Source organism: Mercurialis annua, linkage group LG2 (genome assembly GCF_937616625.2).
Source record: "Mercurialis annua linkage group LG2, ddMerAnnu1.2, whole genome shotgun sequence".
Lineage (NCBI taxonomy): Eukaryota > Viridiplantae > Streptophyta > Magnoliopsida > Malpighiales > Euphorbiaceae > Mercurialis > Mercurialis annua.
This window is the reverse complement of record NC_065571.1, coordinates 51,361,977-51,423,799: the sequence shown is the minus strand read 5'-3', so window position 1 is coordinate 51,423,799 and position 61,823 is coordinate 51,361,977. Positions and strand designations below refer to the sequence as shown.

Below are 61,823 nucleotides of genomic sequence, written 5' to 3'. Positions count from 1 at the left end.
CCGAAATATCTCCACATCCAACTTTTCAAATTTAATTCCTTAAATCCCGCTAATTGACTCATTAGATTTTTATTCTGAATTTCCGATATAATTAAATTAAATTCTTTTTAATTTAATTTATCAGAAATCACGACACGTGGCACGACGTAATTATCTTAAAATATTTTGGGGTATTACAAATAATTATAAATTAAAATAAATTTAAAACAGTCAAGTTTAGGGGTTAAGAAGGATAATGTAACAAGTTTAGAGGTCTGATGAGTTGAACAAAAAATTTAGGGGTCAAATAGGTATATTAGTATAAGTTCAAAGGTCAAACGACGTATTAAGCCATTTTATTTTGTCCACCTAAGTTTTTCTTTTTCGCCCTAACGCGCCAATTGTTTTTTGAATACACACGTCAAAGCCAGGTGGACAAGTAGGGGTTAAACATTTATAAATTATCAAATTCAGGGGTTAAAAGGGATTATTTTAACAAGTTCAGAGGTTCGATAGGAAAACCGTTAAGTTTAGAAGTTAAATGGGTAAAATGGTATCAATTCAGGGATTAAACTATGTATTAACCCTAAAGAAATGTTGTGCAGTTTTTAACTTTAATTATATAAAAGATAAATTAGTAAACCAGTTTAGTACCTGGACTTAACTGGTTAACAAACCAAAATTAAATGGTTAATTGACTATTTTATCAAGACAAAAGAAAATAACATGGCAGCCTCTCAACACATGCTGCAGGAGTTTCCTGCAAGTTGCAGGAAAATTTTGTTCTTTTGAAAGTATCATTAAGAAGTGTCGGACAATTAAAAGGTTCTAGAAATTTCTGCTTCTTTCGGGAAGGATTACATAATGGTGCCACGATCAGCATTGTCTGGTCTGAAGAAGATATTTTATTCATGTGGGCTTAGTGTGGATTCCACAATGGGCTGGATTTGTTAACATTTTTTTTGTTAAGTTGGCTAGGCCCAAAAGGAATTGCTAGAAAAAGTGAGAGCCAAAAACGGCTGGGTTGGTCCTTTTAAAAGGCTTGAAGATGTAAGCAAACACATAGTGCACAAATAAAACAATTATCATCATCGTTTTCCCAAAAGGAGTATTTGATTTCAAAAAAAGGGTCATTATTTCTCCCAAATATTTTAATTTCATTGTTGAATTGTTTCAAAAAATTAATTATCTAACACAAAAAATCATATGGAAAAAGTAATATTAAAAAATTTAAGTAAAATATTTTGAGTCTTAACTTTTTTTTTGAGAAATTTTAGATTTGAACTTAATTTTAGAGGTAATAGTATTTTTTTTTCCTTGATGTAATCACTAGCGCACAAAAAACACTAAACAATAGAAGACGGTTTTAAATTAAAAAAAAACTTATAATTATTACTAGAGTTGAAGTGAACAATTCTCATTCCTATGAGTTAGTTTATGTTTTTTTGTTAATTAAATCATTTAATATTGTCCTAATCAATCTAAAGCGCAAATTATATAAGTGTCCCGTCCACTTTTTGTTATTAGTTTAGATGCATTTTGGGACTATTGTTTTGATTAATTGAATGCCTCTTGTAGTGGTGTAACAAATCATAAATCATACTTGAGAAATAACAATTTCTATACCTAAAAAAGATAGCTAATTGGAGATTATGAGATACTTATAAGAAATAAGAATAATTTAAGAAAGTGTAGGCCTACTACCACCAAAGTGTACTTTTAGTTTGATTAGCCAATGTTAGTGACAACCTCATTTTGCTGCCCATTTGTGATTCTAAGTGCTCTATATGATGATAGCTCCCCGCCATAGACTAATTAAAAATAACTTTTAAAAAATAGTATTTGAATCAAAATAAAATAGTAATCTTTTTAATTTGAAGAATAGGTATATAAATTTCATAAGATAGATAGAACTAATTAGGTATTCATGACTCTTTTCTATGACGTTTGATCAAAATTATAATTTTTTAAATTTATTATGTTAACTAACTTGATCAATAGAATCTAGTCATTATGATTAAATTTGGTCCCTATATTTATTTAGTTTTTCATTTACAAAAATCAAATAAAATGAATTTTCAAAAGTTTAGTGGACTTGGTTAATTGGAAGAAACTGCAAGATTTTTTCCTTAATTGTATTGTTAATTAGAGTAAATAAATATATGAACATCAATTGAAAATGAATTATTAGGGTAATTAAAAATCATATAAGTTGAGATGCATTTTATATGGATCAAACACCACTCAACTCTCTTTAAAATAAAAGGAAGTGGAATCTTAAATGTCAAAAATATACTACAAAAGTAATAAGAGGGAATCTTGGACGAATGGATTCTAATTCTATCATATATTGACTTGTGACTATTAACACTACTTTTTACATGAATTTTCCACTTAGCATGGACAACCTTCTTTGAAATTATTTTCAATTGTCACTCTCACAATTTTTATTTTCTTTCTTTATCATCAATGCACAATGCACAATCACAATTATTACATTCACATTTTGACAAGATTTTAAGAGTAATTAGTCGATTAAAATAAACTCACTAAACCTATTTTAAGAGTAATTAGTTGATATAAAATTAAAATAAACTCACTAAACCTTCAAAAGAGCATCATATGTTCCATCCCCCATGTCTACCCACTTCAATTCTCTCTTTTTATGATGTGACATGTTTAGGGGTGCTCACAATTCACATAAACTATAACTATTTGAATTTTTGTATGGTTTAGCTATTTAATATAGTCTTAGAATATCTATAGTTCAAAAATGTAGAATGCAACTTTAATTTAATTAATTGAATATTTAAAGTGTAAAGAAAAATGTACATTATTTACGTTTCAAATTTAGTAAAAAAACACCATTCTCTCTCTAAAATATTTATTCTCCCTTCTCTTTAAAAAGAAAAATTCTTCATTTGTTCATTTTTTTAAGGGTGTGAGAAGATGATTTCTCCGGTTTTAGCCGGAAAATCATTTACTCTCCGCCCATAATACTTTACTATTAGATCTACTATATTCTCTCTTTAATTGAATAAAGTCTTTGGTTATGAATTTTTTTTGGGGTTTTAATTTGTATTTTTCATATTTGAATAAGTTTAAAGGTTTTTGGTGTTTGTAGGTGTAATACCCCAAAATAATTAGTTAGCTAATTGGACCACGTGTCTAATTCTGATTCGCCAGAGTGGCAATATTAGAAGAATTTCTGAAAAGATAAAGTAAATAAGTTTCAAGTAGGTCGGTTTTGGGAAATTAGTTATGTGGAAATCAAGGTTATATTTCAATTCTAAAGTTAGAATTGGAATTAAAAGGAAAAATGTCAAGAAAAGCCCAAAATAAAGAGCAGGGACCAAAGTGGTAATTTAGCCACTTTATGTCAAAAATGGAAATTTATAAGTTTGACGGGAAAGTGTTAATATCGAACTTCGTATTATTTATCGGATATAAATAATACGTATAAGTCGTAATAAAAGAGTTTAACGATTTAGCTATGGACTAAATCGTAAGAAGGAAAAGTTTAAAAGATGAATGATAAGAAACAAAAAGAACAAGGACTCAAGTGAGCTTTTAACCAAATCATATATATTTAAGGAATTATGAATGAAGAAGAAGAATCAGAGTCCAGAAGCTTCAGTCGATCGATTTCCGTCGTTTCGCCGCCGTTTCTCTGTACGACGTCCGATTCACGTGATTTTCGCGGCAATCTCTTCGGAATTCAATCCTCTACTGCTCTTGAGCTTCATTTCAAGGTAAAGTTTCGGATTTTTGGTGCTAAAAGCAAGTTATAGGCTGTTTTAGTTTAGGAATTGGAATGATGGATTTAAACTTGATTTTTAACGTTTTAGGAGAAACAAAGTTACGGGTTTTATCGGAAACGAAGTGTTTGGTGAGTATGGCAAAGGATAGCACGATGGGAAGCCCGGAAACGATGTTTCCGGGGACTGCGTGCAGATCGCACGTGGTGTGCAATCGCACACCCATGGTGTGCGAACGCACACCTGTGATGGTGTGCGAACGCACACCCACAGTGTGCGAACGCACACCGGTGTGCGAACGCACACCACCTTGTGCAGACGCGTATTCCATGAGGGACTAAAACGGACTTTTGTCCGAGGGACTAAAATAGACTTAGTTCGACGTTTTACGCAAATAACGATAATGTAAAGTATTAAGAAAATTATATAACTCTCGGATACAAGGAGTAGTATGTAATACGTCGTGGACACGACTAAGAGTTTCTGAATACGAGAGTAATACCAAGAATGAAACTAATATTTAAATTATGAAAGTATTATATGTATTAAAGTATAAAGTGCACGTCTAATCATAAACAATGTACCAGACGTGTCAGCGAGTAGTGGAGTCAGTAGAAGCGGACTAGCGGGGGCATACCATCAGATCGATCATATCATTTCTTGGTTTGCGGTCACTGTGAGTTGTACTTTTACTTTCGTGTATTAAAACTATTTTATATATATATATACTGTTTACACACATCGCATTATATATAATTGATTGAAATGTTATATGCTTTATTTAATTTCTGTATATAAGAACCAGTATGCGATCCGATGAAACTAGCTACCTATTGGGTGTCAATAGGCTGTGTGATCACCAGTATCGAGTCAGTCTAGTATGTTTGTATTGAGAAATGACTTGACACAGCTGTGAGCTGTAGATGAATATGAAACTTACGATTGGGTTATGATTTAGATACGCAGAGTGAACTCGGCTACGGTGTAGCCTGGAAGTCCCCGTATCTAGTGGCTGGGCCACCAGCGAGTTGGACTCGCAATCGATGTTACGATTGGATTGAATGATATATGATTATTCGAGAGATGTGTCGCATGCTAGGATATTAGTTTCACACGGATCAAATACATGTTTATATTTTTTATATTAATGTTTTCTTGACATGCGATGCTATGTTTTTATATTAATACTGTTAGTAAATGTCAACTCACTCAGTATTTCCCCAAATACTGACCCCTCACCTTTGATGTCTTTCAGGTGCTTAGCTTGTGGACTTAGCTAGAGACCAATTTTGGAGTGCAGAAGTCATCTGTATATGTTAGTTTATGACTTCTGTTAATGCTGCAGTAGTGGTCCGGTGTCAGCAGTTTTATTTTGATTGTACATATCGACTGCTGTCTTTGTTTATATGTTTTTGATAGGCTACGTGTTTGTATATGATCCACGGCCCCAGATGCCGGTGTGACAGTTTGAGACACTAACTGCTGTGTATAGTACCGCGAGGCCAGTTCGTACAGGGTACGGTAACTAGAGCCCGCGAGGTTTTGAAACAGTTAGTGTGTATATTTGGTAATATGTTATATACGAGTATTGGCTTCCGTTGTTTGTTGTTATTTGTTTATTTTATATTTGAGAAAAATTAATTGTGATTTTAGGCTTGCTACGGGTTCCGGAGCTACCACTCCCGTTCCCTAGCGCCGGTCGCGGCTCAATAGTTTGGGTCGTGACAAAGTTGGTATCAGAGCAGTTTGGTCCAGTTACCACTGCAAGTTTGTTTCAATGTTTGTTTGAGAGCAGTTGGTCTAGTTACCACTGCTAGATTTGTCTGATTGTCTGTTTGACTGGGAGTATTTGTCAGTGAGTATACCTAGGAACTACTGCAGCAAGAGTCAGACCGTGGTTATCTGTAATTGTGTTATGCGTGCATTAGTAGTATGTGGCATTACGCGCGCGAACCAGGACTATTAAGTTAGTAAGTGAATAGTATCTGTTTATACGGACGACTAAAGCAATTAAGTATGTGTTTCTTATGTTAAGATTTAGAAGGTGGTTACATGTTTGCAAATTATGAACAATTGAGAGGGTTAAGTATTTACTACTCGCGCTGCGATTGTTAAGTGATTATCTGCTTGCGAATTACGTGCAGTTGGACTAAATGCTAAATGTTTACAGCATTACATAAAGCTGATTTTGGAATTGCGTGTGAAATGGGCTCTGATGGTCGCTTACGTTCGAAATTGTTTCTTTTCAGCATGTCTGGGCAAAACGGAGCTCAGTCGCATGCTGAGGAAGAACGGGAGGAAGCGCCTCCTATATTTCAAAACGGGTTTCATAATGAAGTAGGCGAGCCATCTGGGGTCCATCAGAATGGATTCCACGCAGATAATGGAACATCACCAGAAATATATCAAAATGGTTTTATGTCTGTGTCAGAGATAGGTAGTTCTTCCAGAAACAGAGTTAGAGAACATTCGCCGGAGATTGAATACAGCGAAGAAGAGGAAGAAGAACCGGAGGAAGATCCGGAAGAGGATCTTGAAGAAGATCCTAAGGAAGACCCTGAGGAGGATCCTGAGGAGGATCCAGAAGAAGAATTGGAAGAAGAAGCAGAAGAGGAAAATCTTCTGGAAGAAGAGTTTGAAGAAGAAGAAGAGTTAGATGAATTAGATGTCGAGGAATACAGAGGTGACTATTTCTGGTCAAGTGTGCGGAGATACCGCAATTTGAGGGAAGATGCGGACATAGCTAACGGTCAGGCGCAGATAGCCTTAAATCAGGTTAGGAGGCAGATGCGTTCTTTTTCTAGAGGGATGTTAACTGTAGGAGCGTACTCTACTGATTTTCTGCGGATGGCAGAGGGAGTTCCTAATCTGAATGAAGACAATAGGACCATTAATCGCAGATATGTCAGGGGTTTAGGACCTCAGTTTGATGAGCTATATGAGCATGTAGACGAACATTTCAGCACGCTTACCACAATGGCCCGTAGAATTGAAACAGAGCATGAATGGTCGGGTGATCCGATACGACCTTATTACTTTAGACGTGAGTACCACCCAGATTACGTTAGTACGTCCTCCAGAACTACAACCAACCCTTACTTTGTGCAGAGAGGGGGACGAAACTCAGGTAGAACAGTTAGGGGCCGACATACTGGCGTAGTTATTAGGGAACCTAACGTTCCGCGTCAGGCACCTCCAGGTATTAGCAATTTATATGCTTTTCGTAATTGTGTTTATGTGTTTGTATTATTGTGTTGATATATTTGCTGCATTGCATAATAGAATGTCAGTAATAGGTTTTGCCTTTAGGATAATACCTTAGAAAGCGAGAACTTATAGGAAGCGTTGTTGTTAAACTCACGCGCCTAATAAAAGAACATAAAACATAACTCACAAAAAAAAAAAAAAAAAAAAAATAGTAATGTAATATATACTACATAATACATTTGTAGTGAACGTAATTCCTATGTTACGTTCAAGAAACTGTAAAGGGAAAGATAGATTATTATAAAGGGAAATCGATGTGGAATATCGACACTTGTATCTGTATACGACGTAGAATAGAATATTGCAGAAGTGGATATGGTGATTACAGTAATAAAGAATTATGAATTTAACTGAGTTATCGAAGATATGGAGAGAGAAGTGATGTGACAGACGAACAGTCTGTAAATGACAGCAATACAAAAATTTGACAGCAGTACAAAAATTTGAAATATACTCAATAAGTATAAAGGAAGCCGTTAATAGTCGCAGAGCGTATAATCTAGAGTAAGACTTACAATTTTATGAAGATTTTGAAAGTTTTTATGATCTTTCAAGGTACAATTGTGCTCAGGTGTCGCATGTGACATTGCATAACCACGATAGAAATGCATAAAAGAATGATTTTTAAAATTTTAGATCATGCATCATATTTTTGCAATGGAAAAAGAAACTGCGATTTTGAGCAACTCCTTGGTGATGAGAGATGTCATCACTCTGAGCAACAATTGTACTAACGATTTTAAATGATTTATGAAAAATGGTTTAGAAAGAGCTGCGCAGCCAAAAGAAGTTCTAAAATCGTTTTGTTTAGTAAGTAAACTCGGATATAAAGCCCTGCGACAAAGAATAAAAGATTCTTATTTAAATAAGAATAAAATTTTAAAAGAAACCCCAATAAAAGAATAAAGCCATGTTAACAATTATTGCAGTTAGCCTAAGAGAGATAAGGAGTGATCGTCGGGAAGCATACGCAGATAAGCTGCGATGCACTGGCAATGTTTAAGGATACAGAATTTATCTTTATACAAGAGTAAAGGATGGAACGACAGGGAGTCGTACAAGACAAAAGAAATGTAACATATACATAAGGATGAAGTATGATTACTCTTATGATTAAGATAAACAAAGTGGCAATCGAAAGTTATAATTGGAGAAAAAAAAAAGATTAAAAGTATGAAGGACGAGAAGATGGTAATATGAATAATGAACATTAAGGAATATTTTAAGGATATAGTATTTATCCTTATAACAGAATAAAGGATGAAATGACAAAGGAGATGATCTTGTAAGACATAGAAGCTTAAAACCTGATAGATCGAAAGAGATGATGATGCTATATGACTGATATTGAGTAAAGTTACTAATATCAGCCTTAAGAATTGTAAGTTACATTAACAGAAAGGAGACAGGCACACGTATAGACATACATTTCAGTAAATGTATGAATGGTGGATAATGTGAAGGAAAGTGTAAAGGTAAAATTCAAACATCTTTAGAACCTAATGAGATAATTAGAGAAGTGAAAGTTTCAGAAATACGTCATAAGGATTGTCAGAATAGAATAGCAGCAATAGAACTGCTATAAACGAAGGAAAGACGTAACGAATATAACAAGTAAAAGACAAGACAAGAGTTGGTACTAATATAAAGAGATCAAATTATTTGGAGACAATTAGAATCATGATATAAGTACTACGGAAACATTTCGAGAAGAAGAAGAATGACAGATAAGGAAATGACTAAATTATTAAGGATCTAATGATTCTGTTAATGTTGAAAGTTAAAGATGAAGTTAGTTAAAGGTTAGAGATAAGAAAGAAGTTAAGCAAAAGCTAATTAACGAGAAAAGTTCTCGAAACAGCTAAATGTTAAAGAAATATAGGAAATTCTTGTGAAGTTATTATAAATAGGGAATTATAACATAAAGGAGAGACATTTTTGACTGACACGTCAATTAATGACTCGAGAAGATTTTTAAAGGACTAACTACAGAAAGTCAAGGGAGATAAGAATACAAATAATATCGGTCAAAGAGAACGGCTGTACAAGTTACACGATTAAAGGTATCGTGAAGTGAAACGTTTAGGGTAACGGAAAAAGGAATGAAAGATCATAGTCAACAAGTGACATGAAATTCACGGTAGATCAGAAAAGCAAAGGATGGAGAAATGGTAGATAGTAAAGGGTGCAACAGGCTTAGCTATATGAAAAGACAGTAAATATGTTAGATATAAAGTTAATTGAAGAAAATTAATTAATAAAGAGCGAAGTGTCAGACAGTGAAAGAAAGGAGTAAGATATAACAAGAACCAGTAAGAAAGGAAAGTGATAATTACATATGATAATAACGAACATAACTACAAGTAATGACTACAAGAGAAAATATTTATAGGAATATGTCTAAGGTAAATACATCATTAAGACGAAATTAACACGTCGTGACCATTCACGTATAAAGAAGATGAGTAACAACCCCATGGCTACTGGGAATGAAACAATCAGATAGTAACAAACAGATAGCAATGACGCAAGGACTGTGGTATCAAGTATACGTCCAAAGACCATTTTATCTCAGAAGAGATAACAGACTAGACGGAGGTACCAGTAAGAGAATTCTCAGCGATGTAACAGCAAGCAACTATTAAGAGTTGAATAAGCAATCGATTAACAACAAATATGAAGTTATAGCTGTGCATGGAAAACTAAGAGTTAAATAAAAGGAAAAGTTGTGATCAAAACGTAGTAATAAACGTCAAGGAAACTGTAAGGATAAGTTAAGATCCCAACAAGATTTATGAAAATTCGAGGACGAATTTTTATAAGGGGGGAAGAATGTAATACCCCAAAATAATTAGTTAGCTAATTGGACCACGTGTCTAATTCTGATTCGCCAGAGTGGCAATATTAGAAGAATTTCTGAAAAGATAAAGTAAATAAGTTTCAAGTAGGTCGGTTTTGGGAAATTAGTTATGTGGGAATCAAGGTTATATTTCAATTCTAAAGTTAGAATTGGAATTAAAAGGAAAAATGTCAAGAAAAGCCCAAAATAAAGAGCAGGGACCAAAGTGGTAATTTAGCCACTTTATGTCAAAAATGGAAATTTATAAGTTTGACGGGAAAGTGTTAATATCGAACTTCGTATTATTTATCGGATATAAATAATACGTATAAGTCGTAATAAAAGAGTTTAACGATTTAGCTATGGACTAAATCGTAAGAAGGAAAAGTTTAAAAGATGAATGATAAGAAACAAAAAGAACAAGGACTCAAGTGAGCTTTTAACCAAATCATATATATTTAAGGAATTATGAATGAAGAAGAAGAATCAGAGTCCAGAAGCTTCAGTCGATCGATTTCCGTCGTTTCGCCGCCGTTTCTCTGTACGACGTCCGATTCACGTGATTTTTGCGGCAATCTCTTCGGAATTCAATCCTCTACTGATCTTGAGCTTCATTTCAAGGTAAAGTTTCGGATTTTTGGTGCTAAAAGCAAGTTATAGGCTGTTTTAGTTTAGGAATTGGAATGATGGATTTAAACTTGATTTTTAACGTTTTAGGAGAAACAAAGTTACGGGTTTTATCGGAAACGAAGTGTTTGGTGAGTATGGCAAAGGATAGCACGATGGGAAGCCCGGAAACGATGTTTCCGGGGACTGCGTGCAGATCGCACGTGGTGTGCGATCGCACACCCATGGTGTGCGAACGCACACCTGTGATGGTGTGCGAACGCACACCCACAGTGTGCGAACGCACACCGGTGTGCGAACGCACACCCATGGTGTGCGAACGCACACCACCTTGTGCAGACGCGTATTCCATGAGGGACTAAAACGGACTTTTGTCCGAGGGACTAAAATAGACTTAGTTCGACGTTTTACGCAAATAACGATAATGTAAAGTATTAAGAAAATTATATAACTCTCGGATACAAGGAGTAGTATGTAATACGTCGTGGACACGACTAAGAGTTTCTGAATACGAGAGTAATACCAAGAATGAAACTAATATTTAAATTATGAAAGTATTATATGTATTAAAGTATAAAGTGCACGTCTAATCATAAACAATGTACCAGACGTGTCAGCGAGTAGTGGAGTCAGTAGAAGCGGACTAGCGGGGGCATACCATCAGATCGATCATATCATTTCTTGGTTTGCGGTCACTGTGAGTTGTACTTTTACTTTCGTGTATTAAAACTATTTTATATATATATATACTGTTTACACACATCGCATTATATATAATTGATTGAAATGTTATATGCTTTATTTAATTTCTGTATATAAGAACCAGTATGCGATCCGATGAAACTAGCTACCTATTGGGTGTCAATAGGCTGTGTGATCACCAGTATCGAGTCAGTCTAGTATGTTTGTATTGAGAAATGACTTGACACAGCTGTGAGCTGTAGATGAATATGAAACTTACGATTGGGTTATGATTTAGATACGCAGAGTGAACTCGGCTACGGTGTAGCCTGGAAGTCCCCGTATCTAGTGGCTGGGCCACCAGCGAGTTGGACTCGCAATCGATGTTACGATTGGATTGAATGATATATGATTATTCGAGAGATGTGTCGCATGCTAGGATATTAGTTTCACACGGATCAAATACATGTTTATATTTTTTATATTAATGTTTTCTTGACATGCGATGCTATGTTTTTATATTAATACTGTTAGTAAATGTCAACTCACTCAGTATTTCCCCAAATACTGACCCCTCACCTTTGATGTCTTTCAGGTGCTTAGCTTGTGGACTTAGCTAGAGACCAATTTTGGAGTGCAGAAGTCATCTGTATATGTTAGTTTATGACTTCTGTTAATGCTGCAGTAGTGGTCCGGTGTCAGCAGTTTTATTTTGATTGTACATATCGACTGCTGTCTTTGTTTATATGTTTTTGATAGGCTACGTGTTTGTATATGATCCACGGCCCCAGATGCCGGTGTGACAGTTTGAGACACTAACTGCTGTGTATAGTACCGCGAGGCCAGTTCGTACAGGGTACGGTAACTAGAGCCCGCGAGGTTTTGAAACAGTTAGTGTGTATATTTGGTAATATGTTATATACGAGTATTGGCTTCCGTTGTTTGTTGTTATTTGTTTATTTTATATTTGAGAAAAATTAATTGTGATTTTAGGCTTGCTACGGGTTCCGGAGCTACCACTCCCGTTCCCTAGCGCCGGTCGCGGCTCAATAGTTTGGGTCGTGACAGTAGGTGCTAGATCTATCAAGGTTTTTGGTGAATTTTCGAATTTGAGATCCGATTCTTTAAGATCTAAAATATATGTAGGGTGTCTTTTAGATCTATACAACTTCTTGAAGATCATAAAAAAATGGGGTGTTTTTTTAGATCTATCAAAGATCTTGTAGATCTATATTCGGAGAGTTTGAAAACTCATTTAAACTATTGTAGATCTAAAAGTAGGGAAGTTTGTTGGGTTATATTTGCTAAGAATTCATTGAAGATGAAGATCGGAATGCTAGGCTCAACCAGATAGAGCGGTTTCAAAAGCAAATCGAAAGAAGAACTATCCAAGTACTCCGTCTGCGAGAAACATAGTTTCATCGTTGTTAAGTTTATGTGGGAATATAGTCACGAAATTTTTCTCACTTTTGATTATTTATTGCTTATCCGGAATTGCTACTTAACTTCTAGTTGTTCAAATTTGAAAGATCATAACGTGGGTTGTAATATAACTTTCATATGTTGCACTTAAATCTTCTTACTGAATTTTTATCTTTGAAAAAAAATTAGCGGCCATTTGAATTAAGAAGGATATTAAAATTAAAAATTATAATTGAAGTATTATTTAACAAAATAAATCTTTAAATTAGTTAATTGGTTATATGATGCTATTTAATTGTAACCAAAATAAAATATGTTGAAATTAGAAAGAGAACAATGTATTGAGTATATATTTATGTCATGATTCGATTTCTTAGAATAAGACCAGCGCTAGAAAAAGGAAGTAATAGCTTCGAAACCCGTAATAGGCTAAAACCATTAAAAAATTCATTTAATTTATTGTTTCGATAAACTTTTTTTTGAACACATATTCGACTTTATAAAAAAAATATAGTTTTGGGAACGCAAAACATACATATTTATAAATTATACTATTCTAGACCAGTGCAATTTTAGAGTTCACATTTTTTACATCGTTTATCTAGATAAATTTTCGAGAAAAAAACGTTTGAAAGCTTGCTTGAAAATTAATTATGATCTTCCTGAAAATGGAAAGAACAACGGAATCAGGTAAGACTGAATGAGTTCATGATATTATTACTAATAAATATTATGTAAAAGTGAAAAACATTTTAAAAACATTCCACGTATAAAACTCATTATAACAACTTCCTTTACTTATCTAACAATCGAAAAGACCGATAGTTCGGCCAGCCGACTCTATTCAATCTGCCCAACTAATATGTAACTATTAAGCGACTAATAGCTCTGCCAACCAAACCTCTTCATCCTAATAACGATAGCTTTGCCGGCCAGTACATAATATTGATAGCTCTGTCAACCGATACATCTCATTACTTTGTACGTTTCTAAACTTCTTGTAAGCTCAAATAGTCAATCGACTATTGATCCAAGTTTCGGATAAATAATACACTTTCATTTTGAACCGTTTTGAAATTCTCCGTTCAAATCATTTGAAAACGCTTCATCTCATTGGCCGAATTCTCAAACTCAAGACTCGACGTTTGAAACTCATTTCTCAAAAACCAATTTCAACTCTCAATATGATTTTCATAACTCGTAACCTATTGGCCGAGGTCACACCTTTTAAGCCTGGGTATCGATATCAAAAAAACTTTCTTAAAACACTTCCTTTAAATATTTCATTAAAAACAACATTTTAACAATCATGAAGCTCTAAATCGATAATATCGAGTTAACTTTAAACTCTTTTAACCATAATTTTATATCCTCGAACCATAACCACAAACATCAGCCTACTCATACCATTATGGCATCTCATTATTCCATTCAAATTACTAAATCCGTAATTGGTAGAACTTCGACATTTTCATAAAAAACGTATTACCGCTCGAATTTCACAATTTCTCATCGTATTGAAAAAATTTCAATCTAACATTGATATCTCAAACTATCACAATTTATCATTTTATTAAAAAAAAAAACTTTAATATAATATTAATAACTCAAAATTGCCATATTTTCCTGACTCTATAAATTAGCCACAAATAATTTACACATGTACCACAATCACAACCTCATCATATTGCATGTCACAATTCATTAAATTTCAAAACTTTCTTTATTATCATCCAAAACCCTAACTCCCACCAAAATACAATAATCTTTAATTTGGATTCCTTAATAAATTTGTTAAATTAGTTTAAACTACAAATAACTCAATCTTAACCACACGCATCAATTTCTTCAAGTTTTAATCAAATTCTGAAAATACTCATATAAGTAGAATAACAAAAACTATTCCAAATAAATTATAAGCAAAAGGATATTCTGATGATACCTTAAAGAACACTTTCTTAAAATTTGAGTTCACTATATAAATTGAGAGAACACTTGAAATTACCCCACTTGAACAATCTTGAAGAAAACCTTGAAACCCCACCTTCGTTCATCATACATGCAAGAATTAATCAATAGTACTTGCTCCAAAACATGTTTAGTCATCATCTAGTGCTTTAATTTAGAGTTTGGAGGTTTACAAAGAGATAAGATAAGATTTAGAGTGAGAAAATCCAAGAAATTGTGTTTGAAAATTGTCACAATGTGTTTATTAATAAACCAGACTGTCCAGACGATTGTGCACTATTTTAAACGATCGTCCATACCTCATTTTCTAAATCCCAGTGGTCAATATATAGATATATCTCTTAGGAAGCCCTCATAATATTTTTAACCCAATCCAGCAGTTTAATTGGTGGCGATCATCATTTTACTGGACTGTCAGTTTTCATGAGACATCTGAACATTATCTCAAGCAGCTTTCAAAAATGAATTGAAACAGTATCAATATAATCCAAAATTATACATCCACTGTATAATTTCATATATCCTTCATGTACATCATTTTACTTCAAAACTATATGAAATTAAATTCCAACAACGACCAAATCACTTAACAAAATGTAGTCACGTATGATTTCAATTTCTCAATTGTCATGTAATTTTTTTATTTCGACATAAATTCGTAATCCATATATTCACATCACCAATAATTCTTAACTCTAACTAATATTACCTCGAATATGATACGTGTTGTATTGATATTTCGACGATTCATACATTACACGTCGGAAACTAACATCACCACAGTGAGAGGTATTACATCACCCCTTTAAGATAATTCATCCTCGAATTATAACGAAACTCATATTCAAAATAACATTTCATTTTCACGTCCTCTTCGTGTATATATATATTGTCATTCTTTCTTTACATCTTACTTATCTTTTCTTATCTCAATTACTCCAATAACCTTTCTATTGCGCAAGTCTTATTTCTCCAACGTTTTACTAACTTCATCGTTACTTTACTCTTAGATCTTACACTATTACATTAAACTTTTACGTTATTACCAATTCCTCTTTTTATCATTTTTGTTTTCGTCCTATACTTATAATAATCAATCAATTTGATTACATAATTCATATCTAGACCTTCTCACGTTGAAAACTCTTTCATTTAAAACCAATAATCTATACATATAAAAATACTATCATCATCATTGAAGAGGTATAATTATTTATTGTATTTCCTTCACCATATTTAAAAATATCTCATTGTTATTTTTATAATATCACTAAGAAATTTCATTTAAATTTTTTGATACTTTTTTTGACACAAATTTCCTATTACAACTATTTTTCATTTTATTAGTTGATCAAAATTCATAAAATAATAAACGACTAAGTAAAATTTTAAATCAATTAATAAGCATAAATAAGTAAACATATAAAATCACCGTAAATAAATTATTTTGTAATTTCTCTTAAATAAATTTTAAAATAATACATTCATTTTTTTAATTTACTCTATTTATTGAGAAATAAAAAAAATCACATAATCTTTATTTTTTTATTATGAAATATATGAAACTTTATTATGTATGATGTGAGCACTATAGTTATTTCACTTTGAATCTACTTTCCATCATCATCCGTCCATCTGCCAAGTGTACGTTTACAATTGCATTATATTGGGTAATGGGGCCCTTCACCAGTTATAAAGAAAAGCTATCATAATAAATAATTTTACACTTATGAGCCGACAAAGATTCAGATCATTGCGTCACTTAGTAGGGTCCCACCATGACCTACCACTGTCAAATATCTCATTGCGTCACCCATGTGTCACTCCAGTCAACGACCTAAAAACGAGCGGCGCCGACAGCCTAATTACGCAACAATCGATTTTAAATAACGAAAAAAAAAACATTTCATTTATGCTTAAATAATTCAATAGTGAATTAACCAAATTATTTAGAATAATTTTGTATGTTAATATTTTTTATGTAATTAAGTTAATTGAATTAACTAATTCAAATAATCAGATAGAATTAGAAAATTTTTATTCAAACTGTTAATCCATGGTGATATGAACAATTAGAATATGTAAAAACATAATGTAACTGAATAATTAAACTGAAAATCTGAGCTCTGTTTGGTTTTTAAATGTTCGGTTTTGTTTGTTCTTTTAAAATGGGAAAACAAAATAATCAAAGCGTCCAAATAAATATTTTTTTTTTATAAATCCGAAATAAATATAGCAAGCATATTTTATTACCTTTATAACACATTACTTATTTGACCTAGTGGTGGGTATATGTCGCCCTTTCTTAGGGGCACGAGTTTCATTCTCATCTTGACAAATCTCTCTTTGTCTTGTATGATTCAACAATAACCAAAGCTAATTGTTAAGAGTGCAATTCTACTATCCTACAACCGGTCTTTTTTACAATTTATATTCTATAAAGAAAAATTATACAATCCAGCCTTTGTGTTGTGTCATTCAGTCATAAAATAATAGTGCATTATTCTTGTAAAATATTTAATGATGAAAAAAATTCACAAATATTAATTGACTTATTGTAAATATGATACAGCACAATAATTATGTGAGATAATTTTCTATAAGTCATAAACTGGAAATAGACCGAACCAAAATTTTTCCTTATCTCGATTCTGTTTTGATCCCAAATGAACACGATATAAATTGGTTACCAAATGGACGCGGTTTGCAATTCCACTCTATATAAAGCTGATTGATCTGAGTTTCTAGTTTAATTTTGGCAATCTTCATTTAAAAGAATAATTTAAATTTTAAAAGTTAAATTAAAACTAAAATTGACTTTAAAATAAAAAATAAGTAGAAAGATTAGGTAAAATTTGGGCAAAAGGTACAAAAAAATCCTCGTAGTTTTCACAAAAATAAAAATCAGCTCTTTTACTTTTTTGAGGTATAATTAAGCCTTATTTGTTTTCAAATAGAACAAATAATCCCTTTCATCCAACATCATTAGAAACACTCGTCAATGACTGACATGTCTCTCATAATCATATAGGAAAAAAGTTCAAAAATAATTTTAATATTTAAAATATTTACCAAAAATTTGAGAAGTGTCACAAAAATAAACTAAAAGGGTTTATTTGCTTAATTTTAAAATAATAAGTTTAATTGTTCAATTTTAAAAATACAGGGGCTTAATTGTATCCAGATAAAGTAAAAAGGTTGATCTGTACTTTTAAGAAAAACTCGAAGGCTTTTTTATACCTTTCGACTAAAATTTGTAATCAATGTATTTTTGTCTCGCTTGGTTAGAGCTTTTTTCTTTTTTACAATTGGTTAGAGCATATTTTAGTCATTAGCTTCTGGAAGGTATGGGCATGTGCTTGCTCACGTGGCATTGTTATTTAGTGGATTTGTTTCCTTAAAATATTCATCAACTGCATTCTTTCTTAAACAAGAGATCACTTTACCCCCTCAACTTAATACAAAATATTAAAAAAAATCAAAACTGGAAAAACAGAATTACTTATATTAATTTTATCAAAACCAGATCAAAAACACCCCTATATTAACATGGTAATCTAATTAGAAATTGAATCTCTAATTAATTATAATTTACTCTAATTAATTATATTTAAATACTAATTAATTATAATTCAACTCTAATTAATCTAAAGACTTTTTTGAACTGATGGTTGCACTTGTTTATGTATTCTTTTGGTATGCCGTTCCGCGAGCAAAGCTTTTCCAAAAAAATGAACAGCTCCTCAGAGCTCTGCACTTGGCCTGAGGAGTAATTTGCACCTCAAGCGAGGAGCAAATCTGCTCCTCCCTCGCCAAAACGAAGAGCAAATATGCTTCTTATTTTGGCGAGGAGCTGCTCCTCTTGTTCATGATGAACAGACACAGATGGGTCTATTCATCATTAGCGTGACGAACAAGCTCAATAGGTCTATTATGAGATGCTCGATTCTTCGGTTTGCCTTTTTTTTAATTTTGTTTAGCGAAAGGTTTAGGTTTTTTCGTAAATCGTTTTAGATATTCTTTTTTATTTTTAATTTTAAAAAATTATTAATAATTAATATAAATTAAATATAACAATATTATTATTATTTGTTAAATTATAAAGATTAAATTGTTTTTTAATTATTATGTATTAATTTAAAATGTTAAACAAAAATTAGTAACATTTTAAACTTTTTGCCATCAAAAATCACCTTGGGAAAACACCACCATCAAAACTGAAAAGTGTCTCTCTCTTAAGTGAGAGTGGGGAGGGACGTTTTGACCTCATTTTGCCAAATTTAGGATGGACCTGTTCATGGACTGGGTTTGGGCAGGGGCCAGCGGGCTTTTTGATTTTTTATTCAAGTTTAAGCTCGGCCTTAGCTCGTCTCGAACTTTATACTTCCTAAACAAATCCGGTCCTTACACTATATTTTTGCGGGCTCGGACCGGATTTAGACGGGCTTACATGTAAATTATAAAAAAAAAAAGATCGAACCCGCCCACAAAATAGCGGGGGTTTTGCAAACTTGGGATGAAAAAAATTATCCAAATCCGGGATCTGGATGGGTACTCAAGCTCATGAACAGATCTAGTTCAAGGTATAAGTGATCTTATTTTCTTATTTTTGACTTTTATGATACTATATGCCAAATTGAGGGGGTAAAGTGATAAATTGTTCATTCTTTTTTTATTTGTCTCCCTTCTTAAAAAAATTAATAAAATTTAAAATTAAATTAATTTTCAATTAATTACAATTTTTTTCATAAATTGTTATTATTTTAAATATAATATATAAATTATTAAAAACATAAATAAAACATGTAAATTTATATTGTGCTCTAGCAAAATTAGCTTTAAACAAATTTCTCTTTATCTATATGCGGACTAAGAATCAATTCACCCCCCTCAACTTGGCGGAAAATATAAAAAAAAAATTATTCTTGCTGGTTTTAGTGCAAATCAACCCGTAATTTGATCATTTAGCACCAAAAAGACTCCTCGTCATTATTAAATCATCAAGTGAATTACACTCTCTGGAAAAAAAATTATTAAGACTCTAGATATTATATTTAACTCTTAAATCGATTCTTAATAATTTTAATTATATTTATATAATTTTAAAAATTCAATTATTTATTTTTTAATAAAAAAAAGGACCTTTTTTCTTGTTTTTTCATTTCTCTTCTTCTTCCTCCCTTCCCTTTCGTCTTCTTCATCTTCCTTTTTCATTTTTCTTTTTTTTACTTCCGACCACTGCCAGCCGCCACCCACCACCGTTCATCTCCACTGTCCACCTCCGTCTATCGTCCACCTCCTCAGATGAGGAGTTGGTGCTCCTCGCCTGAAGAGCAGCAGATCTGCTCCTTTCAAGCAAGGAGCTCTATTCCCCGCATGAGGAGCAGCAACTCCTCCTTGGAGGAGCTTTTGCCCCCAACGAGGAGTAAAAGATCTGCTCCTTAGGTGGAGATATGTTCCTCCTCAGGAACATATATGTGAAGAAACATGTCTGCTCCCGAGGAGCATATTCACCGCTCCTCATGTGAGGAGCAGTTCCGACGGCCTAGGACGGTTTCCGATGTAAGTTTTATGGCAACGACAATTTTTTGATCGATTAAGTTTAGGTATTTAAGTAGAATAATTAGGCTGAATTAGATTTAGTTATAATTTTAATTAATTAGTATTAATTTTTGGATATAGAAATTTCATTCTTTTTTGGCTTAATTACTTAAAAACCACTCACCTTGAACTTTTTTTTCGTTTATACCATAATCTAGGAAAAAATTCATTTATATCCTGACGTATGTATTTATGTTTCACCTCTACCCCGAGGCACTAAATTAACCTCTTTTCATTAAGAAAAAAGTTTAAAATAGTTCTTCATTTTTAACCTAAACTAATTAGAGATTAATTAGAAATGAATTTTTCTCTAAATGAAGGACTATTTTAAACTTTTTTTAAAATGAAAAGAGATTAATTTAGTGCCTCGGGGTAGAGGTGAAACATAAACACATACGTCAGGGTATAAATGAACTTTTTTCTAGGTCAGGGTATAAACGAAAAAAAAGTTCAAGGTGGGTGGTTTTTAATTAATTAAGCCTTCTTTTTTTAGAGAGCTCAGTGACTACATTGTGAGTTGATGCATGCCAAAGTCAGAGGGTGAATTGATCCTTTATACATTTATATGTATATTGTTGTGTCTTATTAGCCAAAATAGATAAACAAGTGGTTAAAATAAGATGATATACATAGGGAGAGACAAAAGTAAACGTTTCATAGCATAAAGCCTTGTCGTTTTATAAGGTAAATAAGTCAAATAAACCTCATTTGTCATTAATATACATAGTTATATTTCTCTAGGGATCCACGAAGGTTTAATTTAGTAAAATACTCCATCTATTCATTAAAAAAAAAAAAAAAAACTCCATCTGACGTTCTATTCAAATTCATACGTAAATTATAAAGGCATTTGATCAAATGATCTATATTAAATTAAAATGAATAAAAATAAAATCTGATAAAATCATTATATTGTATATCTGTAATATATTTTAATTTAAACTTTAACTTTTATGTATAAAACATCATACTTAATATTAATAAGTATATTATAATTGTATCAGTTAATTATATTTATCAAACTAGATTAATCTTTTTTTATTTATGACCTAGTTTTTCCTTCTTAAATAGAAACAATTTAAAAATTAAATCATATTAAATTAAAATGAATAAAAATAAAATCTGATAAAATCATTATATTGTATATCTGTAATATATTTTAATTTAAACTTTAACTTTTATGTATAAAACATCATACTTAATATTAATAAGTATATTATAATTGTATCAGTTAATTATATTTATCAAACTAGATTAATCTTTTTTTATTTATGACCTAGTTTTTCCTTCTTAAATAGAAACAATTTAAAAATTAAATCATAGTTTTCAAAATTCAACATTAAAAATAATAACATTTTTCTAAAAAATTAATTAATTAACTAAGATTAAAATATTTACCGAAAATAGATATGCAAAGCTATATATTTATATCAGCTCTTTCAGATTTCATATTTTATAAACTTTTCATAAGAAATTAGGCTTAAGGTCTGAAAAACTACCCACCTTTCAATTTTTTTTCAATTGCACCCTCACCTTGTAATTTCTTCAATAGCACCCTATTTCGTATTTTTGGCTTTCAATAGCACCCCGACCTTGTAAAACAGTCAATTTTACCCTATTTTGTATTTTTGACTTTCAATAGCACCATAAATCATCAAATTAAACTCATTTATCGAGGACGTATTTGAATTTTTTTTTAAGTTAAAGGACTTGTTTAAAAGTGTCCAAGTAGAAAAAAGTATGATTTCACCTGTAAATTTAGTTTTTTGAAAATTTTCTTCCTTATAATAATCAAATCATCTAAATTTTTTAATTTAGAGTGCTATTGAAAGCCAAAAATACAAAATAGGGTGCTATTGAAAAAATTACAAGGTGAGGGTGCTATTGAAAAAAAATTGAAAGGTCGGTAGTTTTTTAGACCTTAAGCCAAGAAATTATATAAGAAAAGTTACATACAATACATATATATAAATGTAGTTTCACTAACTATAGTTGAAAGATGTCAAATAATTATATCCCTTTTGTGATTCTGATTTACAAAGACTACTTTGATGGCTTTGTTGTTCTACCAACGGTAAAAATACATAAAAATTTACTAATAACCACCGAAAATTAGGTAAACCTGGAATTTTTTAGATCTCCATTAAAAATGATACTTTTTTATGAATACAATATATATTAAAGTCACAAGATGTAGAAAAACCGCTATTTTAAACTTTCGCAAAAAAAATGGCACACACGAAGCTGCACACTATAGGATGAGGCAAAAAAACAACGGATAAAACTATTCGAATACAAAATACTGTAAGAATTTCTATAGAAATTCAAATACGAATATTAAAAATCCCTATTATAACTCTAAAAAAAATTGTTTTAGAGAAGTAAATAAAAATCATTGTCTCTATAGCTGTAATATCATTTCGAAACACTCTATAGTTCCTACATTTTCAAATCTCCCAACGATCGAACACCATAAATCTCCCAAAATTTTCAATAGGGACCCGTAGGAAAAATGCTCTGCCACGGAATTATGAAATCCTCAATAGGATGGTATCAGAGGTTTGTCCATTCACACAATTGGTTAGCCCGGCCCACGTGAGTTGCGCGTGAAGGGGGATTGGTTGCTTAGTCCGGACACGCAATTCGTGAGGGGGAGTGTTGAAGCGGGAATTCTCACATTATATGTGTTTAAATATTAATTGGACACCTCAATTTAATACCAATTGATTTTAAGATGTTAGATCCACACCACCAAAACCATAATGTATAAACAAATGCTTTTGCGTTAATAGCTCAAATGGTATAAGCGCTAAGCAGCAAACTGCTAGGTCGTGGGTTCGATTCCTCCCACAAGCACTCCCCCTCCCCAAATTATCAAAAAAAAAAGTAGATAAAAAATACATATCTTAAATTACGGTAATATCTAATTTAACTAAAACCCTAGACTAACTAACCACTATTGATTTATTGTTGAGTTTGACGATACGATACTATTGGTCAACATGTATTAAAAGTTCAATATATATATTTTTTAAATTTATCGGATCTCACAAATTGAATATGAAACAGTTACATTTGTAAAAATTCGGGATAATTTGAAAACTAAACCCGATGAACTGACATTAATGCAGTTACTGATGTATCTTCAGATACAAGTAAGCTGCCAAGTCAGCAATCCAAGTAGGAGAAGCTGATTGCTCATTTCCAGCTCATATACAGCTGTACTCATGTGTTTCATGTTGAGAGGTTGTTACTAATAGAGTTAGTTAGTTAGTCACAGAGCAGCAGTTATTTTAACAGTAGATTCCTTTTCTGTTAAGTCTGTTAGAAGGCGGTTATCTGCTTCTTCTATAAAAGCAGATTATGCTTCTCTTGTAATCTCTAATGATTAAAGATTAATAAAACTTCTCTTCCCCTTCTTCTTCAATTCTTCTTCTTCTTTATCTCAACATGGTATCAGAGCTATGAAACTAGTTTTCTGAATACTTCCGCAAAATTACTCTGATCTTTAATCATTAATCAAGCTTGAAGCAGTAACAATGGCGAATCAATATGCACGAGAGTTGCGACCAGAAGAGTCCATATCCAGTCCTTATTTTCTTCATCCTGGTGAGAATCCATCCCTGAATTTAGTTCCCAATGTTTTAGTTGGTGGTAACTATCATACCTGGTTTAGAGCTATGAGAATGGCATTAATTTCGAAAAACAAATATAAATTTGTTGATGGATCCATATCAGTGCCTGTTAAAACTGATCCGATGTATGAAATATGGGAAAGATGCAATAATATGGTGGTTTCATGGATTAGTAGATCTGTTTCTAGTGCAATTGGACAAAGTATTGGTTGCATAGATAATGCACTTGATATATGGACTGATCTTAGGGAAAGGTTTTCTCAGGGAGATGCCACAAGAATTGGTGATCTTTATGAAGAAATATATGCTTTGAAACAGAATAATCTGTCTGTAACTGAGTACTATACAGTAGTTAAGTCATTTTGGGATGAAATGGATAATCTTAGGCCTATACCTAGTTGTGTATGCTTGACTAAGTGTGCTTGTGGAGTAACTGATATAATCAAGAGATATATTGAGAATGATCGTGTCATTAAATTTCTGAGAGGTTTGAATGAAAACTTTTCTCAAATCAAATCACAAGTCACAATGATGGAGCCATTGCCACCAATCAACAAAGTTTTTTCTTTAGTTAGCCAATTTGAAAGACAGTTAGGCCTTGGACAATCAGCTGTGATTGAAACCAATGCTTTTGCTGCTAGAGGAAATTTTCCAGCAGAGAATAGTTATACTATGCACAATGATCAAGCTGATAATGTGTAATACCCCAAAATATTTTAAGATAATTACGTCGTGCCACGTGTCGTGATTTCCGATAAATTAATAAAGAGAATTTAATTTAATTATATCGGAAATTCAACAATAAAATTTAATGAGTCAATTAGCGGGATTAAAGGAATTAATTTTGACAATTTGGATGTGGATACATTTTGGGGCTAAATTGTAAGTTTTGAAAAGTTTAGGGGCTAAAGTGCAAATTAGCCAATTAAGCCCGAAAATAGAAATTTGAGGATTTTCGATGGAAATATGTATTTTTGAGTTAGTATTATTTATTCGGATATAAATAATACGTAGTTGAATTAATAGAAAGATTAATTGAATAGGTTTTGGACTAAATTGAAACTTTTGAAAAGTTTCAAGGACCAAAGTGCAAATTAGCCGTTATATATATAACATTTCCTTCAGATGAAGGATCCAGATACTTCATTCTCTCTTCCTTCACTTCTTTCATTCTCTCGCTCGTTTCAAACGGTTCCATCGCTCGATTCCGTTTCTCGTCCATTTTCGACGTTTAATAGCTCGAATTGATCGTACTCTCGAGGAGAATCACGGTAAGCTTGACGTTTTACCGTTTCGTTGATTATATTTTAAGTTATATCGATTCAAAGTTTTAGGCCACGAAACGATTTTATCGTTTTATCGAGTTTAGGATTGATATATAGCGTTTTGAGCTTAGAATACGCGTTTTAGCTGAGTTTGGAGCGTTTTTACGTATATAGCAGGTCGGAAACCCCGGAAATCGATTCCGGGGGATCGTGCACGACTGTACACGATCGTGTACTGTGGTACACGAACGTGTACTTGAGGTACACGAACGTGTACCTCCCTGCACGAGCGTGCACCCTTCGATTCTCGCACCCTGAGTCTTCGTACTTCGATTGAATTAATTATGCGTATTGAATCGGAAATCGAATAGTAGTTAACCTAATGAGGTTATAAGAAGATTGAATTGGAAGTAATTTGCGATCCGTAAACGAGTTTGGTATCGTTTAGTGGGATATGCGTGAGAAGCACGACGATTAATGAAAGTAAAATGTGTCGAGTCTCGAGTCTAGAGTCAATCTTAGAATAGGATTCTGATGTGAGTCAAATGTTTTGAAATTGTTTTAGATCCAGCGAGGCAAGAAGGAGCTGGACCAGGAGCTCGGGAAGCTTGACGTTTCTAAAGCCCCGACGTATTTTTGGATAAGCGTTTTCTGTGAGTTTATATGATTTGCTTTTAAAGTATTTATTTAAGCAATTATTTTATATTGCTTATTAATTGAATCGCATGTTTTATATGTGAAACTTTTATACGAATTGCATATGCTGGATTTGAAACCAGTATTGATCCGATGGAACGTGCTACCTATTGGGCGACAATAGGACTGTGTGATCACCAGTTTTGATATAACTCAGCTGGAAGCTGATGATGACTATGAAATTTATGATTGAGTTATGATTTCGATACGCAGAGTGAACTCGGCTACGGTGTAGCCTGGAAGTCCCCGTATCTAGTGGCTGGGCCACCAGCGAGTTGGACTCGCAATTGATATTTATGATTGGGTTGATCGATTGATTATTAGTATGTTCGAGGATTAAGGTTTCAATCGGATCCTGTACTTGGCTGCATATGATTGATTACGATTTTATGTTTTATTTGAATATTTATTAGTAAATGTATGAACTCACTCAGTATATCCCAATATACTGACCCCTCACAGATTTCCTTTCAGGATAAAGACGCTTTGAGGCAACGGACTTCTATCCTACTTCCAGAAGTCTGTATTTTTGAGTATGTAAAGAAACAGTACTTTACTCTTAGAGCTGCAGTAGATAAGTATTTTGCGAGTCAGCTGTAATATATAGTTTTCTGTAAATATAACTTTAATGTTTTAAAGTACATATGTTTTACGCTTGCTACGTTATATAGTATTGTGACTGCCAGAGGATATGTGTGCCTGGCATGTGTGCTTCTGCATGACACGTGTTTATGTATGTCATGCATGATGTTTACATTTCGCGAAAAATTATTTTACGTTTTTAGGCTTGCTACGGGTTTCGGAGCAACCACTCCCATTCCCTAGCGCCGGTCTCGGCCCTGAGATTGGGTCGTGACAATGTTAGTATCAGAGCATGGTCCAGTTACCATTGCTTATGTCAGAAGAGTGATTGATTTTCCTAGGATTCTACTGCAGCACATAGGACTCAAGTCTTGTCTTTGTTACGTATTCATTTAATTTTCAAACTTTCAGCTTTCCCTCTAGGTTGTGAGTCTGTCTTACGTGCGTGTTCGCTTGTGATGAGATGCGCGTTTATTACAGTATGCGTTTGCGATAATATGCGATTGTGTGATTAAGTAACGCTGTTTGTCTTGGTCAGGATGTCTGACCAACGACAAGAAGTCGAGCGAGCTGCCGCTGCAACACGTAATGTTATAGAAGGGGCGCATGACGTCCATCCAGAAGCTCAAGATGAGTCTTCTGTTCACGGAGGAGGAGGTGGCCAAGAGGCCCAGGCGCGGGCACCTGGAGTGCAAGCGCAAGCCCAAGCCCAGCAACCTAATGTTGTAGGGTTTGATCTGAATCAGTTCCTTACGGGAATTGCGGCTATGCAAGCCAATCAGGCTGAGGTGCAGAATATGCATCGTGAACAACTACAGCAACAACAGTTACGTAATGTGGCTTTCACTGATCGAGATATCGTCTTGGCTTATATGCGTCTCAAACCAACTAAGTTTGACAGTACAGGCGATGCTCTCGATTTCCTCGAAGAAGTAGAACGTAATGCTCGACGCCTGCAAGCTAATGAGAGACAGACCATCATTATGGTGGAAATGTCATTGAAAGGACCTGCGAAAGATTGGTTTCAGCAGCATATTCAGCCAACCATGGATATTATGACCTGGGCTGAATTTGCAAACCACTTTAGGGAATACTTTTTACCTTATGCGGTAACGGAGAGTTATCGTAGTCAGTGGTTGACTCTGAGTAGAGGCAATCGGTCTGTGCAGGAGTATGTGACGGAGTTCACCAGAGTGAGTAGGTTTGCACCAGACCTGACTACAGACCCTGTTAGAGTGAACTCGAGGTTTGTAGAGGGTCTAGGAGCGGAATTTGTGAGTCTGACGTCTGATATCGGAAGAACCTTAGTGCAACTGATTGATAGTGCTAGGCAAATGGAAGTTTCTCTGATTCGTTTTGGAAGAATTCCTGACCTTTCCAATGTTGCACCTGTGAGAGATAATACGTTTCGCAGCGTACAGAGCGCACCTACCCAATCATATGCTAGGAGTTATTCTCGACCTCCATCACGTCAACAGAGAAATAAGAGAGCTCGGTATGGAACTAGAGTCAGTACTTCAGGCACCGGATTTAGTGCCAGATCGATGAGTGACATGGGAGGCGGAGTTCCTTTATGTCTGAATTGTAATAAGAGGCACTACGGCGCGTGTTACACTGCTAATGGAGCATGTTTTAATTGTGGTCAACGGGGCCATTTCGCTAGAGATTGTCCGAGGCAGATGCCTCCAGGTTCGATGACTACTGTAGTACAACCTTCCTATCAGCAGCAGAGAACTGCGCAGCAGATAGCGTCAGGATATGATCAGACTGGAAGTACCTTTACTGGCCAGAGAGGCCGTGGCTATGGAAATCGTGGAGGAAGAAATGGCGGAGGACGTGGAACTGGTCAGACCTCGCAGGCTGGCGGGAGTCAAGCTAGGGTCTTTGCACTGAATCCTCAGGAGGCTCAGGCTTCCAATGCGGTGGTGCAAGGTACCTTTCCTATCGCTTCTCAAGACGCATTAATTTTATTTGATCCGGGCGCTACGCATTCGTTTGTTTCGCCTAGTTTTGCTAGTAAGTTAGGAGTGCAACCAGCGTATCTTAGGAATCCCTTATCCGTAGCTACCCCAGTTGGAGAAAGTGTGGAAGTTAGTATCGTTTATCCATCTTGTCCTGTGAAAGTTCAAGGACGAGATTTGTTAGTTGACTTGATTTTACTTGAGGTTTTAGCTTTTGACGTCATACTGGGAATGGATTGGCTAGCTCAGCACTACGCCAATGTGGATTGTCGAAAGAAGACGGTGACGTTTAACACGCCTGGAATTGAAGCGGTTTTAATTCAGGGCGATAAGATGGAATCTTCTACGAGTATCATTTCAACTATTAAAGCTTGTAGTATGTTGAAGAAGGGATGTCAAGGATTCTTAGCAGTAGTACGAGACGTGGAGAAGAAAAGTGTAAACTTAAGCGACGTACCAGTTGTATCGGAATATCCAGACGTTTTTCCAGAGGAATTACCTGGATTACCTCCAGATCGCGAGATTGAATTTTGTATCGAATTGGTTCCTGGCACAAAGCCGATATCGATACCTCCTTATCGTATGGCGCCAGCAGAGCTTAAAGAACTTAAGGATCAGCTAGAAGAATTGTTTGATCGTGGTTTCATCAGACCGAGTGTATCCCCGTGGGGTGCACCAGTGTTATTCGTGAAAAAGAAGGATGGATCGCTTCGACTATGTATCGATTATCGACAGCTGAATAAGGTGACGATCAAGAATAAATATCCGTTACCTAGAATCGACGATTTGTTCGACCAGTTACAAGGAGCGAAGTTTTTCTCCAAGATTGACCTGAGATCAGGCTATCATCAACTAAAGATTCGCGATGATGATATTCAGAAGACTGCCTTTCGAACTCGATATGGACATTACGAATTTCTCGTTATGTCATTCGGATTGACGAACGCGCCAGCAGCCTTCATGGACTTGATGAATAGGATATTCAAACCGTACTTAGATCAGTTTGTGATCGTGTTCATCGACGACATTTTAATCTATTCGGGTACTGAAGAAGAGCACGCTCAACATTTGCGGATAGTACTACAGACACTAAGAGAGCATCAACTTTACGCCAAATTCTCTAAATGTGAATTTTGGCTAACGGAAGTGGCTTTCTTAGGTCACGTGGTTTCACAAAGCGGCATTAAGGTTGATCCAAAGAAAATTGAAGCTGTGATAGAATGGAAACGGCCTGAATCAGTTACGGAAATTAGAAGTTTCCTTGGTTTAGCGGGATATTACAGACGATTCGTACAGGACTTTTCGAAGATCGCTGTACCTTTGACGAAGCTAACTCAAAAGAACGCGAAATTCAACTGGACGGACCAGTGTGAACTCAGTTTTCTGAAACTGAAAAAGTGTCTGACAACGGCACCAGTCTTAGCGTTACCAGAAGGAACGGAAGGATTCACAGTTTACTGTGACGCGTCAAGAGTTGGACTAGGATGTGTCCTTATGCAACACGGTCGAGTGATTGCATACGCTTCGCGACAGCTCAAGAAGCACGAAACGAACTATCCGACGCATGATCTAGAATTAGCGGCGGTGATCTTCGCGCTAAAGATCTGGAGACATTATTTATACGGCGCTACGTGCGAGATCTTTACAGATCATAAGAGTCTCAAGTACATTTTTGACCAACGAGAGTTAAACCTCAGACAGCGGAGATGGATGGAATTACTGAAAGATTACGACTGCACGATACAATACCATCCAGGCAAGGCCAATGTAGTGGCAGATGCCTTAAGCAGGAAGTCGGCAGGAAGTCTCGCGCACGTTACAACGACGTGGCGGAGGCCATTAATCAACGAGATACATACGATGTTTAACCAAGGAGTGGAGTTCGAGATCTCATCTCTCGGAAACCTAATGGCTCAATTAACGATACGATCGACGTTGATAGATCAGATCAAAGAGTTGCAAGCAGACGACCCTCAATTAAAGCATCTAATTGAGGAAGTTCAACAAGGAAAGAGTCAAGATTTCAGTATCGTCAACGGAATCTTGAAATACGGCAGTCGAATGGGCGTTCCAGATGCGGAAGACTTAAGACAGAAGATCATGGAGGAAACTCATGGAACGATCTATAGCGTTCATCCTGGTTCCACGAAGATGTACCACGACATCAAATCAACGTATTGGTGGAGCGGAATGAAGAAAGACATCGCAGAGTTCGTGGCGAAATGCCCGACTTGTCAGCAAGTCAAATTGGAGCATCAGCGACCTTACGGATTTCTTCAGCCGTTACCCATCCCGGAGTGGAAGTGGGAGCAGATCACGATGGATTTCGTAATCGGATTACCCAAGACGCAGAAAGGGTTCGACTCTATTTGGGTAATCGTGGATCGTTTGACGAAGTCAGCACACTTCATTCCTATAAAGACGACTTATTCTGCGGCAAAGTTAGCAGAGATCTACATCGATAAGATCGTGAGCCTACACGGAGTTCCCGTGTCAATCGTTTCAGATAGAGGTTCCGTATTTACCTCTCATTTCTGGAAAAGCTTACAAGACGCGTTAGGAACGCGATTAAATTTCAGCACTGCGTTTCACCCTCAGACGGATGGACAGTCTGAGCGAACGATTCAAACGCTAGAAGATATGCTTCGACTTTGCGTATTAGACTTCGGAGGTAGCTGGGATACGTACCTACCTCTAGTCGAATTCGCTTACAACAACAGTTATCATTCGAGCATCGAGATGGCTCCATACGAAGCATTGTACGGGCGAAAGTGTCGATCTCCTGTCTGTTGGGACGAAGTCGGTGAACGAAAGCTCACTGGAGCAGAGATCATCCAGATTACGTCAGAAAAAGTACCATTGATAAAGCAGCGTTTGAATACTGCTTCCAGTCGACAGAAGAGTTATGCGGACCCCAAGAGGAAGGATATCGAATTTCAGCTCGGAGACTACGTGTTTCTCAAAGTATCACCGATGAAGGGAGTAATTCGTTTCGGAAAGAAGGGTAAATTGGCTCCGAGATATGTCGGACCATATCAGATCGTGGAGCGTATAGGCTCAGTTGCCTATAAGCTAGACTTGCCACAGGAGATGTCGCAAGTTCATCCGGTCTTCCATATTTCCATGCTTCGGAAGTATGTACCAGACCCTTCTCGAATAATTCAACCACAAGTGGTGGACGTAAGCGAGGGACTAACTTACGAAGAACGGCCAGTGCAGATTGTCGATACGCAGATACGACAATTGCGGACAAAGAGAATTCCGATGGTGAAAGTTCTATGGAGGAGTCAATCCATAGAAAAGTGCACGTGGGAGACAGAAGAGGATATGAGGCAGAAATATCCATATCTGTTTACTCAAGGTACGTGGCTAATTTTAAATTCGAGGACGAATTTATTTTAAGGGGGAGTGAATGTAATACCCCAAAATATTTTAAGATAATTACGTCGTGCCACGTGTCGTGATTTCCGATAAATTAATAAAGAGAATTTAATTTAATTATATCAGAAATTCAACAATAAAATTTAATGAGTCAATTAGCGGGATTAAAGGAATTAATTTTGACAATTTGGATGTGGATACATTTTGGGGCTAAATTGTAAGTTTTGAAAAGTTTAGGGGCTAAAGTGCAAATTAGCCAATTAAGCCCGAAAATAGAAATTTGAAGATTTTCGATGGAAATATGTATTTTTGAGTTAGTATTATTTATTCAGATATAAATAATACGTAGTTGAATTAATAGAAAGATTAATTGAATAGGTTTTGGACTAAATTGAAACTTTTGAAAAGTTTCAAGGACCAAAGTGCAAATTAGCCGTTATATATATAACATTTCCTTCAGATGAAGGATCCAGATACTTCATTCTCTCTTCCTTCACTTCTTTCATTCTCTCGCTCGTTTCAAACGGTTCCATCGCTCGATTCCGTTTCTCGTCCATTTTCGACGTTTAATAGCTCGAATTGATCGTACTCTCGAGGAGAATCACGGTAAGCTTGACGTTTTACCGTTTCGTTGATTATATTTTAAGTTATATCGATTCAAAGTTTTAGGCCACGAAACGATTTTATCGTTTTATCGAGTTTAGGATTGATATATAGCGTTTTGAGCTTAGAATACGCGTTTTAGCTGAGTTTGGAGCGTTTTTACGTATATAGCAGGTCGGAAACCCCGGAAATCGATTCCGGGGGATCGTGCACGACTGTACTCGATCGTGTACTGTGGTACACGAACGTGTACTTGAGGTACACGAACGTGTACCATTAATGGTACACGAACGTGTACCAAGGTACACGAACGTGTACCAAGGTACACGAACGTGTACCTCCCTGCACGAGCGTGCACCCTTCGATTCTCGCACCCTGAGTCTTCGTACTTCGATTGAATTAATTATGCGTATTGAATCGGAAATCGAATAGTAGTTAACCTAATGAGGTTATAAGAAGATTGAATTGGAAGTAATTTGCGATCCGTAAACGAGTTTGGTATCGTTTAGTGGGATATGCGTGAGAAGCACGACGATTAATGAAAGTAAAATGTGTCGAGTCTCGAGTCTAGAGTCAATCTTAGAATAGGATTCTGATGTGAGTCAAATGTTTTGAAATTGTTTTAGATCCAGCGAGGCAAGAAGGAGCTGGACCAGGAGCTCGGGAAGCTTGACGTTTCTAAAGCCCCGACGTATTTTTGGATAAGCGTTTTCTGTGAGTTTATATGATTTGCTTTTAAAGTATTTATTTAAGCAATTATTTTATATTGCTTATTAATTGAATCGCATGTTTTATATGTGAAACTTTTATACGAATTGCATATGCTGGATTTGAAACCAGTATTGATCCGATGGAACGTGCTACCTATTGGGCGACAATAGGACTGTGTGATCACCAGTTTTGATATAACTCAGCTGGAAGCTGATGATGAATATGAAATTTATGATTGGGTTATGATTTCGATACGCAGAGTGAACTCGGCTACGGTGTAGCCTGGAAGTCCCCGTATCTAGTGGCTGGGCCACCAGCGAGTTGGACTCGCAATTGATATTTATGATTGGGTTGATCGATTGATTATTAGTATGTTCGAGGATTAAGGTTTCAATCGGATCCTGTACTTGGCTGCATATGATTGATTACGATTTTATGTTTTATTTGAATATTTATTAGTAAATGTATGAACTCACTCAGTATATCCCAATATACTGACCCCTCACAGATTTCCTTTCAGGATAAAGACGCTTTGAGGCAACGGACTTATATCCTACTTCCAGAAGTCTGTATTTTTGAGTATGTAAAGAAACAGTACTTTACTCTTAGAGCTGCAGTAGATAAGTATTTTGCGAGTCAGCTGTAATATATAGTTTTCTGTAAATATAACTTTAATGTTTTAAAGTACATATGTTTTACGCTTGCTACGTTATATAGTATTGTGACTGCCAGAGGATATGTGTGCCTGGCATGTGTGCTTCTGCATGACACGTGTTTATGTATGTCATGCATGATGTTTACATTTCGCGAAAAATTATTTTACGTTTTTAGGCTTGCTACGGGTTTCGGAGCAACCACTCCCATTCCCTAGCGCCGGTCTCGGCCCTGAGATTGGGTCGTGACATAATGCTTCAGTTTCAAATGAAGCAAATGTTTTCTATGCAAAGGGAAAGGGAATTCTGGGAACAGGACCTAATCCTAGCAAGAAATATGGATATTATAATAAGAAGCAGTTGTGCTCTTATTGTGGACTCACCAATCACACTGTTGACATATGCTATAAAAAGCATGGGTATCCACCTGGGTACCAGTTCAGGAACAAACAAAGCAACTCTGTCCAGATTGAAAACAATGGACCTCAGTCATATGCAAATTCTGGTAGAAACTTCAACACTGACTTTTCTCAGCAAGAAGTACACAGAATTGAAAGCAGCAATCAAGCTCTTTTTCCCTTCACCACAGAACAATATGCTAAGATTTTAGCCATGATTCAGCCACCTGGAACATCAAATGTGCCTCCTTCAACACATGTTAATACTCTTTCTGCTTCTTTCAATCCAGACCATACATCAGGTACTGTTATTCATACTTGTATGCATGCTGCTGTGAATTTCCATAATAATTGGATTATAGATACTGGTGCAACAGATCATATAATCTGTTCCATCAATCTATTTGACACATATAAGCCTGTAACTGGTGTAAAGGTAAATCTCCCAAATGGACAGCAAGTTCCAGTCACCCATATAGGATCTGTTAAACTGACAGATTTCTTAACTCTTTTTGATGTGCTCTTTGTACCTGCTTTCAGCTTCAACCTCATTTCTGCTAGCAAACTTACTAATAACCCTCATCTTTGTCTCCTTTTCAATTCCTCATTCTGCTATATTCAGGATCTATCCAACTGGAAGATGATTGGGCAAGCTGAAAAGAGGAATGGATTGTATCAGTTTATCTTTCAAAAATCTGTTTTCTGTAATAATGCTTTTTCTAGCAAAATTTCAAATTTTTCAAACCTATGGCATCTCAGATTAGGCCATCTTTCTAGCTCTAGATTGAAAATTTTGCAGAAGATAGATTCTCTTATTTCATATTCTCCTGATTTGGATGTATGTGATTCCTGTCATTTTTCTAAACAAAAAAGACTCTCTTTTCCCTTAAGTGAATCCTGCACTACAAAAATATTTGACATGATACATATTGATCTTTGGGGTCCTTGTCAAGGGACTTCTCTCAAAGGATTCAAATACTTCCTTACCATTGTTGATGATTATAGCAGATTCACCTGGATTTTCTTATTAAAATCTAAGGCAGATGCCAGAATAAATATTCAAAATTTCCATTATTTTGTTAAAACTCAATTCCAGAAGAACATTAAAGTGATTCGTTCTGACAATGGATTAGAGTTTAACATGACTGATTTCTTTCATCAGCATGGTATTTTACATCAGAAATCCTGTGTTTTTACCCCTCAACAAAACAGCATTGTTGAGAGAAAACATCAACACATCCTTAATGTGGCTAGATCTTTACTTTTCCAATCTTCTTTACCCCTTTCTTTCTGGCCAGAATGCATTCTACATGCAGTCTATCTTATTAACAGAACTCCCTCTCCTGTCATTTCTAATGATACTCCTTTTTTCAAACTCTATAATAAACAACCTTCCTTTTCTCACATTAGAGTTTTTGGTTGTTTAGCATTTGCCACAAACACACATTCTCACAAAACAAAATTTGAAGCTAGAGCTTACAAGTGTGTGTTCTTAGGATTTCAAACTGGAATTAAAGGATATAAACTTTTGAATCTTCAAAGTAAGCAAATTTTGATTTCTAGAGATGTGCATTTCTATGAATCAATATTTCCTTTTTCAAAAACAAATAATACTGATACAATTCATCTAGATACATCTCCTCTTTTACTTGATCACTTCATTCCTTCATCAACAGCTTTACCTGTTAATCCATCACCTCCTTCATCCCCTTCTATGAATAGTTCTTGGTCTTTATTACCACATACTGATGTTACTCAGCAGCTTATTCAATCTCCAGAGTCTGTTTTTACAGCACATGACTTCCCTGTTCTTAGAAGATCCTCTAGAAACATCAGTATGCCAACTCATCTCAAGGACTATACTGTTTCTTTACCACCAACCAATACCAATAAATTCACCACTACACCACATACACTTGCTCAGGTCATTTCATATCACAACCTTTCACCCTCTCATCACTATTTCACTACCAGTATATCCAATTTCAAAGAGCCATCTACCTATAATGAAGCTATCCAGCAGGATTGCTGGAAACAGGCTATGCAGGCTGAGATTAATGCCTTGAATCTTAATCATACATGGGATATCACAGATTTACCTTCTGATAAGCATGCTATAGGCTGCAAATGGGTCTATAAGATCAAATACAAAACTGATGGATCTATAGAAAGGTGCAAAGCTAGGTTGGTTGCCAAAGGTTTCACTCAACAACCTGGTATTGATTTCCTTGATACTTTTTCACCAGTGGCAAAAATGACTACCATCAGGACTTTGCTTGCTCTCTCAGCCATTCATAATTGGTATTTATTTCAATTAGACATCAATAATGCTTTTCTTCATGGTGATCTACATGAAGATGTCTATATGAAATTACCTCAAGGCTTTGAATCTGCTAATTCAAAACAAGTTTGTAAACTTAACAAGTCTATATATGGCCTCAAGCAAGCTAGTAGGCAGTGGAATGCAAAGTTAACTCAGGCATTACTACAGCAAGGGTTTAGTCCAGCAGCAGCTGATCCATCTTTGTTTTTTAAGAGTACAAGCAACAGCTTTATAGCTTTGCTGATATATGTGGATGATGTCATAATTGCCAGCAATGATATGGTTGCAGTTCAGGATATCAAGCATTTTCTTCACCAGCAATTCACTATAAAAGATCTTGGCAAATTGAAGTATTTCCTTGGTTTTGAAGTTGCTAGAACATCTGCTGGTATTAATCTGTGTCAGAGAAAGTACACTCTTGATTTGCTTTCAGAAACAGGTCTCATTGGTGCTAAACCTGCTCCAACCCCTATGCTTAAAACTTCAAAACTTTCTGCTGCTGATAGTGAGTCATTGCCAGATAATACTTTATATAGAAAGCTTGTGGGCAAGTTACTTTATCTCTGTAATAGCAGGCCAGATATCTCTTTTGCTGTGCAGCAACTCTCTCAGTTTCTGGACCAGCCTACTAAACTTCATCTTGCAGCAGTCTATAGAGTTTTGAAGTATCTAAAAGGATCTCCAGGCAAGGGTTTGTTTTTCTCAGCTTCTAGCACTATGCAACTTAAAGGTTTTACTGATTCTGATTGGGCTACTTGCATTGATAGTAGGAAATCCATTTCTGGATTATGTATTTTTCTTGGATCTTCTCTTATTTCATGGAGATCAAAGAAGCAAAATACAGTATCCAGATCTAGCTCTGAGGCAGAATACAGGGCTCTTGCTTCTGCTACCTGTGAAGTTCAATGGTTACTTTACTTATTACAGGATCTGGGTCAGCCTCATTCCAAACCAGTTTTGGTTTATAGTGATAGCCAATCAGCTATTCAATTAGCTCATAATCCTGTATACCATGAGAGGACCAAACACATTGAGATAGACTGTCATCTTATCAGACAGAAGATCATTGATGGTGTTATTCATCTGTTGCCAGTTCCATCTTCTTTGCAGTTAGCTGACTGCTTCACCAAACCTCTATCTCCTCAACTGTTTGATATAGCTATTTCTAAGCTAGGCATGCTTGATATTTACCATGCTAGCTTACGAGGGGGTAATGCAGTTACTGATGTATCTTCAGATACAAGTAAGCTGCCAAGTCAGCAATCCAAGTAGGAGAAGCTGATTGCTCATTTCCAGCTCATATACAGCTGTACTCATGTGTTTCATGTTGAGAGGTTGTTACTAACAGAGTTAGTTAGTTACTCACAAAGCAGCAGTTATTTTAACAGTAGATTCCTTTTCTGTTAAGTCTGTTAGAAGGCGGTTATCTGCTTCTTCTATAAAAGCAGATTATGCTTCTCTTGTAATCTCTAATGATTAAAGATTAATAAAACTTCTCTTCCCCTTCTTCTTCAATTCTTCTTCTTCTTTATCTCAACAGACATGAAACAGACAACACACTGCTTGATTCGCAGATTTTACTTACAAAAATAAAAGTAAATTACTAAATGTTTGCGGCTTAAGTGCAATATTCAATAACTTTTCGTTCAAATTTCTCCAATCACCCGCAAAACTCACAGCATCCGATTAAATTAATACTTGATAACTCTTTCTAAAAAAGAGACAACAAATCTTTTACAGAGAAAGGATAAAAAAACCTTTCATAAAAAAGGACAAAATAAAACATTCATAAAAAAGGCAAATAATAAAAGATAAATAAAACTAGTATAACTCATAGATGAATCCATTTTCTTTGTGAGGGTTCTTCAATCTATCTTCGCTTCTTAATAATTGAATTGTGTTTCATGATAAATTTTAATCCATCAAACAAATAAAAAAGAATTGGCTATTTATTATATCTATAAAATAAAAATAATATAAATAATCTTAGCATCTTATGAGACACACACTTTCTTTTTAATTTTATTTTTTAATTATTTTTTATTAAGTAGTTGTATTTTTTTATAATTGATAAAAAATTATCGTTTATTGGAAGATTTGAATTCACAACTTATTAGTTCTCTGATCTAATACTTATATCATTTGAGTTATTATTCATTAATGCGTAGATATATTTTGTTTTTGGTGATTATTTCTTTTATTGTATATATTTTAAGGTTTGATTCAAATATGTTTGTTTTGAACAGTCATTTGTACTAATTCATAATCGATATTGTTTTTTTTATATATAATTATTGATTTATTCAAACTTTATTCAAACTTCTAATAGTTTTGAACTTGTATATTGCTGACTCTCATTGTTTTAAGATATTCTAAATTCGTCTTTTATAAATTACTTAAAAAATTAATTACAATCCCAGCGCAATTATACATTTTTTCCTCTTTTAAGATTTAAAATACAATTTATGATCAAGAGGTTCATGTCCAGGGGCGGAACAAGGGAGGGTCGAGGAGGATCGGCCGACCCTCCTCGCCGGAAAAAAAATTAAAAAAAAAAGATTTTTAGGATTTTTTCTTCCTAGAAACCGCTCCTACGTATGTTAGGGGCGGTTTTTTTCTCTATAAGGGCGGTTATATTTACACCGTATTTACAGCCGTTTAATTTTTTAAATAGCTAAACATAAAAATTTCGACCCTTTTAAATTGTAGTCCTGGTTCTACCACTGTTTATATCAGCGTCATATCTGTTTTAAGTCTGGTCACTAGAATTTTTTCAAATTGTATATTTGGGAGTGTTATGGTTGTGAGTTGATATAAAGGATTTCTTGTTTATTTAAACAAAAAAACTTATTTTATTAATTCTCATTCACGCTTTTACTGAATTTTTTTAATTCCTGATAACGTAGCACATCTAGTAGGGGCGAAGCAACCTCGCCAGGAACGAACATCACTAAGTCAAGCATTCCACCGACCTGGTAACAATGTCCGACCTTCTCGAAATCATAGAACACATGACTTGGGGGGTCACCGGATCGATGGGAATTCAAACATCATCCAAGACAATCATGCCTGATAAGGTCGGACCAAGAATCCGATCCGGGCTCTGAACTAGGCTCAACTCAGACCCAGGTCGAGCTCCGAGTTCCTAAGCCCGAAAGACTGGACCACCTAGTCCGAGATCTGAGCTACTCTCAGATACAAGAGCCATGATAACTTGACTCCCAAGTTATCCGGGTTTCAAGGCTTGACCGGGCTCCGAGGTCCTGCCCAGAAGCGCTCACTCGTGTACCGGATCCTGGGACCACAGAAGATCTTCTGACAGGTGCGTGAGGAATGTTCCCTCTGACACACCTAACAAATTGCGCCACCTGCAGGGATATTCTCCCACGTGAGCATAACCGAATTCTGGGACCACTGGGCTCACAGCCTGCCAGCAAGGCAGGTTTGTCCTTAAACCCTAACTATAAATAGAGGGTTTAAGGACAAACCCTAGGTAATTTCTTTTTCTCTACTCTAAGCACTCTCTTTTCTCTTCTTCTTCTTCCTTTACCTCAAATCTCACTTGAGCGTCGGAGTGAACGTCCGGTGACCCCCACCGGAGTTCTTTCTGACCTCTGTCTGTTTGTGGTGTGCAGGTCGTTATAGCTCGGATCCTGTTTGGTGATTTATCACTTGGCGCCGTCTGTGGGAATCCGTTTTGTATTCCCCTGTTCTACTCTGGTTCTCTTGACGTTGCTGATCAGATCTTGACAAGAAACAATGGCTGATGATCCTGTTTTGGACAGGGTAGATCCTCTGGGAACTACGGTTACCGACGCTAACTTGGTTGGTGGAGTCTCTGCTAGTGGTCGGACCTCTGTGATCACTGGCTTAACTCCTCCGGCGAATGCTCAGGTGGGAGGATCCAGGGCCTCCGGCAGTGGAGCTGGATTTGTGCCTTTATATGGGTTGGAAAACTATCCAAGGGCGAACCCTTTTGCTTCAGATGCAAGTCACACCCACTTATCAACCCCAGGAACCACCGTGCCTCAGAGTTTCCTCCACAATACCTTGTCTCCCACTCAACTCAACTTCCCGGTAGACGCTACACTGGTGGCTACGGGAACAGGAACAACTTCTGGGCAAGATATACCTCCGGCGGTCTTACAAGCTCAAGAATATTTAGAATACATGGCTCGCCAGCTGCACCAGGCCCAGCAGATGCACTTTGCAGTCATGTCCCAGTATTACCCAAGTTACAATCCCTCGGCCACCCCCGTGGCCCCCCCACCCCAAGCTGCTGAGTTTCAGGATGGTCGTCCTTCGAGAGAGGAAGGTCGGAGCGATCACCCACGACCCAGACCTAGAGGTCCCACAGAGCATCAAGCACCCAGAGGCGAAGATCATCGTGACACTAATTTGCCGAGAGACGAAGGTCGGCATGATCGCCCTCTGCCGAGAGACGAAGGTCGGCATGATCGCCCTTTTCCGAGAGACGAAGGTCGGAATGATCCTCCTCCTCCTCGAAGGGAGGGGGTGCAAGACGAGAATCTACCACCGGGGACACAGCGCGGTGACGCTGGTTTGGGGAGGGGAGACCCAGACCCGGAGGCAGATCCTCTGCGGACCGCGAGGGCAGGAGTCCCACCGGTCAGGAGAAACGGGGCAGAGAGTGTTCACAGCTCGGGTGCAGCATCTCAGCATCAGAAAACTTTGCATGACGAGGTTACTCGTCTGGTCCAGGCCGAGCTGGATAGGCACAAAGGGCACAAGGCAGAGTCTCGACCTTTTACTACCTGTGGCATTGCTAGCCCTTTGTCAAAGGCTATATGGGATGACCCATTTCCAGATAAGTTTAAATATCCGCCCATTGACAGATATAACGGTAAATCCGACCCGATGACTCATTTAAGTTGCTTTCAGGTTGCCATGGGAGTTCAAAGTGTCTCGGACGCCACAGTGTGCAAAGTGTTCCCCTCGACGTTGAGTGATGCGGCGCAAAAGTGGTACCAGAACCTCAAGGAGGGCTCTATTACTAGTTTCAGGGAGCTTGCTATGGCTTTCAAAACTCATTTTGCCCCGAGCATCGAACGAAAGAAAAGATCCAGTGATTTGAAGAAGTGCTTTCAAAAACCGGGAGAAAGTTTAAAAGCTTACATTGCTCGGTTCAATGCCGAGGCGATTATGATAGAAGATTTGAATGATGATACCGCCATCGATGCTATGAAAGATAACACCAGCATGCAAGTCTTCCGAGACAGCCTGATCACCAACCCGGTTGACACTTACACCGAGTTGATGGACAGGGCTTGGAATTATATCAATCTTGACGAGGAAAGGCAGAGGAAGTCTTATGGGGCGGCTAGCCCGGTTCCCAGTAAAACACAGAACACTCAGGGATCTAACCGTAACCAAGATCGGTACCGACCTCTGAACGAGACTTCGGGGTACAGAGGTAGCAAGCCATTCAATGCTCAGACCAGTCCGCCAAGCACGGGGCCTGGACCTAAGCCAAGTTTCAGTATTGGAGGAGGAACGGAAGGATATGTGGATCGAGCAGGAGTACCGAGACAGTACGTGCCACTTAACACGCCAAGGGAGCAGATTCTATCCTGGATCAAGCACAACAACGAAGAGATTCGTTATCCACCAAGGCTAGTGAAAGATGGAGACCGATCCAAGTTCTGTGATTTTCATGATGGTTATGGCCACGAAACGGAGGAATGTGGACGTTTGCGAAGCGAGATAGACAAATTAGTCTGCCAGGGGCGATTACAACATTTTGTTGTGGCCAAGGAGGGCCAAGACCGAGGAAATACGAGGGTCAACTCGGTCAGGTCGGAGCCCGGGGGGAGTAGGGAAGCCCAATCCCCATCAAAGAAAACACAAGTCACGGGAGTAATCAACACTATCTCAGGAGGAACCTCAGAATCCGAGTATGGTCGCAAACGCAGAAAGAAAAAGCAAAAGATGGTCATATCGGTATCTACCGGGTCGCCATGGCCTAACATTGTTTTCGGGCCAGAGGATGCGAAAGGAGTAGATTTTCCTCATGAAGACGCTTTGATTGTATCGGCCATCATTGGTTCAAAATGGGTAAAACGATTGCTGGTGGACGATGGAAGCTCGGTTAACTTGTTGACTCTATCAGTCTTTTTGACAATGGGAGGATCCAAGACTGACCTCAAGCCTGTGAACATTCCTCTCCTGGGGCTGGGGGGAGCTCCGGTCACCCCAGAGGGCATGGTCGAGCTAGACTTAGAGCTCGGCATCGAAATACCTCAGGAGGACGGAACAGAGGGAATCCTGGCGGAACCAACACGGAAGGTACGTTCACTGTTCATGATAGTTGACATGCCTCTTGCTTATAATGGTATTCTTGGTAGGCCTATGTTGTATAGCACAGGTGCAGTGACTAGTATTCGTTACTTGATGATGAAAATCCCAGTAAAAAACGAGGTCATAACTATCAGGGGAAACCAAACCCTATCTAGGCAATGTTACATGGCCACTATGGGCAGCACGGTGGAAACGATGAACATCGATACACCCGAGCTGCTCATCAGAGAGAAAAAAGCTCAGAAACCCCGAGAAAACTTAGAAACGATTGAACTTACAGAGGGATCCGAGATGTATGTAAAGCTGGGCGTAGACTGGCCAGACGAGCACCGGGAAGCTATCATAGCTCGGATAAAACAGTATGTGGAAGAGTTTACCAACAAGCCAGAGGATATTGGGGGGGTAGACCCTAAGATCATCTCGCACAAGTTAAATGTGGATGCAAAATGCAAGCCTGTCAAGCAAAAGAAAAGAACTTTCTCTCTAGAGAAACAGATTGCTATCCGAGACGAAGTGGAGAAGCTCTTGAAAGCCGGGTTCATCAGGAAAGTAGACTACCCTGAATGGCTGGCCAATGTAGTCTTGATCAAAAAGTCCAACGGTAGATGGAGGCTTTGTATAGATTTCACTGATCTAAACAATGCCTGCCCAAAGGACAGTTTTCCTCTGCCAAACATTGACCAACTAGTGGACGCGACGTGCGGATTTGCGGTCTATGCCTTCTTAGATGCTTCGCAGGGATATCACCAGATCCCGATGAGTAAAGATGACGAAGAAAAAACAGCTTTCACAACGGATCTGGGGACCTATTGCTACAAAAAGATGCCTTTTGGTCTGAAAAATGCTGGAGCAACCTATCAAAGACTCATGAATCATGTTTTTAAAGATCAACTGGGCAAAAATGTCGAGGTTTATGTGGATGACATAGTAGTAAAATCTAAGGGGATCGAGGATCACGCACAGGATTTGGTAGAAACTTTTGAAAAGCTGAAGGGTTTTAACCTCAAGCTGAATCCAGAAATGTGTGTTTTCGCAGTCCGCTCGGGGAAATTTCTAGGGCACCTCATCTCGGAGAAAGGCATTGAGGCTAACCCGGAGAAAATCGAGGCAGTGATGAGCATGAAAGCACCCAGCTCGGTGAAGGAGGTACAAAAGTTGAACGGGAGAGTAACGGCGTTGGGCAGATTCATGAGTTGCTCGGCCAAACGATGTTTGCCATTTTTCAAAATCCTGAAGAATACAAAGAATTTCAAGTGGACAGAGGAGTGTAACGCAGCTTTTGAAGAGCTGAAGGTTTACCTCAGCACACCCCCGGTGCTAGGTAGACCTGAGCCCGGAGAAATCTTATACTTATATCTCTCGGTGAATGACGAGACAGCAGCAGCAGTCCTTGTAAAGGAGGATAAGGGTCTACAAACCCCAGTTTACTATCTCAGTAGAGTCTTGAAAGGCCCGGAGGTCAGATACCCAAAAATTGAGAAATTTGCTTTGGCATTGAAGGTGGCGGCGGAAAAACTAAGGAGATATTTCGAGGCTCACATCATTGTAGTACGTACGAACCAACCTTTGAGAAAGGCGCTGCAGAGGCCAGAGATGTCGGGACGGCTGGTCAGCTGGTCGGTCCAGCTGGGAGGATATGACATCCGGTATGAACCAAGACCGGCTCTGAAGCACAAGTATTGGCAGATTTTATAGCTGAGACCACAGCAAGCGACCAACCTGAGGAACCCGACGAACAACTTCTACGGTGGGTGTTAGAAGTCGACGGGGCATCAAATCTGGATGGATCTGGAGCGGGCGTAGTCTTGAAAGGCCCTCACGGAGTCACACTCCGCAGCTCGGTAAAATTCGATTTCCCGGCATCCAACAATGCCGCGGAGTATGAGGCTCTGTTGATCGGATTGAGAATGGTAAACGTGGTCAAGGCCGAGCACGTAACGATAAGGAGTGATTCTCAGTTAGTCGTTTGCCAAATCTTGGGTACTTTTGAAGCTCGGGATTCGGAAATGAGGAGATACGTGGACAGAGTCAAGTTCTTCTTGAATAAGATTCAGGAGCTCGGAGGAAAATGGGCGATAGAGCAAGTTCCTCGCTTGGAAAACCAAGAGGCCGATGCATTAGCCAAAGCAGCAACAGTGAACGAAAAAATACCGGGGGCTCATTTCTCTGTTCAAAAGCATTCCAGTATCGACAACCATGAAACCATTTTTCTAACTCAGCCGTTGGAAAATTGGATGCAAGGTATAGCCCACTACCTGATGGATGGAACTCTGCCAGGAAATAGAGATAAAGCCTACAAAATCTTGCGACAAGCTCCGTACTACGCGTTCCTCGACGGAGTCTTGTACAGAAAGTCATTCACCCACCCGTGGTCGAGATGCTTGACGGCAGAAGAAGGGGAGTATGTGTTGAGAGAAATACATGAAGGTATTTGTGGGGCACACATAGCTCCTCGCATGTTAGCAAAGAAAGCAGTGTTGCAAGGCTACTGCTGGCCCTTGATGGTCAGACAGGCAGAGGAGATAGTAAAGAAGTGTGAAAACTGTCAGAGGCACCAGAACATCCGACACGCTCCTACTACAGAGCAGTGCCCTATTACTAGTCCTTGGCCATTTGCAACGTGGGGAATTGACATCCTGGGGCCTTTCACGCCAACCACGGGGCAGAAAAAGTTCTTGATAGTGGCAGTAGATCACTTTACTAAGTGGCTCGAGGTAGAGGCAGTGAGCACCATCACAGAAGCTCGGATCCGGGATTTCTTCTGGAGGCAAATCGTGTGTCGTTTCGGTATACCCAGAGCGTTGGTAACTGATAACGGAAAGCAGTTCAACTGCCGAGCCTTCAAGGAATTTTGCAACGACTTGCACATTGACTTACGTTTCACTTCAGTAGTTCACCCACAGAGCAATGGGATGACCGAAGTAACCAACCGGACGATCCTAAAAGGGCTCAAGACCAGGCTGGGGGAGTTCGATAGACAGTGGTTGGAAGAGCTACCGAAGGTCATATGGGCTTACAGAACCACGCCAAGGGCAGGCACAGGAGACACCCCGTTTTCTCTAACATATGGGTGCGAGGCGATGATACCGGTGGAAATCGGGATGCCAACTCTAAGGGTCCAGTTCTTCGATGAGGCTAAGAACGTGGAAGAACAGAAATTATGCTTAGACCTACTGGAAGAGCGAAGAGAGCAGGCAGCGCTAAGAATCGAAGCATACAAGCAAAGAATGGCTAAGTATCATAACAAGAGAGTTAAACCCTTGAGTTTCCAAATTGGCGATCTGGTCCTACGACGGGCAGACATTACTAAGGGAAATGCTGGAGTGGGAAAACTTGAACCTAACTGGGAAGGCCCCTATCAAGTCACTGAGGTCGGACGAGCAGGAGCCTATAAAATAGCACACATGTCGGGCAGAGTGCTTCCGAGAACTTGGAACTCCCAGGTTCTTCGAAAATACTATCAATAGTTACTTGTTTTACTTTTTCGAGGTACCTAGGGGTTTTTTCACTTATGTTTGAGTTAGGCCTTTGTAAAACTCAAACATAAGTTTTTCCCCTCAATGAATAAAAAAGATTAAAAAGAATTTATGTCTTTTCAAAACCCGAGCACTCTACTCGGTAAAAAATCCACGGGCTATGTGCCATCCACGGGCTATGTGCCATCCACGGGCTATGTGCCATCCACGGGCTATGCGCCATCTACGGGCTATGTGCCACCAGCGGGCAATGTGCCATCCACGGGCTATGTGCCATCCACGGGCTATGTGCCATCCACGGGCTATGTGCCATCTACGGGCTATGTGCCACCAGCGGGCTATGTGCCATCTACGGGCTATGTACCACCAGCGGGCTATGTGCCACCAGCGGGCTATGTGCCATCTACGGGCTATGTGCCACCAACGGGCTATGTGCCATCTACGGGCTAGGTGCCACCAGCGAGCTATAAGCCACAAACGGGCTAGATACCACCAACGTACTACGAGCAATTCTCGACCCCGAGCAACAACAACTCCGGGTTGTCCCAAGACAATAGGCTATCCACGCCGAGCAACTTGCTTAAACTTGGTCTATGAACAACTAAGAACCAACATATGAAAACAAGATATATACTAAGGCCAAAGTGACCAAACTTTGCAAAAATATTCAAAGCATAACAAAGGAGCTCGGAGCTCAACATTACAAAAACAATGGAAAAATTCATTCAGAAAAAACAAGTATACGAAAGGAAATATTCAAACTAGCAAAAGGAGCTCAAAGCTCAAACATCCCAAAAATTTACAAAGACAAAGAAAATTGTTCAAAACTATAAAACAAAAAACTAAATTGTTCAACAATTACAAAAACAAATTGCCTCAGTTTGGGCCCTCGCCCTGATCATCGGCCAGATAATCTTCAATATCTGCCGGTATATCGTAATCTTCGGGCAGATCTTTGGCACGGCGGTGCAAGTCAACCACGTCCAGCTTAAAATCTGAGACGTCGACATCAGCTCCAAACCGACCTCTTATGAACTCACCAACTTGGACCTCGCCCACATACAGCATCTTCCGAAAGTCCTCGTACAAATTCTCCTCCCGGGTGGCACCCTCTGTGACTTGGACTTCGGCTTTATCAGCTCGTGCCACGGCATCGGCCAGCTTTTTCTTCAGATCCTCCACCGAACTCCGGAGCCCCTGGGAAGCCAGCTCATTTCGACGAGTGACGTCGGCGAGTTGCTTCGAGAAATCCTCTTTCTCAGCAGCCTTCTCAGTCTCCAGACGACTGACGTCATTTCTCAGCTTTCCGAGCATCTCCAAGTCCTCCGACCTTCGATCCTCGGAATTCTTCAGTTGCAATTCCAGCTTAGCTACCAGGGCGGCCCCATCGGAGGCTTTCTTCTCGGCGTCAGCAGCACGTTTCTCAGCACTTCGAACCTTCGCTTGCTCGGACAGAAGAAGGTTCTTGGCCAGCAATAGATCAACCTCGTTCTTATTGGCATTCTGGTCCGCCAAGTAAGATACTTGAGCTGCCTGAAACCAGAAATCAAACACTATAAGTACAGGGTAGAAAAAACACAAACACAAAAATTACTAAGTGGAAAATAAAAATACCTGGAGACAGAGCGAGGAGACAACTGCCAGCAAATTCTCAGGCCGGTGAGTTTTATAATGGGCTAAGTCGATGGGTAAAGTGGTTACCCGAGCAACGTCTCCGGCAATCGGAAGGTTGTTCAAGGTTGCCCGGGCACCATCATTATGGCGACTTACCCACTCGGCAAAGCTCGCCCGAGTTATTGTCTGGGGACCCGAAGCCGCCGTGCTTGAGTCCGAAGAAACAGGCGGCAGATCCGCCAAAGATGCCCGGGGACCTTTAGAGCTCGGGCCAGCCTCCTTAGGAACATCTCCTCGGGGAGCAGCTTCTTTTTGAACCGGACCATCTACAGTCCCGGTGGAATCCAAGTTTATGAAAGGGATAGTCCCCACGGGCTCGGCGGAAACAGGGACCTCTATCCCGCCCGGCAGCTGAACCCGAAGAGGCACGGGGCTCACACCCACCGCGGGGGCAGCATTCTCAGGGACCTCAGGCCTCGGCACCCCGGAAGCCTCGGGAGTGGCTGCAGTTGCGGCAGCTCGGGCCATAGGAGCCGGCGCCGGAGCAGGAGCTCGGTTTGCTGGTCTTTTGCGCTTTTTGCCAGCAAGCCGGGATACATCAATACTGTTCACTGAAAGAAGCATAGGACAAAGGTCAGTACGGATAAAACAGCAGATAAGAGCAAGTCGAGCAAATCGTGAAAAATAAAAAAAAAGGGGAGACAACAACAAAACAAAAACGCATAAATGTACAAGGATCTACCGGCAGGCATTGAAGACTTCCAAAAGTCAAAAATGACTTTTGGGCAAAGAACATCGGCGTGAGCCTTTTTCCCATCGGGCGTGGCATCCCGAAGCTTAGCTATGTCAGCCGACTCGAAAGGGCTGGGGGTATGAAACCATTTATCCGGTTTATGACAATCCGAGCTCCAGGTGTTGATCATCCCCCGAAAGGCGGTCGGATGAGTAACTCGGAAATAGTCCTCTTTGAAATCCCTTAGAGAGTCGGTTATCCCAGTAAACAAACCCCCAGGCACATCCTTCCTCTCACCCCGAAACCTAATATACGCAAAATGGTTCTGGTCTTTCAAAGACAACAGATACAGACAGCAGAATAACCTCATGGAATCCACGACCCCAGTCCGCTGACAGAGCTTCAGAAAGCACGAGTAATGCCGAACTCCGTTGGGATGGATCTGAGACAAAGGAACTTTGAAATAGGCGCTCAACCGCTGGTACTCCTCGGACAGAGGAAACCTTATCCCTGACTGCAAATGCTCCAGAGTCAACATGATCGTATTCGCCGGAGGAGTGTTGTTCAATCTCTGACCCTCGGGAATAACGGAGAGCTCGTACTCCTCCGGGATACTGAAAGCTACGCGCACCGCATCCAAAAAACCAACGGTACACCGAGACGCTTTAATGTCCCGATCATCCGGTCGACCACCAACATCCGCGGTTTTATCTTTTCCCTTTGACTTCTTCGAAACTCGCGGTTGCGAGGTGCCCACCTCCTCCGCCTCCAAGAAATTAGCTCGGCTGGAGCGAACTACGTGAAATTCCACGGACGCCTCAGCCGTCCCTTGGTCGTTATCATCATAACCTACCCCTTCCTCGCGATCTGATGGGTCACCCGACATACCTAGAGACACAGAAACCAGCTCGGATGAGACAAGCTTCACTAACAAAAATAGACTAGCTAAGACTCAAACGTACGGATCAAAAGGAAAATTTTAAAGGGTGACACCATCAGAAACACGAAGACGACAAAATGAATTTCCAGATTTCTGGAAATTCACACCCTAAACAAGAACACGAAGAACACGCATGAACCTCCAGAATTCTGGAAAGTCATGTCTCCAAATAACAAACACAGCGAACATAACAAAAATAATAAACAAGATTCAGCAAAAACAAAAACCAGACACGTTAATTCAGGGAAAGCCACAAGGAAAAAGGAAATCAAAGGCAAACACGAACAAATTTCACCCATTTCTGGAAAATCAACATACCACAAAACGCAATGAGAGTTTTTCTCTCTACGATTCAGAAACCCAAAATTAAAATTACAATGGCGGAAATCCAAAATCAAAACCAGAGGCATATCACTAAAAACACAGAAATCCAAACAATAGCAACAGCACAAAACAGAGGAACTAAAACATCAAAGGATCAAAGGACGAGATTACTTACTTATTGCAGATTAAATGATCTCAAAAACTTGGATGAACCTTGAAACAAAAATAACGAGACCACACTTCCAAGCAGCAACTAACAAACACTGGTGTCAAAGAAAGTAAAAACTGGAAACTAAAAGAAGACAAAGAAACAGAGAGTTTTCTTGCTCTAGGATTCAGCAGAAAACGAAGGATAAGAAACGAGAGAGAAGGCAAAAAGTTTTGTAAGGTTTGAAAAATGAAACTTATAACTGAAAAGAGAGGGAAAATGAAAAGCCACACTTTTAATTTTCTCTCTCATCCCACTCAAAACGTCTCCTGGGAAAGCGCTCACGCCTTAACTGCTAGACACGTGGACCCAGCATAGACAACAAGCAACCGCCACATAGGACAACGGCTACAACAGCTGTCAGACAGGACATCTCGACAGTCACGTCCTTTCACACAGCCATATTAGCTCATCTATCTCTCTGACAAATAGCTCGATGTCAGAGACCATCCATAAACGGAACAGGCACGCCAAAGATCCCATGATCTGAGATCTCGGTACACACTACCAGCTCGGACATAAATATCCGACATACTGAGGGGGGACTAGTGATAACGTAGCACATCTAGTAGGGGCGAAGCAACCTCGCCAGGAACGAACATCACTAAGTCAAGCATTCCACCGACCTGGTAACAATGTCCGACCTTCTCGAAATCATAGAACACATGACTTGGGGGGTCACCGGATCGATGGGAATTCAAACATCATCCAAGACAATCATGCCTGATAAGGTCGGACCAAGAATCCGATCCGGGCTCTGAACTAGGCTCAACTCAGACCCAGGTCGAGCTCCGAGTTCCTAAGCCCGAAAGACTGGACCACCTAGTCCGAGATCTGAGCTACTCTCAGATACAAGAGCCATGATAACTTGACTCCCAAGTTATCCGGGTTTCAAGGCTTGACCGGGCTCCGAGGTCCTGCCCAGAAGCGCTCACTCGTGTACCGGATCCTGGGACCACAGAAGATCTTCTGACAGGTGCGTGAGGAATGTTCCCTCTGACACACCTAACAAATTGCGCCACCTGCAGGGATATTCTCCCACGTGAGCATAACCGAATTCTGGGACCACTGGGCTCACAGCCTGCCAGCAAGGCAGGTTTGTCCTTAAACCCTAACTATAAATAGAGGGTTTAAGGACAAACCCTAGGTAATTTCTTTTTCTCTACTCTAAGCACTCTCTTTTCTCTTCTTCTTCTTCCTTTACCTCAAATCTCACTTGAGCGTCGGAGTGAACGTCCGGTGACCCCCACCGGAGTTCTTTCTGACCTCTGTCTGTTTGTGGTGTGCATGTCGTTATAGCTCGGATCCTGTTTGGTGATTTATCAATTCCTAACTTTTTTGTTGTAAAAGTGTTATTTTATTTTATAGTGTTATACTAATAAACCAGTTTGTTAGAATTTTTATTAGTTAGCAACTAATTAATAAAGATAAAACAATATATACTCTTTAAAATGTTTAATACATTATGCTAATCAATATTTAATGTTGATATACTTTAATCTCTTATTACTGTATTTAAAATATTTTTAAAAATGCAAATTTGACATAATAAAAGAATATAAATCTCGTAAAAAGACTATTCTCCTATTTATATTTTTATTTGCTTTATTATCTTCAATAATACTTGATATTTCATCTTTAAATTTATCCTTTGTCTAAAATAAATCAACTAATTTTTTTTCCCCAGATAGAGTTAGATAGATAGGAAGGTAGGTTACAAAGGCACAGCAGGATTCAGGAAATACAAGTATCTCGCTTTTGCCTGCTGAGCTAATCTATGAGCTACAATATTATCCTTCCTAGGAATAAAACGGATCAAGCAATATTGAAACAGAGGCAGCAGTTGCCAAATATCTTGACAAGTTCTCCAGCTGCAACTCGAGGTACAATTACTTGAGTTGATAGATTGGGAAACTAGGATGGCATCGCCTTCAAAGATTACTTGATTCCAACCGGATTCCAGGCACCGGGACATGACTTCACGCAGAGCCAGGAATTTTAGAAAGCCTGGGTCCCAGATATGCCTGATGATGGAAGAAAATTGGCCTAGACAAGGACCTTGGGCGTTGAAAGCTATTCCTGCAATGGAGCCAAATTTCTGTTCTTTGCAAGTCCCTGCGTCATATCTGACTGTGATCAAATTTTGGCAAACTGGGAGTACAAGAGGAACCATTTTCGGATTGAGATGTAAGTTTCGCTGATGGTTGAACTGGTTCCTAGTTTCTAGATCTCTAACTGTGTCGAATTCGTCGCGATATTGGAGGGCATTACGGATGGTGTCCTCCACTAACCAGACTTTGTCTTTGAAGATAGAAGAGTTTCTGGCTTTCCAAATAGCCCAAAAATCAACTAATTGATTACAAATATGCACCTGTAATATTAACATGTTTATAACAAAAATAAACAAATAGAAGATAATGAATATATAAATAATGTAAATATAAAATAAAAATTAATATTTTGATTAAATTTAAATAAAATTAAACTTTAAATAAATAAAAAAATATAACTGTTGGAGTTTACTTCCTCCCATAAATACTCTACTTTAAAAAATAATTATAAATTAAATTTGCATAAAATTTTCTTTTTAAAATTATTGTTTTTTTTTTCCAAAGTTAGAATATATTAATGAAGATGTAAATACAAACAATGAAAGTCATATCACAAGGATCTCAATATGATCTTTCAAATTTGAACAACCAACTACTAAACAACAATCCAAGATAAGCAAAAAATAATCGAAAATAAAGATAAATCTATGACATGAATCCCGATAAATTTAACACAACAAAGAACTATGTTCCCGTTGGACGGGGTACTTAGATCATCCTTTTTCCGATTTGACAAGAAATCCGCTCTATCCGACGAAGCTTAGCATTTTTGATTCATCTTCAAGAATATTCTAAAGAGATAGATTTAAAAACCTCCCCAATGTTTAGATTTACAAGAACTTGGATTTAAAGTTCGAACAAACACTAAATAGTCTTGAACGATCTACAACATCGGATCAAAGAGGTAAGAAAACAAACCATAACAATTTATTTCATAAGATAAAATTTCAAACCATAAAAAACATCTTAAAAAAAGTCTTATTCAATCAACAAAGAGTAGATCTATACTAAATAAAACTATGGGCGGAGAGAAGATGATTTTCCGGTGACCGGAAAAATCATCTTCTCCCACCCTCACCAAGAACAAGATGAAGAAGATGAACTTTGTTTAGAGAGAAGGGAGAGCAAATTTTGTTGAGAGAGGAATTACAAAGTCATTTGAATAACTTTTGGTTTTTTAAAATTATTGTTCGTTTTAGATGAATTTAAATTATAAAGTATGTTTAAAGGTGGGTCCCAAGTGAGACGGGGACCCACAATCCCTACTCATGCATCACAACCAACCATATGGGAGACACCGTATATCTCGTCTACACACCATCAACGGTCCATTTTTAACCACTCTTCCTTCTGATTAATAATGGTACCATCCCCCACACCGATACCACAATCTCCATCACCATCATGGCCACATTGACAAAAATACGTGGAATTTTCTTATTGGTTTTCATGTGGACCCAAATGTAGATTTGGCCCACAGTCTCCATGCCTGAAGGAAAGTTAAATACTGCCGCCACGTGTCGTACAGGGATCGTCATTATGACGGGAATTCGATGGTTACGTCATCACTGATGGAACTTGGGCCCATCCTACTTTCAGTCTCTATCCACGTCAGCTTTGTTTTAAAGCGTGATAGAATTTCAGTTGCAGTTTTTATGATTGACTATTTATAGTAATTAAAATGGCGTTGATAACATCAATTCATAAACATATTCTAATCCTTTAAAAACATAGACATTTTTTATATTTACAAACCAATATCATTAATTTTACATATAAATATTTTTTATAATTTTTTTAAAATAATCGTGAGTATATTATTTGAGCTCATATGTAGCATTTCTTTTAAATAAAAAAAAGAAAGGGACTGAAATGATAGGCTGAGTTAGGAAGACGGGTATGGTATTTTGGGTAACGTGACGGTTCAATCAAGCAGATCCATATACAAGTCAAAGTGACGTAAGGTTATGTGCTAATCACCACCATTTCCCACCCCCATGTGACTGCTCCATTTGTCCTCTATTTCCGAACTACTCTTCTTACGTATGGCAAATTATTTTCACTTTCACCTCCTCTTATTCACAATTTAAGATAAATTTCACCATATTTTTTAAGAGTCAAAATGCCTTCATTGACCTTTCATTAATTTATTTTATCTCTTTATCATTTCTTTTTATTTAAATAAGATGTTTTGTTAACAATTTATACTTTTACTATTAAAGACAAACAATAATATAATTAAAAACCACTCACGTCAAATGTTTTTTGTATTTATACTCTAATCTAAAAAGAGTTCAATTTTATCTTATTTAATTTCACTTCTACTTTAAAATATTAAGTTGAACTTTTTTTAAATTAAAAAAAATTAAAATTGTTCTTATTTTTTAATCTATATACTAATTAAATGTTTATATTATTAAAAATATAAAAGTATATTTTTCTTTAAAAAAATTAACTAATAATAATTGTTTAATTTATATTAATTGTCAAAAAAAAATTATAACATAAAACTGAAAAAAAATACAATTTACAAAAAATAAAATTTATTTATTTATTTCTTTAAAAAAAAATTGATTTTCTTTTAAAATAAAGAGCTCGAGTTGCCCCTCTTTCCAAAGGAGAAGGAGCCCGAGTAGCTTCTCCCGCTGCTCTTCCTTTCAAGTAAAGGAGGAGCTTGAGCAGCTCCTCCTTCAATGTAAAAGAGTAGCACAAGTTCCTCTTTAAGGAGGAGTTTGAGCAACTCCTCCTTCTATGTGAAGTAGGAGCATGAGGAAAAAAAAGAGTGCGAGGAGGATCGAAGAAAATATTACTCATTTTTATATGAATATTTTACGGCGGGTTTGTAAATCAAAGAAGTATAGTAGTTAATTGAAAGTATTTTTTAATTTATTTAGTTTTCTAATAAAATATTTATATATAATTAATTATTAAAATTATTTGAATATTTTTAGAGTTGAATGACTTGTTTGTATTATTTTCAAACAAAAAAATATATGATATAATCCTATATTTAGTTGTAATCCTTTAATTAAATAAATCGTCAATTGTATCTTTATTCAAAGTAGAGGCGAAACATGAAAAATAGAGTAAAATTAAACTTTTTCCTATATCAGGATAAAAATTGTCACGACCCAAAACTATTGAGCCGCAACCGGCGCTAGGGAACGGGAGTGGTAGCTCCGGAACCCGTAGCAAGCCTAAAATAACAATTAATTTTTCGCAAATATAATATAAACAAATAACAACAACCAACGGAAGCAAATATACATATATAACATATAATCATACATTTGCACTAACTGTTTCAAAACCTCGCGGGCTCTAGTTACCGTACCCTGTACGAACTGGCCTCGCGGTATTATATACATCAGTTAGTGTTTCAAACATCTCACCGGCATCTGGGCCGTGGATCATCTACTAAACACGTAGCCTATCAAAACGCATATAAACAATAACAGCAGTTAATATATACAATCAAAATGAACTGCTGACTAGGCTACAACACTATCGACACAGGACCACTACTGCAGCACTCACAGAAGTCAGAAACTAGCATATGCAGATGACTTCTGCACTCCAAAATTGGCCTCTAGCTAGGTCCACAAGCTAAGCACCTGGAAGACATCAAAGGTGAGGGGTCAGTATTTGGGGAAATACTGAGTGAGTTGACATTTACTAACAGTATTAATATAAAAACATAGCATCGCATCTCAAGAAAATGTTAATATAAAACATATAACCATGTATTTGATCCGTACGAAACTAATATCCTAGCATGCGACACATCTCTCGAATAATCATATATCATTCAACCCAATCGTGAATATCAATTGCGAGTCCAACTCGCTGGTGGCCCAGCCACTAGATACGGGGACTTCCAGGCTACACCGTAGCCGAGTTCACTCTGCGTATCTAAATCATAACCCAATCGTAAATATTATATTCATCAACAGCTCCCAGCTGTGTCAAGTCATTTCTCAATGCAAACATACTAGACTGACTCGATACTGGTGATCACACAGCCTATTGACACCCAATAGGTAGCTAGTTTCTTCGGATCGCATACTAGTTCTCATATATAAAATTTAAATAAACATATAACACTTCAAACAATTATATATAATGCGATGTGTAAGAACAGTATATATATAAAATAGTTTTAATACATGAAAGTAAAAGTACAACTCACAGTGACCGCAATCCAAGAAATGATATGATCGATCTGATAATACGCTCTCGCTAGTCCGCCTCTATTGACTCCACTACTTGCTGACACGTCTGATAAATCGTTAATAGTTAGACGTGATTCTCATATTCTTATACGTATAATACTTTTAAGTTTTATGATTTAGTTTCGTTTTATACTTATTTACGTATTCAATATCTCTAGTCGTATAAACGACTTAGCGAATACTATTTCTCATAATTGAGAATCGCTTAACGTCCTTGACGTTTTCCATTTTATAATTTATCTAAAACGTCGAGCTAATCTCGAGATTAATGATTCTTAAAGTCCGAAATCCGTCTTTCCACGTCCAATTACTTTAAACGTCAAACACTTAGGTCACTTATAGTTTGTATACGCGTGGGGGCGAGTTGGGGTACACATTGTGCGTTTTGACGGGTGCACGATCGTGCAACTGAGTACACGTTCGTGCACCTCAGGGGTACACGTTCGTGTACTCATTGTACACGTTCGTGTACCATGAGAAGTACACGTTCGTGTACTTCAGTACACGATCGTGTACCTCGCTAGGTGCACGTTCGTGTACATCAGTACACGTTCGTGCACCCGTGGTACACGGTCGTGTACCACGTGCACAGCCCCGGAAATCAGATTTTCCGGGGTTTCGCCACAATCCCGACGTGCTAAACATATCCACGCTCAATACCCATATCTCGGTTTCTTCGAAAACGCCATAATAACCTCAAAACATCAAAATTCAATCCAAAATCATACTCCTATCCAAATCAGCCAATAAATCACATTTTTGACCCAATTCTCGAGATATTTACCTCGAAATGAAGCTTAGGATCGATAGAGGACAAGATTCTGAAGAGTTTGCCGCTTGAATCGCTTGAATCGGACGTCGAACGGAGAAACCGTAAAGAAACGAAGTTGATCGACGGAAAATGAAGCTTCTGGACTCCCACCCTCTGATACCTTCCTTCATTCAAATGGTTTCCTCTTATATTGAATGGCTAAAGGTTCACTTTGGTCCTTGTTCTTTTTGTTTCTTATCATTTATCTTTTAAGCTTTTCTTTCGTACGATTTAGTCCATAGCTAAATCGTTAAACTCTTTTATTACGACTTATACGTATTATTCATATCCTATAAATAATACGAAACTCAATATTAACACTCCCCGTCAAATCCTACAAAATTCCATTTTCGACACAAAGTGGCTAAATTATCACTTTGGTCCCTGCACTTTATTTTTGGCTTTTCTTGACATTCTTCTTTTCAATTCCAATTCCGTCTTTAGAATTGAAATATACTATTAAATTCTTCGCATGTCATCCTTTCCAAAACCGACCTACCAAAATTTATTTATCTTAATTTTATCGGAAAACTTTCCGATATTGCCACTCTGGCGACTTGAAATTGGACACGTGGCCCAATTAAATAATTAACTATTTTGGGGTATTACATTCTTCCCCCCTTATAAAAATTCGTCCTCGAATTTTCATAAAACTTGTTAAGACCTTATACTGTCCTTACACTTTCTTCAGTGTTCATTAGTACGTTTTAGTTGTACCCTTTTCTCTTACATAACCCGTAGCTTCCCATACACAGCTATAACTTTATACTTATTACTGATTGTGATCTTTCTTCTGTTCCTCATTAGCGTCGATTAATCCTCACTTGATACTTTCCCAGTCTACTGTTTCATTCTTAATCGTTATCGGGTCGCTACTTGTCTCCTCTGTACGTGACTAGTCACGACGTGTCAGTTACATCTTTAATGATGTACTTACCTTATTCATACTCCCTATGGGTATTTTCTCTTGTAATCATAATTTACGGTTATGATCCTTACTATCATCTGTAGTTGTCGCTTTTCTTTTCTAGCGGGTCCTCGTCATTTCTTACTCCTTTTTATCATTATCTGGCACTTCGTTCCTTTCACGTTACTTTCGGTTATATAGCTTGTACATTTGCCCTTATTGCTAATACTATTCGTATTCTTATCCTTTTCACTTCCCTCTCATTACCCTTTTGAGGTACGTCTCGAGTCTTTTATTGACTTTCTAGTCAAATCTATTTTACCTTTGCGTTACCATTCCTTTTTCATGATGATCTCGTAAGAATCTTATATATATCTTTAACATTTAACTATTTCAAGAATCCTTATCGTTAGTTAGCCTTCGCTTAACTTCATCTTTACCTTTAATCTTTAACAAGTTCAGTAAATCCTTAATAACTTATTTACTTTCTTAATCGTTATTCTTCCTTACTGTATAAACAACTTTCTCTTTCGTCTCACATTTCTGTTTCTTACCTTCAAATAAGTTTGCGACTTTATTCACACTTTTCAAGGTGTCGTCTTAATACTAGTCATGATAATTTCTTAGTTTGTCCTACATTCCTTGTGCTTCTTTAGCACTTATATCCTGATTTTAATTGTCTCCAAATAACTTGATCTCTTTGTATTAGTATCAATTTTTGTCTTGTCTTTTACTTGTTATATTCGTTACGTCTTTCCTGCGTTTATAGTAGTTCCACTGCTGCTGTTCTATTCTGACAATCCTTCTGACATATCTCTAAAACTTTCCTCTTCTCTAGTCATTTTGCTAAATCTTAAGGGTATATGAGTTTCTTCATTGTACTTTCTTTCATATTATCCACCATTCTCACATTTACTGACACGTATGCCTATACGTGTGCCTTTCTCCTTATACTAGAATTTTACCACTTAACTTTTCTCCTTTTAATTAACGCAATCTATAGCTCTTAATGTTGATATTAGTAACTTTACTTAATATCAGTCATATAGCATCATTATCTCTCTTGATCTATCAAATTTCTAACTTCCATATCTTGCAAAATCACCTTCACATTTTACAAAATCGTCTGCCTCATCATTTCGTATCCTTTCGCTTTTTACTTCTGTATCTTCGAACACTGATATTGATAAAGTTATATCCTTTAAATATCACTTCATGTTCATCACTCATATTATCGTCTTCTCGTCCCTTATACTTTCAATTTCTTTCTCTAGTATATTTTTCGTTCGCTACGTTACTTATTTCAACATAGGAATAATCCTTATACTCCTCATCCTTGCGTATTTGTTACGTTTCTTTCATCTAACATGACTCTCCATCATTTCATCCTTTATTTTATCATAAGGATATTTAATATATCCTTAAATATTGCCAGCGCATTGCATCTTGACTGCGTTCGCTCTCCGGCAATAACTCCTCGTTCACATTTCACTGTAGCTCCCTTAATATTATTGCAATTATCATTAACAGGGCTTTATTCTGTTATTGGGATTTGCTTTTAAATTTTATTCTTATTTACTAAGAACATTTTATTATTCGTCGCAGAGTTTCACATCTGAGTTCACTTACTAACAAAAGATTTCAAAACATCCTTTGGCTGGCCAGCTCTTTTAAATCACTTTTCATAAATCGCTTGAAATCATTAGTACAATTGTTGCTCAGAGTGATGACATCTCTCATCACCAAGGAGTTGCTCAAAATTGCAGTTTCTTTTCCCATTACAAAGATATGATGCATGATCTAAAATTTTGAAAATCATTCTTTATGCATTTCTATCATGGTTATGCAATGTTACATGCGATGCCTGAGCACAATTGTACCTTGAAAAATCATGAAAACTTTTAAAATCTTCATAAAATCGTAAGTCTTACTCCAGATTATACGCTCTGCGACTATTAACGGCTTTCTTTATACTTATTGAGTATATTTTAAATTTTTGTACTGCTGTCATATTCTGTCATTTACAGACTGTTCGTCTGTCACATCACTTCTTTCTCCATATCTCCGATAACTCAATTAAGTTCAAAATTCTATATTGCTGTAATCATCATATCCACTTCTGCAACATTCTCTTCTATGTCAGATACAAACGCAAGTGCCGATGTTCCACATCGACTTCTTGCAAGCAATCCATTTATTTCTTCAAATACTAAAACGTAATATAGGAATTACGTTTGCGATAATTATGTGTTGTGATATTTATTGTATTATTGTTTTTGTGTGTTATGCTTATATGTTCTTTTATTAGGCGCGTGTTTAACTACAACGCTTCCTATAGGTTCTCGCTTTCCGAGGTATTATCCTAAAGGCAAAACCTATTACTGACAGTCCACTATGCAATGCAGCAATTATATAAACGCAATAATGCAAACACATAAACACAATACTTAAAGCATATAAACTGCTAATACCTGGGGGTGCCTGACGCGGAACGTTAGGTTCCCTAATAACTATGCCTGTATGACGGCCCCTAACTGTTCTACCTGAGTTTCGTCCACCTCTTTGCACGAAATAGGGGTTGGTTGTAGTTCTGGAGGATGTACTAACATAATCTGGGTGGTACTCACGTCTAAAGTAATAAGGTCGTATCGGATCACCCGACCATTCATGCTCTGTTTCAATCCTACGGGCCATTGTAGTAAGCGTGCTGAAATGTTCGTCCACGTGCTCATACAGCTCATCAAACTGAGGTCCTAAACCCCTGACATATCTACGATTAATGGTCCTATTGTCTTCGTTCAGATTAGGGACTCCCTCTGCCATCCGCAGAAAATCAGTAGAGTACGCTCCTACAGTTAACATCCCTCTAGAAAAAGAACGCATTTGCCTCCTAACCTGATTTAAAGCTATTTGCGCCTGACCGTTAGCTATGTCCGCATCTTCCCTCAGATTGCGGTATCTCCGCACACTTGACCAGAAATAGTCACCTCTGTATTCCTCAACGTCTAACTCATCTAACTCTTCTTCTTCATACTCTTCATCCTGAGGATTTTCCTCTTCTGCTTCTTCTTCTAATTCTTCTTCTGGATCCTCTTCGGGATCCTCCTCAGGGTCTTCCTCAGAATCTTCTTCAAGATCCTCTTCCGGGTCTTCCTCCGGTTCCTCTTCCTCTTCTTCGCTGTACTCAATCTCCGGCGAATGTTCTCTAACTCTGTTTCTGGAAGAACTACCTATCTCTGACACAGACATAAAACCATTTTGATATATTTCTGGCGATGCTCCATGATTTGCGTGGAATCCATTCTGATGGACCCCAGATGGTTCGCCCACTTCATTATGAAACCCGTTTTGAAATATAGGAGGCGCTTCCTCCCGTTCTTCATCAGCATGCGACTGAGCTCCGTTTTGCCCAGACATGCTGAAAAGAAACAATTTCGAACGTAAGCGACCATCTGAGCCCATTTCACACGCAATTCCAAAGTCAGCTTATATAATGCTGTAAACATTTAGCATTTAATCCAACTGCACGTAATTCGCAAACAGATAATCACTTAACAATCTCAGTGCAAATAACAAATACTTAACCCTCTCAATCGATCATAATTTGCAAACATGTAACCACCGTCTATATCTTAGCACAAGCAACACATACTTAATTTCCTTAGTCGTCTGTATAAACAGATACTATTCACTTACTAACTTAATAGTCTTGGTCCGCGCGCGTAATGCCATGTACTACTAATGCACACATAACACAATTACAGACAACCACGGTCTGACTCTTGCTGCAGTAGTTCCT

The 61,823-nt window shown here is 37.5% G+C and overlaps 2 protein-coding genes across 2 annotated transcripts; one reads left to right on the top strand and one right to left on the bottom strand.

Annotated features, from left to right (window-relative positions):
* The first annotated feature begins 40,641 nt into the window (after nt 1-40,641).
* On the top strand, nt 40,642-46,763 carry LOC130015133 (uncharacterized). The gene is made up of 13 exons (XM_056104707.1): nt 40,642-40,764; nt 41,253-41,335; nt 41,636-42,060; nt 42,247-42,656; nt 42,972-43,244; nt 43,578-43,814; nt 43,923-44,076; nt 44,169-44,276; nt 44,355-44,578; nt 44,723-45,288; nt 45,466-45,862; nt 45,969-46,030; nt 46,595-46,763. Exons 1-13 carry the CDS (start codon nt 40,642-40,644, stop codon nt 46,761-46,763), a joined length of 3,231 nt encoding a protein of 1,076 aa, XP_055960682.1.
* A 221-nt stretch (nt 46,764-46,984) lies between these two features.
* On the bottom strand, nt 46,985-50,825 carry LOC126668696 (uncharacterized). The gene is made up of 8 exons (XM_050361879.2): nt 50,786-50,825; nt 50,249-50,351; nt 49,991-50,083; nt 49,659-49,845; nt 49,485-49,539; nt 48,538-49,379; nt 47,759-48,496; nt 46,985-47,677 (listed from the first exon to the last, which is right to left on the bottom strand). Exons 1-8 carry the CDS (start codon nt 50,823-50,825, stop codon nt 47,021-47,023), a joined length of 2,715 nt encoding a protein of 904 aa, XP_050217836.1. The 3' UTR covers nt 46,985-47,020.
* Nucleotides 50,826-61,823: the final 10,998 nt, after the last annotated feature.

Bases quoted from the DNA above. Each gene is read 5' to 3' on its own strand.
- LOC130015133 (XM_056104707.1), top strand. From the start codon at position 40,642: ATGGTCGTCCTTCGAGAGAGGAAGGTCGGAGCGATCACCCACGACCCA. The intron at 42,657-42,971 runs GTACGTTCACTG...ATGTATGTAAAG, and splicing joins TGGCGGAACCAACACGGAAG to CTGGGCGTAGACTGGCCAGA. The intron at 45,289-45,465 runs GTGGGGAATTGA...CGGTATACCCAG, and splicing joins AGTCCTTGGCCATTTGCAAC to AGCGTTGGTAACTGATAACG.
- LOC126668696 (XM_050361879.2), bottom strand. From the start codon at position 50,825: ATGGCTCTTGTATCTGAGAGTAGCTCAGATCTCGGACTAG. The intron at 50,352-50,785 runs GTGGTCCAGTCT...GCTGTGTGAAAG, and splicing joins TAGCTCAGATCTCGGACTAG to GACGTGACTGTCGAGATGTC. The intron at 47,678-47,758 runs GTATTTTTATTT...TTCTGGTTTCAG, and splicing joins TCTCCTCGCTCTGTCTCCAG to GCAGCTCAAGTATCTTACTT.